The 71864-nt window shown below is 46.5% G+C and overlaps 3 protein-coding genes across 26 annotated transcripts; 1 reads left to right on the top strand and 2 right to left on the bottom strand.

The window, feature by feature from the left end:
- Positions 1–29207: 29207 nt before the first annotated feature.
- Positions 29208–33127, bottom strand: LOC120682404. 24 transcript variants are annotated; one of them, XM_039964290.1, is made up of 9 exons: positions 32630–33127; positions 32436–32546; positions 31889–32140; positions 31635–31737; positions 31183–31538; positions 30990–31103; positions 30356–30694; positions 30162–30275; positions 29208–29775 (listed from the first exon to the last, which is right to left on the bottom strand). In XM_039964290.1, exons 6-9 carry the CDS (start codon positions 31011–31013, stop codon positions 29560–29562), a joined length of 693 nt encoding a protein of 230 aa, XP_039820224.1. In that variant the 5' UTR covers positions 31014–31103; positions 31183–31538; positions 31635–31737; positions 31889–32140; positions 32436–32546; positions 32630–33127; the 3' UTR covers positions 29208–29559. The 24 variants fall into 24 exon arrangements, with proteins under 24 accessions (XP_039820224.1, XP_039820218.1, XP_039820234.1 ...); XM_039964284.1 differs by having other exon boundaries at positions 31635–31818; positions 31908–32140; XM_039964300.1 differs by having other exon boundaries at positions 31183–31532; positions 31635–31818; positions 31908–32140.
- A 7125-nt stretch (positions 33128–40252) lies between these two features.
- LOC120683313 (formin-like protein 5) lies at positions 40253–43227 on the top strand. Its single transcript, XM_039965384.1, has 2 exons — positions 40253–40820; positions 40968–43227. Exons 1-2 carry the CDS (start codon positions 40500–40502, stop codon positions 42624–42626), a joined length of 1980 nt encoding a protein of 659 aa, XP_039821318.1. The 5' UTR covers positions 40253–40499; the 3' UTR covers positions 42627–43227.
- A 9340-nt stretch (positions 43228–52567) lies between these two features.
- On the bottom strand, positions 52568–53686 carry LOC120683561. The gene has a single exon (XM_039965643.1). The coding sequence runs from the start codon at positions 53559–53561 to the stop codon at positions 52803–52805; it is 759 nt and encodes a 252-aa protein (XP_039821577.1). The 5' UTR covers positions 53562–53686; the 3' UTR covers positions 52568–52802.
- Positions 53687–71864: the final 18178 nt, after the last annotated feature.

The following is a 71864-nucleotide window of genomic DNA, read 5'->3' as shown; positions in this document are numbered from 1 at the left end:
CTCTGAAGCAATTTAGTAAATGTACAAACCAAAAAAAATTGCTCGATTTTAGGCATGTCTTAATAAACTCTGAAGCAATTTAGTAAATGTACAAACCTAATTTAGTACCATACTTTTGCCTAATGAATGATGAAAAGAGCTGCCATTATTCATGTTACAAGATCTAAAATAAAATGAATTTGGCATCATATTACAAATGCATCTATGCTTGTTAGAAATTACGGTTTTGTCTACACAATTTTACTCCTGCACCTGTAGTTACCTCATCTGGTCCTCAATCAGTGTGGTGCCTGCAACTGCATCATCTCGTCCTAATCTACAAGCACTTCAGAATACACAGCACTGCATCATCTCGTCCTAATCTACAAGCACTTCAGAACACACAGCATCAACCCCATGAAAAAAAAGAACACAGAAATGTCATGCATCATCATGCATTTTAGAACACAATTTTTAGACCTACATAGTTACTTATTTATTTGACTACTACTTTCACAACGGAACTATGTGAACCAGAAATTGTAAAATACACTCAATAAATACTCCAAAGTGCCATATGTATTTACTTCTAATTACTCAAAATGTCTTTCAGTCTGCATCCGTGTTCAAAATCTGGTAACCTGGATTGTAATTATAAAAAAAAATCAGAGAGAACATGCAACTATGTAAGTAATGGAGGTCCAAAAAACATTCACAAATTAGTAGGCTGAACATGTATTAGCATTGCTGGCAGTTGTATGTTATCTATTTTCTAAAGGCAACAAAATTGCTTAATGAAATGTATTATTATGCATAGATACAACAATAAAATTGCTTATTGGGAATCAATATTATTGCCTTCGTAGAACAGTTTTATTGAGAACCAATATTAAAATGACTATACAAGTCTGAAAAAAGACATAACCGATCTAATTAAAATGCTTACGAATCATAATGCAAAAATACTAAATTCAAAATTAATAAATTACTTGATGATTTAGCAAAAGTTTCCATGGCTGAATCATGCATTACCAAGAGAACATAAAGGAGTTAAGGACATAATAAAATTCCCAGACAATACAAAATATAAAGCTGGTGTCAACAGTTTTCAGAGGTGCAGTAGACATATCACCAAGGCCCCAGCTAAGAGATGACAACCATAGCAATTGTGTACTAGCAGCCTCTAGAAATACTTAAAGATTTGGGGGCAAACCTAAATTCTCTATAGTGGCCACACTTTCATGTGCACCACCTCCCTAAGACTATGATTTTCACTTCCCACTACATCTAAACCATCAGAAAATAATCAAGGCATGTGCTGGCAATGAATTTGTGCAAGGATTGAGCAAAATCACCACATGAAGTAAAATAAAATTGAAAAACAGCACAAGTGCAGGACCTCACCCCTCACCTAATCCTTTTAATAAACCACCCTCGTGCACCCTATTTGGAACTTCTACAGCAGCAACCTAGCAGTAAAAAATAGTAGAATCATCTGACTGAAATGGTAAAATTGATAAGTTCAGCGGCAGTGCATATGCTCGCTGCCCAAATGGCCGAAATATTCCAACCCTTTCTGGAGGGCCACCGTCACCCAATCCATAAACTGCTTAGCTGGTTTAGCATAAGCTACTATCGCAAACACAAAAGTTCTTAGCTAGTATGATTAATTGCATGTTGGTTTAGCATAAGTTGCACACATGAAAAATCCAAAAAAATATCAGTAGGAACACATGAAAAATGTTATAATCAGAAAGTAAAAATGCTCTAAACAAAAGCCAAAAAAACTATCATTAGAATCTACTTGTACTGGACATCTGAAATGCTTGGTATATTTTTCTAATGCATAAAAAATAGCAGATAAAGCTAAATACCCGCAACGTGTTGAGCGGCACACTAATTGTAGGACAAAGTGCAACATTGAAAAATGATGTTTCATTCTTTCTTCTTTTTATTGCAGCACAAATACTTTAGCTGTAAGAAGACCTCACAAACCTGTCAAATTAGGTCAAGAAGTTAGCAGACTAGCACCAGTACATTGTTTTGCCTATCAAAGATCATATTGTTGTGTAGTACAGAAACATATTGTTGCCTACTCAAATGTATTTGCATAATCTGGAATCATATTATTGCCTACTGAGAAAAAATTCTATGCATTGCTTATGTACTGACGAGAAAAAGCGTAAAATTTTTCTAAATTGAACTGAAGAATAATATTTTGTCTAAATAATAACAGTATTTTGCCAGATTAATAACACTACTTTGCCTATCTTAGAATATAGAACTTTGCCAACTGAGAATAGTACTTTGCTAAAAGAGAATAGCATTGTTTCTAAATAAGAATATTACTTCTAATTATCATATTTGCTCATGATGCATGACAATGAACAAAAAGGAAACTCTGAATTGTGTAAAAGGGTGAAAACAAAATAATCAGAGAGGATAAGTAGCTTACTGTTTATACTAATCACACTAGGAAGTAGTCATATTATTTTGACTGCACATATGACATGCCGAAAACATTGGTTGAAACCATAGAGATGATGCACATGCAAGATGCGATGCACTATAATATGAGTGAATGTCCAAAATATGAAGGAAAGTACAATGAAACCAGAACCTTTGGTCCTAATTGAGATATTATATTGATCATCCGATATGCAAAAGTTCCATACGGGCAAGTAAATGTGGTCTTATATTGATCATCCGGATGAATAGGTATTTGGAAGAATCCCGAGTATCCATCAAGGTAACAAAAGTGTGAATGCTTTGCCAACCTTTCTAGCATCTCGTCAATGAATGGTAGTGGAAAATGATCCTTCATCGTTGCCTTATTCAATTTTCTATAATCGATGCCCATCCTCCATCCCGTGATGGTTCTTTCCGGTATCAATTGCTCCTCCTCATTTTTCACAAACGTGAGTCCTCCTTTCTTCGGAACGCAATGAATGGGGCTTACCCATTCACTATGTGGCACGGGGTATATTATTCCAGCATTCAACAATTTGATAACCTCCTTCTTCACCACATCACGCATAGCATGGCTCAACCTTCTTTGATGCTCTACGACCGGCTTGTATTGCTCCTCGAGTTGTATACGATGTGTGCAAAAAGCGGGGCTAATACCTTTCAAGTCGTTAATCGAGTAGCCGATCACCTTTTTGTGCTTCGTCAATAAATTCAGCAACTTCTCCGTCTCTTCCAGGCTCAATTCATCGCTAATAATCTCCGGAAAAGTCTTGCCATCTCCGAAAAAATCATATTTCAATCCTTTGGGGAGTGGCTTCATCTCAACATCGGGCGCACCATCCTCCTCTTGATTTATCTCTCCAATGTCTTCAAACTTTTCTTCCTCCAAATTCCCGTGTTGCGGCTTCAACTCTTCCATTATTTCCACTAGTTCTCCGTCTTGATCATCTTGAATGTCTCCATTCTCCAAAGCGCGTTGGAGAGGATCCCTGAAAGAATCAATGGAACGAATGCACTCTACCTCTTCGTTATCAAGAGGTAGAGGTGAAGCAAAAGACGGTTTCGAATGAAATTCGAATGTGCGCTTTTCTCCATCTAGATCAAAAGTGACAATCCCTTTTCCAACATCTAGAACAGCATTTACTAATTTGAGAAAGGGTTTTCCAAGGATTATGCCTTCATGCTCATCATCACTAGCATTAATCACAAAAAAGTCGGTAGGATTTTTTTTTACCAGCTATAGCAACATTTAGATTTCTAAGCACTCCTAGCGGTTTGATTAATCTACCATCCCCCATGATCAATTTAATGATTGTGGCATCTAGATTTGATGTTTCGTTAAAAAGCTCAACATAAACCTTGGAACTCATCACACTAACATGGGTGCCAACGTCACATAAAACATTGCAACATTTTGTTCCGTCTATCATGCAATCAACACGAGGTGTGGGTGATGGATTACATTCGCCTTGATCGCTTCCAATCGCATATACTTGGGCTATGTGCACATAGGGTGATGATTCCGATTTCACTCCCATGATCTTTTTGACCTCCAGCACTTCGTCCAAGTCAATCTCTTCCTCTTTTTCTTCAAAAAGTTTCCGAATAATATCACCGGCTGATTCCTTGCCAAATGTATATCCCGCATGATTATCCAGCGGGAAGTCTTCCGCTATCACCTTCGCCATTCCTCGCTGATTTGGATGCGGTCTTGCTTTGTCGAACATTCTTCCGAAGTCAATTGGAATCCAATCCATTTGCTCGAATTCCCTTAGCGATTTGGCGGTGGCCATGGTTCTTCCTTTCTTTTCCGGGTCGTCTTTCGTTGCACTCTGGATCGATGCTTCTTCATCGTGGTTTGTCTCTATGACTTTCCCATGCTTCGGTTGTTCTTCCCTCACTTTCGATGTCTCTTTTCTGAAAATTCCAGCAAGCACCCGCACTTGAGATTCTTCCTCGGAGCTTGCCGAACATCGTTTTTCCCAATCTCTTCGCATGGCTGCACCCTTGCTGATTTTTTGTAGGAGTTGTGCGGCTTCCGTGAGTGTTTTCTCCATGAGATCTCCTCCTGCACACATTTGAACAAACTGCATGCACTCGGGGGTTAGGGAAAAATAAAAGGTATGCAAGAGTACTTCACCGGAACATCTGAGCTTCGGTCCTTGTTCAATCAATCCATTGAATCTATCCCATGCTTGATCTATCCCTTCTTTTTGTCCTTGCGCGAAGTTGATCACTTGCTTCCAAATATGTTGAACCTTGCTTAACGGAAAGAACCGCTCACAAAATTTATTCATCAAGTCATCCCAATTTCCTTTTACCTCGAAGGATACAAGTGCAAACAATCTTCTCGCTTCTTCCGCAAGTGAGTATGGGAAAAGATTCCATCTAAACCAAGCTAGCGGAACTCCGTCTTGTTGTACCGTGTTGCATAGCATTGTGAACCACTTGATATGTCTATATGGGTTGTCCGTCTCATCTCCTCTAAAGGGGTTTGCCGCCGCCATCTTGATGATTTGAGGCTTGATCTCGTACTCGGTGGCTCGCAACACTGAATCTGATTTTTGCATGTCGAAGTCCTCCGATCGCGGGCTTGCATAATCCCTTAGTGATTTTTCTCCTTCCTCCACATGTTGAATGAGATGGGCCATCTAGACAATCAAAACAAAAACAAAAAAACAAAAAATTTATAGGGAAAAGGTTAGGTGTTAGTAACCAAAAAAATTAATACAAAGTTAAACGTAGCAAAATCGCTTGTTCCCCGGCAACGGCACCAGAAAAGCTTGTTGACGCTCCTTAGAGTGCCAATTTACGTACCGCAAGCGCACAGTTCGTGTAGCTTTTCTCTTAGAGTATTCCCCCAAGGTTTATCAATCCACGGAACTAAGCACTAATGATGTTGGTAAAAGATCTATATTGAGTGATTGAGTGTGAAATAGATCTAATCTAACCAATCTAATCCAATCTAGACTAGTGAGCAATGATATGTGTGTGCACAAGATATGAAGAGCATTTGTCCATAGGGTCTAGGATCACTAGAGATGTAATCTCCAAGCAACGAAGAACGGATCTAATCTACCAAAGGTGTGTTCCAAGATCAAAACATTTCCCTCCCGCATACTGTCACTACACGAGGATAATCGGTAACGAATCAACAAGAACATGATAGTTGATGTAATCTAAGTAAACCATGCAAGAGCAAAGCAAACCCAAAGCCAAGTCGCGAACTATTAGGCATCAAAGCATCATCAACAAGAATCGTGATAGATCAATCTCATAAAGGATTTGGCAATTACAACTCAAGATCTCCTTACAACCCCATGAACAAACAAGGACTTTACCCCCATGAAGCTAGGCGAAGCATAGTCGATCATGGTGACGAAATCTCCGGCAAGGGATGGATCCCTTGCTGTCCTCCAACTTGCAGCAGCGCCGAGGGACGATGAGGCCTTCGGTGTCGCCTTTCTCTTGTGTCTAACTCGAATGGATCTCTGAAACTCGTCTCTGGATGCTTCCTCTCTGCGATCTCCCTCTGCCATCTCCCTCTTTGACGGCGGCTTCGGGGTATATATAGGCGGTTCTGGTCGGCGGTTTTGGTGAAACACAGATTAGGGTTGATACATACTTCGCTCTGAAGAAAACTGAGGCCGATTGGGCCCCGGAATGGGCTGGGCCGGCCGGCTCAGAGGGCCCCAGGCCGTCCGGCCTGGGCCCTTTCTGGCCCCTTTCGGTCCCATCTTTCGCGTGCGGCCTCTTCTCCTTATTCCTCATCTTAGCCCAGTTGTGACCATGCGTCAAAACATCTCCGAAAATGTCCAATTTCTTGCCAAAACACAACATGCTCCAAAATCCAGGACAAAATCGAAAACTGTCAAGTTCGGGTGCCAAGTGGCGGGTTAGTACATGAATCATCCCGAAGAATGTACCAAAACCACTCCTAATCATATAATAAAATGGGTACTTAAGGAGTGCCAACAGGACCTTTTGTATTTCAATGTTAAATTCGCAGAAATGGCTTTTGTATTTCATTATGTTATATGTCAAATGATATGAATACAAGTAAGATAATGTTATTACTTAATACAAAATTGTAAAGCGATGGACCGACAATGGATGTACGGCGACCGGTGCACTATGACGTGGATTAATGGTCTAAAGTCTTTTCTCGATTCGGCAGAGGCCCACAAGTCATCGAAAGGTTTCATGTGTTGTCCATGCCGCCTTTGCCAAAATAAAAAGGAGTACTCTAAGAGAAGCACTCTACACGCCCATATTTATAAAAAGGGTTTCATGGATAACTATACTCTTTGGACCAAGCACGGTGAACCTAGAGTTGTGATGCAAGATGGTGAAGGAGATGATGATGATAATATTGTAGACTGGGCTCACTTATATGAAGCGGGAGCCTTTGAAGATGAACCCATGGACGATGCTGAAGAAATGGACGAGGCTGGAGAAAATGCAGTAGAAGATCAACCACCTGATGAATTAGGTCAGGTTCTAGTGGATTCACAAAGAGACAGTGAAACTTTGAAGGAGTCAAAGAAGTTTGAGAAGATGTTGGAGGATCACAAAAAATTGTTGTATCCAGATTGCAAGCAAGGATTGAAAAAGTTGGGTACGACGCTTGAAATGCTGCAGTGGAAGGCAGCTAATGGTGTCACCAATAAGGGATTTGAGGAGCTACTAGGAATTGTAAAGAACATGCTTCTGCCCTCTACAACATACGAAGCAAAGAAGGTTGTTTGCCTTCATGGATTGGAGGTTCAGAAAATTCACGCGTGTCCTAACGACTGTATTCTCTATCGCGATGAATATGAGAAACTGGATGCTTGTCTTGTCTGTGACACGAAATGGTACAAGATCAGGCAAAATTATCCTGGTGATGTCGACGGGGAGCCCGTTAAGAAAAAAGTTCCTACTAAGGTGATGTGGTATTTCCCAATAATACCACGTTTGAAGCGCCTTTTCATAAACAAGGACCATGCTAAGTTGATGCGGTGGCACAAAGAAGAGCGCAAGCAAAATCAGATGTTGAGACACCCCGCTGATGGGTCCCAGTGGAGAAATGTGGATAGAGAATTCCCAGATTTTGATATGGACCCAAGGAACATAAGGTTTGGTTTAAGTACGGATGGAATGAATCCTTTCAGAGAGTGGGGCAGCAGTCATAGTACATGGCCTGTGACCCTATTTATGTTTAACTTTTCTTCTTGGCTATGCATGAAGCGGAAGTACATGATGATGCCGGTGCTTATCCAAGGCCTGAAATAACCTGGCAATGATATTGACGTGTACCTAAGACTGTTGGTTGATGAACTTTTACTGCTGTGGAAGAATGAAGGTGTACGTCTGTGGGATGAGTACAAACAGGAGAATTTTGACCTCCGAGCTTTGCTTTTCGTAACCATCAATGATTGGCCTGCACTTAGTAATCTCTCATGTCAGTAGAATAAGGGATACCAGGCGTCCACCCGTTGCCTTGATGAAACCGACAGCTTTTATTTGAAAAATTGTCGGAAGGTCGTATATATGGGTCATCGTCGATTCCTTCCTCTAAACCACCCCTTGAGAAAAAAAAGGGAAACATTTCAAAGGGGAACCAGAAACTCGTGCTAAGCCTATGTTCTGTGATGGTAAACGTGTTTTCTCGATGATAAAGGATGTCCGTGTAGTGTTTGGAAAGGGCCGTGGCAGCCAACAAGTTCCAAATGATAAAAACGGACATGCTCCAATGGGGAAGAAGAAGTCAATATTGTGGGAGCTACCTTACTGTGAAGTCCTGGAGGTACACAATGCAATTGAAGTGATGCACTTGACAAAGAATCTTTACGTGAACCTGCTAGGTTTCCTGGGTACATATGGGCAAGCAAAAGATACCTTAGAAGCAAGACATGATCTAAAAGAAATGAAACAACGAGAAGACTTGCGTCCTGAAAAGAAAGAGAAAGGACAACACTACTTGCGCCCTGCTAGCTACACTCTCAGCAAAGAGAAAAAGGAAAGTTTGTTTGATTTCTTGAATAGTATGAAGGTACCGTCTGGGTACTTCTCGAATATGCAAGGAAGAATAAATGTGAAAGAGAAAAAGTTCACAAACTTAAAGTCTCATGACTGCCACGTCCTGATGACGCAATTGCTTCCGGTTGCGCTAAGGGGTATTCTACCAGAGAATGTTAGATTGGAGATTGTTAAGCTATGTGCCTTCCTCAATGAAATTTCGCAAAAGGCTATCGATCCAAATTAGCTCACAAAGCTACAAAATGACATAGTCCAATGTCTTGTTAGCTTTGAAATGGTGTTTCCAACTTCGTTCTTTAATATTATGACACATCTCCTGGTTCATATTGTGAAAGAGATAAACATTCTAGGTCATGTATTCCTACACAATATGTTCCCTTTCGAGAGGTATATGGCAATCCTAAAGAAGTATGTTCGCAACCGATCTCGCCCAGAGGGATGTATCGCCCAATTGGGGTTCCCATGTCACGCCATGAGGGGAGACTGAAGGGAAAGGGCACACTAGGGAAGAAATCTAATATGCAAATCCCCGAAAGTGAAATCCGCAAAGCAAACTTCACCATTTTACAGAATTCAACCCTCGTGGCTCCATATATGGACGAGCACATGAATATTGTACGTTCCAAAAATCCATAGAATTCTGAGGCCTGGATTACACATCATCACATAGATAGCTTTGATGTTTGGCTCAGACGGAAACTCATGGGTGACAGAACGATTGATGAACAACTTCAATGGCTAGCTAGGGGACCATCGATCACAGTAATGCAATACCAAGGGTACGAGATAAATGGATATACATTTTACACAAGAGCCCAAGACGAAAAGAGCACAAACCAAAATAGTTGTGTGCGTATTGATGCAATAGGCAATGATGGGAATAAGGAAAGCTACTTTGGTGTCATCGAGGAGATATGGGAGCTTGACTATGGGCCTTTGAAGATTTCTTTGTTTCGGTATCAATGGGTGAACCGAGCAGGAGGCGGCGTAACAACAGACCAGTACGGGATGACGATAGTGGACTTCAAAAAAATTGGATATAAAGACAAACCATTCGTCCTCGCCAAGGATGTCGTGCAGGTGTTCTATGTGAAGGACATGTCTAGCAAATCTAAGAAAAATCAAAGCAAATCCGACGACGAGCCAAAACGCCACATAGTTCTTCCAGAAAAAAGAAAAATCATTGGAGTGGAAGACATTTCGGATAAGTCAGAAGACTTTGATCAGTTTGATGACTGTCGTCCATTCTCTGTCAATGTTGACACCAGCATCCTGTTATCCAAAGAGGACGCTCCTTACTTACGTCGTGATCACGATTAAGGCACTTTTGTAAAAAGAAAGGTTATCAATATTCCATTAAATAATGATGTGTAATCATTATATTGTACTTTCATGTTCATGTGATCAAATGATTTATGTAATATATTTGCAAGGGCAAACTCACAAATGTTAGTATTTTTAATGAATTTATTTAATTTCTTTGAAGCCGAGCAATGTAAATGTATATTCCAATTAACAAAATGATATAAACTATGAAAATTTCAATTTGCGTGTGCAAGAAAACATATCTTACTATATTGAATGAAATTATTTAATTTCTTCGAAAAAAACACATTTCAAACTCATTTTGACTCAATATTACGAGTTCAGAGCATAAACTAATATTCAATTTGATGCAGTGATGTAACTACAAAACTATTAACCTTTTTAATGGTGAAAACAATAAATAAATGCATTTTAATGCATTTATATAATAATTTACGCACAAACCACATTTGAAACACAAAAAAAGAAAAATTAGAAACAATATGATGAATTAAGTAAATTATATATACAAAAATTAACGAAGTGGCTACAAAAAATATAATTTTGCATGGGAAAAATAATGTATATATCTATTTTTAGTAATTTATTTAAGTTACTAAACATTAATAACATATAGAGCATGAAAAAGAAAATATGTAATTTGGTTGTTTAGTACCGGGCCAAATATATGTCCGGTACTAAACAGCCTCAACGAAAATTTCCCGCCAGTTGAGGCTGTTTTGTACTGGGTAGAGCCATCGCCTGGTACTAAATGTACCAGTTTAGTACCGGCTGGGGGCTGCGACCGGTACTAAATGTCACATGCGCTAGTTTAGTACCGGGCCTAGCCACCGATCGGTACTAAACATGCACATCTATATATAGCCCAACACTTAGTCCGATATCTCAATCCCCCCCTGTTCTCTCGTCGTTGTCGCCGTCTTCGCGCTCCGCCGTCTCCGCGTCGTCGTACCGCCGTCCCTGCGCCTCCGCCTCAGCCTCGGCGCCGCCCCGGCCGGTCTCCCTCAGCCTCGGTGCACGCCGCCCCCCCCCCCCCCGGCGGCATTAGCGTCCCCGCCTGCGCCCAGCCCCGCCGCCGCCGCGACTCGCCACCGCCGCCCGCCCCTCTGCGTGCTCGTCTCGCCTCCGCGTCGACCCCAGCCGCCCTCCCGGAGCAACTTCGACCACGCGCGCCGGCCTCCGCGCGCCATTGCCGCCGCCGATTCAAGCCCCGGCTGGCCCCCTCGCCCTCATCGCCGCTGCCTCCGTCCGCGCCGCCGCCCCGGGCCCGGCTCTCCTCCGCACCGCCGTGCACCCTGCGCCACCGCCCCAGGCCACCGCTGCCGCACCGGTACGCCGCGCCAGCCACGCTCGCCTCCCCCACCCCGGCCGCCGGCGGCCACCCGTTCCCGCGCAATTGAGCTGACGTCAGCCCACTAGGGGGCTTAGGGGCCGACGTCAGTTTGTTTTTGTTTTCTAATTCTTTTTTATATTATTAGATAGTTATATATAGGAGTGGTAGAAAATTGTAGAAATGGTAGAGTAAATTAGAAAAGTGGTAGAATAAAATAGAAAAATGGTAGAATAATTTAGAAAATTGGTAGGATAATTTAGAAAAATAGTAGAAAATGGTAGAAATCGTAGAATAAATTGGTGAACATTTTGTAAGAAATACTATAAATTGGTTAATACTTGTTTAAATTGGTTATCTATTTAAAATAAATTAGAAAATTGTAGAAATGATAGATAAATTAGAAAAATGGTAGATAAATTAGAAAATTAGTAGAATAAATTAGAAAATTAGTAGAACAATTATAAAAATAGTAGAAATTTTTTGAAATACTATAAATTGGTTAATACTTGTTTAAATTAGTTAACATTTTAAAAATTGGTGAACATTTTTCTATGAATATTTTTGTAGAAATTTCATGAAATGTTAGAATATTTTTCCATGAAATTGTAGAGAATTGTGAGGCATATTGTATAGAATTTCATGGCGCATTGGATATTGTAAACTTCATGTATATGTATCTTGATTTTATTATAATAAATGTTGTATTATATGAATATATATGATGTAAATTATGTGTTGTAGAACTTCATTTATTTAACTCGTAATTTGTTATATATGATGTTAACTTGTATAAAATTGCATACCAAACAACTATTATTTCACGTAGACATCAAAATGGAACCTTTTCGGCGTGAGGACGATGATGCATTCCTTCACGATATAATTTGTGAAAGCGGAGAAGATGCCGAGTATGATGGTAGCCAGTATTTGAACGATACTGGTGAAGGCGATGCTGACCAGTCAGAGCAAATGGCCGCGCAAGATGATACAGCCGAAGTTAGTATTGAAATTAGTACATACATATATATGTAAAACTTCATGATGAATTCTGTTTCTACAAATGTTCAACGTGTATGAAATGTCTATTTCTCCAGGCATCCAGATCGAGGAAGCCGAAACGGAAACGAGGCTCAAAGAAAAGGATGGAGGGGCATACCACCATCACCTCATTGTACCCAGATGGTGAACCAAAGTCTCCCAAGGGTGCTAAGACAACAGTCGTCAATCAATGCGGGTATTATATGCGTGAGAATATCCCCATCAGCTTCAAGCTATGGAAGAAAAGCAAAGCCACCGATAGTGATGATGACATCATCCCAGACACAGAAAAGGAAATGTTAAACGACACTTGTAATGAACATGGCACCATTTATGCCATTTCGAGTGATTTTGGTGATCGAATGACAACACAACACTTGGACTAATATGTTTGTTAAGATGATCATTCTCAGGCTTTTAGGTTCAAGTGATGACAAAGAGAAAGAGAAGACAGGCGTAGCAAGGCCCGAAGGGCCGCCCCTACGAGGGTTCCGCTTGTCGGAAGAACCGGAGCACCGGAAGAACCGATGCCTAAGCATCGGTGCATCCGACGCTTGTCGGAAGAACCGGCGCTATGAAGTTTGGTGCAGAAGGGAATCGAAGCCAAGTCAGCCTATAGGCACCGGTTGAACCGACGGGTCAAAAAGGGGGCATCGGTGCATTGGGTGTCCTATGTTCCAGAGACGATGTCAAGACCCCAGGAGAAGATTCTTCAGCACCGGTTGAACCGATGAAGCATTGGTGCATACCATCGGTGTAATGACGTCAGCTGTCAGGAGAAGATTCTTAAGCACCGGATGAACCGGTGATGCATCGGAACAAAGCATCGGTTTAACCGGTAGTGACTGCATCAGCTGTCAGGACTTCAACGGCTACTTCGGTTTATGAGTGACCGGAAGAACTGACGCTACCCCTGCCAGAGGCATCGGTTCTTCCGGTGATACGCAGATTTTCAGCTAACCGTTGGAGCAACGGCTACAAGACTTGGTGGCCTATATATACGCCTCACCCCGGCCATTTGAAGTGTGCTGGAGTTGTTGGACATCCCACACACACCCAAGAACATCTCCAACCACCATAGAGCTTCATTGTACATCATATAGGCTTAAGCACACTTGTGAGAGTGCTTAGTGCTTGTAATAGGGATTAGTTCTTGCGAGAGCTCCCTTGAGAGAAGTCTTGCTGTGGCAAGCAATTTGTGATCCGTCGTGTGACCCTCCGTCTTGGTGTGGAGTGGCAACGACACTGTGCGGGGGAAGAGGAGGCCCCCTCCTTGGTGGAGAAGCTCCGTAGTGGATTACGGCCGGGTGACCGAGAAAGACGGTGGCGGTGCACGAGACTCAGTGTCTTAGGGGCACTTGCCTTTGCTTGCCGGCATCGCCTTGGTCGCGTAGTGCAAGACGGTGATCGGAAGAGTCTCGGTGTCCCGTGGACGTAGGCGTTTGTGCCGAACCACGTTACATGACCATGTCTACTCGGGAGTTTGCATCCCTCTTACACTTACCTCTTTACTTACCGCAATACGTTTCCGCATTTACTCTATCTTGTGTACCTTTACTTTCCTAGTTAGTTTGATTAGGTTTGGCTAGGTTGCAAGTCTTTTAGGGGTAAGTAGAGAGTAGCATAGATAAACCTTAGTCATAACTAGCATATATAGGACGTGTTAGGTTTATCTTATACAAGTAGTTTGAGCCCTAGTTTAAAAAGCGATTAGCGACCCTATTCACCCCCTCCCCCTCTAGGGTCGGACACCCCGGTGATCCTTACAACACTTCAGTGTTCCGGAGGAGCACGAACAACTATTTATGGATTGGGTCATGAAGAAGATGGCTATTGTGTTTCAGACGTTCAAGAAAAACTTGAACAAAGACTACGTTAAAAGGGGCCTCAGCCCAGACTTTGAGAAGGACTTCAAGAATCAATGTCCATACTGGGATGCATTTGTGCAATACAAATCGTCCGAGGACATCGAACAACGACCAACATAAGCCAAAGAGAATGCGAGCAAGAAATAACACTTCCATCATCTTGGCAAGGGAGGTTACAAGGCGGCTATTCCGAAGTGGCAGAAGATGGAAGAGAACCTTATTGCAAGAGGAATCGTACCGGCAACCTTCAACTGGCCGATGCGAGCAAAGTATTTCTTTTATGCGCACGGAGGCACATTGAACATGGAAGATGGCTCGTTTGTCACTAGCGACGCCATAAGAGAAGCGGCCAACAAGCTCGATGACGCACTCAAGGCTGTGTCAGAAGGCAGCTTCAAACCTGATAGAGAGAAAGACGAGCTGACGTACGCTCTTGGGACACCCGAACTGTCGGTACCTCTGGACTAGGGTACCCCCTCTTGCTATATTAAGACTCGCGTAGTTATCCGTAACCACGCCCTAAAGAGCTGAACAGCCGGACCCCTGGGGTCCGACTCCATCTCACCGGACCAACGGTCCCGGACCCGCTTCCCGCTCGGGGACGGGTCCGGTGTCACCATGTGTCCCGGAGAGCGGAGCGCTCAGCCAAAATAGCTGGGGCCTCGGACCTCCCACCGGGTCCCGGACCCCTAAATACTATCTGGACCCCGTAGTGGGGAGGGAACAGACACCCCGCCTGGGGGGGGTTCGGAGCCGCCACGTGTCCCGGGGCGCGGGCGCGGGCGCGAGTCCTCCACTGGAAGAATCGTCCACCCACCGCATTCAATGCGGGTGGTTGAGGCGTGCTCTTCCGCAGCTGCTTGCGGGCAGCCTTTGTCAGGCCTCACTGTAGACCGCGTATTACCGAGATACGCAGTGAGGCCGCCTGCGCCGCACCCGCGCAGAGCCCGTCTGCCGCATTAATTGGATACGACGGCACGACACTTTTCCATCATGCCGCCTACGCCGCAAGCTACACGGTCTGTTCAGCTACGTGGCAGGCGACGCCGCTAGCTACGCCTGGCGCCGTTTCGACAAGACAGCGCCTGGTCACGCTGAACGGGGGATTCAAGGAGCAGGCAAGGGAATCCAGGAGAGAGATCTCCTTCGCCTGCAATGCCATAATGTATGAACAGTATGTTATTTTATACTGCACCGATTGGGCCCACCTGTCGGGGACCCAACGGCCATGTACGTGCCCCCCTTGAGATATAAAAGGTAAGCGCTCGCTGTACACGACAAGCTCACTCTGGACTCAGCACCAGACACGCAAGACTCCCTTGAGACTAAGGCAATACAGCACACAGTGGATGTAGGGTATTACGCTCCGGCGGCCCGAACCACTCTAAAATCCCCGAGTGTTCATGTGTTCTTGCTGCATGAGTAGATCTGACGAATTGCTTGTGTATCCCCGAGTAACCATCCTCTGGGATTAGGCGGGTGCATTACGCCACCCAGCTGTGGCCCTCCTCCTAGAGCCACGACACGAACACACGAGACGTGTCCGAGGCATGGGCTTAGTTCCATGGAAGCATGGCTTCAGTGCCGACATAGAGACGTATCGAAGCCGATAGAGAAGAAAGGCTGAAGTAGTAGAGAAGATGCGTGCCTTAGAAGAACGGATTGCTTTGATCTAAAGTGCACTTGCAGCTAGCTAGCAGCAACAACCAGAAGCCAAATCAACGGCTCAGTTGGAGACTAGCTCCGTCGGCTCGCAGTGTCGTAGCAGCGTCGCTTAAATGGAACACCCAGTCGCAGATCGAGAGGAAATGGTTGCGGAACATTACCCCGTGGACGACATCGCCGTGAGGATCCCCTGTGAGCTTCTATATCAGCTAAGGAAAAAAACTAAAAGTAGTCGCTCACGGGGTTGCTGAAGTCCCTGTTCAAGGCGGGACAATCCATGGCTGACCGTGTCATGGTTGACCGTGAGCTTCTAGGGTCATGGTTGACCATGTCGAGAAAGGATGGGAAGATCTCGACCTCGAGATCCCTGGAGGCGATGGAGAAGAGGAACTAGGACAGGCCCTCCACACTTGGATCTGTTGGAAAAAACAGTACATAAGAATTGCAGAAAGGGATGCTAGCCCATCTCCGAGGTCACCAGCTGCTCAAGGGTACCCCAGCGTGGATCCACCGTCACCGGCCGCTACCCGGAACCCCAACGTTAGTCCATCGCCGTCACCGGCCACTTCCTGGGACCCCAGTGTTAGTCCGCCTCCGCCACCTCCTCCCCCCGCAAAGAAGAAGCAATCTGCTTGGGTGCCGCCACCGCCACCTCCAAGGCCTAAGAAGACCCAACAACGCAAGAAGAAAGAGAAGCCCCCGCCAGAGAAGTCAGGTTACGAAATGACTGATGAGGAATTGACTGCTTGGGTGCAAAAAGACGTGCGGGAGTAGTTGAAGCCAAATAAGCCTCCGCCAAAGGAACCAGTGGATCCAGCAGGGAAGAAATTCTATCTATCCATGATGTACCAACCAAAGCAGAAAGAATTGATGTCGGACTACGACCGCTCGATCACAAAGTCATGGGAGAATAAGAGTAACCGTCGAGAGAACCAGAGAGTTCCCCAGCTCGGAGAACAACACAACCAAACTATACCCCCTCTAGTAGTGCTTTCAAAAGAGGATGAAGCTACTGCTGAGTTTGTCAAGGAAACCAACCTCACAAAAGGTCAGCTCCTAGGTGATGAAATCCCGCTTCACCCAGGGGCACGAAGAAAGCCATTATTTGTAATGGGGCAACCTCTGATGTGGCCAGAGTTGATTGACAAGCTACCAACAAGAATGCATGAGTTGCATCAGTGGTACATGAAAGCATGTGCAGAGGGGTATATCATGCTAGCCACTCGAATTAAACATACCCATTTCTATCGGGGATGGATGACATTTGGATTGATTTTGACCATTTTTTGTTTATATTCCATCAAGACACCCTAGACAAGTCCCTCGTCAGTGTATGGGCTATGTAAGTGTTTCTTGTCAATTCTATACTCTAGCTCTACTAAGTCTTTTTTTTTCATTCCATCCTTTTATTTCTAATCGTGCAGGATGAAAATGCAAGAATACCGGAAGAGCGGGATTTACAACGTTGACTTCATGGATCCGAGTGTTATACATGAGGAGAGTGTACGCAAATGGCCTAATCGGACCGAAAATAATATGTTCATGTCCTTGGATGGGCAGCATGATCGCACATTCATTCTGTTTCCGTACAACTTTGAGTGAGTCCTTTGACTTTTTTTAGTCACTTCAATTAGCCAATAAGTGTATATATCTAACATTTCTTCTATCCATGTATGTATCAACAGTTTCCACTGGATCCTACTTGTGATTGAAATTGATCGGTCCCGAGTTACTGTGTGGGACTCGTTGAAGAAGCCACCAAAAAAATATCAAAATCTCATATGCATCATGTAAAGGGCATGGTCTCTGTTCCTCAAAAAGCACTTAGGAGTCACGTCAACGCCGACTGGACTTGAATTCAACCATAACAAGACGGAACAAATATCGCACATCTACTTTCATTTATTCAAACAGCATGAATATTTCATAACATGTATATATGTATATAGTGTTTGAGACAGAATCAAGGAACCAACCTCTGTGGATACTACGTATGGGAGCACATACATTATTTTTGCAGAGAAACCAAGAGGATGACACAACAAACATTCGAAGTACGTATAACATTAGTAACAAGTTCTTGCATCTAATTCCATGCAGGTACTAAATTAAAATATTGGTGTTTATTTGTACTTGACAGATTTGGAATATGAAAGAGAACCTCATCGAACCGGAAAGAATTAGGGCAATTCAAGAAGCACTCTTTGGATTCCTGTTGGATGAGGTGATAAATTCAAAAGGTGAATTTTATTCCGATTCAAGGATAAGTGTGGCTCGAGCTTAACAAAAGAAACGCCACAAGAATGATGACGATGACGATGATTAGAATTATTGAAGAATTTGTCGGAAAAAACTTATGAGCATTCATACTTATAAATATTTTTTTAATCAGAAGCTAGTGCTCTTTTATTAGAACTAATTATAATATTTCAAGTTTATATAAATATAATGTTTATATAATTTCTTTTATTTGCTCAATATACAAATATGAATACTAGATACGAGTACGAATACACAAACCGCTGCGAGTACGACTACTAATACTAATTAATTGAAATTGAAAAGAAAAGAGAACAAATATAAAGGCTTAAAAAGAAAAAACAAAAAAACTTCTTTTAGTACCGGTTGGTATCACCAACTGGTACTAAGATGACTGGCCTAGCTGCGTGGCGTGGCCAGCAGTTTAGTAACGGTTGGTGTTACCAATCGGTACTAAACAGGCCGTTTAGTACCGGACGAAGTGATCGGTACTAAGTGCACGCGCACTTAGTACCGGAGGAGCGGTACTGGTACAAACCAGGGTTCCCGACCGCTACTAAAGCCCTCTTTTCTAGCAGTGGTTAGTTTTTGTTAGATTTGGATAAACTAACATCTAAATACCCAAACAAGTGTGTTAGTTTGTGTTAGATGCAACTAACACCCCCCCTAAAAAACTAGCAGCTCCAAGAGGTGTTTTTTGTGTTAGTTTTGGTGGGGTCCACAGAAAAAAGGAGAAGTCCCCACTCTCCCTCTCCTCCCTCGGATCCACTGCACCTCAACCCGTCCGCCCAACCCCCCTAACCCCGCGTCCTCCGCAACCCCGCGAGGCCGCGACCCCGTGCCGCCCCACCACCCCCCCATGGCGTGAATCGGCGGGCCGCCCTAATCCCGCCGCCCCAACCCCGCCGCCGGCGCCCCCAACTCCCACGGCGGCCGCATCACCACTGCAGCCGCCACTCCCGCCGCCACCGCCGCTGTCGCCCGCCCACCAACCCCGCCGCTGGCGCCGTGTCTGGGCGCACCTACCCGAGATCCACCTCGTCGCGCGCACCAGCGGCAGCGTTTGCGCCGGCCTAGTTCCCGGCCACCGTCGACGCCGCCCTCGGTTGGTTCCTAGCCCCTACCCTCGAGCACCTCGGCGTCTACCACACCACCCGCATCTCGGCTGGCTCCTCCCGGCTCCTGCTTCCCCTTCCAGCCGTCACCGTCTCCTCACCCGGCCGTCTGCAAGGGCGGCGTCCCCCGCAACCCCGCGCCGGCCCCCAACCACGCCGGCAGGCAAGAAGAAGCAGCAGGGGTAGGGTTTGGTTTCTTCTTTGTCTTCTTTAATTAGATTCTTTGTCTTCGTGTTTGTGATGAATTATTTGTGGAAATGATTTGTTTCTGAAGTTTGTGTGCGAGAGAGGCCACAAAAAATCCGACTGCAAAGGGAGTTAAATGAGTCAAATGATTGAAAAAGTATTTTTATTGGCAAACTGACACTAGCATCCAAACACCTCAAGTGTTAGTGTTAGTTCTGTGTTAGTTGAGTGTTAGGGGCTGTTTAGTTTCCAAACCAAAAATTTTTGGATATCACATCGCCGGTTTGACTAGATGTTGACTAGATGTCGGGAAGGTTTTTCGTACACTAATTTCAAAACTTATCTGGAAACCGCAAGACAAATCTTTTGAGGCCTTTGACCGCATCATTAGCACATGTGAGTTACTGTAGCACTTATGCCTAATCATGCACTAATTAGGCTCAAAAGTTTCGTCTTATCGTGTACATCCAAATTATGCAATTAATTTTATTGTTTAACTATATTTAGTGCTCCATGCATATGTCGAAAAGGGAAGGCGCAAATTTCGAGATGAAAATTTTTGGGAACTAAACGAAGCGTGAGAAACTAACACTAACATCTTGCCGCCCCTTAATTATCTTCCGTTGCGCGTTCGCTGGACGATCACCGGCCGGCAGCGGGGCTGGCGGCCACTCCGGCTGTCTCCGTCGTCGTCAGTGCTGACCTGCAGTGCGCTGACGGGCCGGTCTATGATGCTGGTGGACCTTCTTCCCTTGAATTTAATTTGCACCGATCTCGCCCGTGGCGGCAGAGCTGACCGCTCTGAACGTACGCCTCGATTCGCGCCAACCATTCGTTGACAGCCACCACTGGCCCACTCAGGCTGGACATCGATATCATCCTGGCTCTGCAGCCTCGATCTGCTGGCTTGGCAAACATGCACTGTGCATATCGGTAACTATTTGCTCTATCTATCCCAAATTTAAAATACGCTGCAGTAGTATGTGTACTCTGCTACCTAGCTGTTACTTGGCATTTGGCAAATTCTTCCCCTCTGTGTATATGTTTACAACCGACATACAGTACTCCGACCAGGCAGCCGGCACTGTTATACGGAAGCAAATCGTCGTCTAACTTTAGATCATCGCTGACACGGGTGGTAACCAATGCTGGGCACTAGCGGTGTCTTCACAATCCAATTTTGACTTTATATATTTTTAGCTCAAAATTGTTCTCAAATTAGAGTCCGGCTCTTTTAGAACGCAACTCTCTTAGATTATTTAAATCAAATTTTAAAGCTATTTATCACCTCTATGCAGCTAGGTTTGGACCCTGAATAAGCTCACGTACGGCCACTCCATCCAGTAGCGGAATGCTAGAGGCATGCATGCGGGGGCGGAGGCATGCATGGAGCCATATGGACAATAATGATGACGGAAGTCCGGCGGCCAGTAACACACAGGTCATCACATGCGCTGCATGCATGATCGATCGAGCGAGATCAATCATTGGCAAGATTGACAAGATAACTGCCAAATTGTGTGGCTGGAACGGAAGAAACCTGAACCATGCGGGGCGTCTAACGCTGCTCAAGTCTGTTCTTACATCACAAGCAGTCTATTTTTTGACAGCACTCAAGGTCCCCAAGGAAACCTTGAAAAGAGATTGATGCAAAGAGAAGGCAAATTTTGTGGGCGGGCACAGAGAAATTAACGGGAGCCAAATGCAAAGTTAATTGGATTCGATCAGCGAGGCCAACTAAAAATGGAGGTTTGGGAATTCTTCACCTAGGCAAGTTTGCTAGAGCGCTGCGTTTACGATGGCTTTGGCGTGCCTAGACTCCTCTGGACAAGCAGTGGGTGGGTGAAGATCTCCCGTGCAATGCCACAGATCACAGCTCTTTGCGGCATCAACAACCCTCACGATTGGCAATGGAGAAAACATAGCATTTTGGAGCAGCGCTTGGATACAGGGCATGTCCCCTAAGGATGTCGCCCCATCCATTTATAAGATATCAAAAAGGAAAAGAAAAAATTAGTCTCATAGCACTAAAAGATCACTACTTTCGTAAAATACCACCGAAAGCTTGAGGCCCCGTAAAATACCATCGAAAGGTTAAAACGTTACCCAGATTTAACATTCTGTTAGATTTCAGTTGTAAGTCTGTTAACTTGGACAAAAGTACCCCCAGACCGCCTCCCGCCTCCCTCCTCTCCTCATGGTGGCGGAGGATCACGTGCACGAGCCGGACCGCATCCCGCCGGTTCTGCTCCGCCTTGCGGCTCCGTGGTAGCATTCGCACGAGCCGCGGAGGTCGCAGAGGTCGGCCGCGAAGTCCAGCGCCCGCTCCATCATCTTCAAGAACGCGGCGCGGTCGGGCAGCCAGTCGCCGAAGATGGCGCGCACCGCCGAGTCGGCGGCGACCTCCCCGAGCCGCTCGCCGACGTCGACCAGCTGCTGCTGCTGGCCTTGCTTGGCGCGCGCCGGCCTGGAGGCCACCCCCGCCGGGGACGCTCGGGCGCGCCCCCTTTTGCCCGGCCAAATGCGTCCAGGGCGGGGCGGCGGACTGGGGCGCCGCCGGCGTGGGGTGCTAGTGCGGGAGGGACGGGGCGGCGGCGCCGGTGCCAGTGCAGGTGGGGGAGGGTGGAGCGGCGGGCGGCGGTGTCCCGCGGAAGGGAGGAGGGGCGACGTCTGGGTCGAGTGCGAGCAGGGAGGGATTCAAGCAAGCAGAGGATAAGGTTTGTATGGGCCAAGGGCAAATGAGTCATTTTACTTTCCCCTTTTGTGCTGAAAATAGATGACTGAAATCCTTTTGTGAAGGAAAACTAACGGAATGCTAAATTCATGTAACGTTTCAACCTTTCAGTGGTATAGTGGTATTTTACGGGGCCTCAAGCTTTCGGTGATATTTTACGGAAATCGTGATTTTTCAGTGCTATGAGACCAATTTTCCCAAAGGAAAAATAGTTCGCTCAAGGATGCGCTTCCAGGAAATGCATGGATCAGAGACTTAGATTTTCAAAGCCCATCTCTTTCAGCTAGTCACTTCATTGAGTTTGTGCAGCTCTGGAAATCTGGAAGGTTTGCCCCCCCCCTACTAAAAAATAATTTGTAGGAACGCCCCGATTCTTTTTCAGGGGCGGGTCAAAATTTGACCCATTGCAACAAATAGAGCGAGGTTACTGTAGCATCCGACCCGCCCCTAGAAAAGCAATTTTAGGGGCGGGTCACAATATGGACACTCAATTTAAATTTTGGTATTTTTTCTAGATTAGACAGGTCACAATAAGCTTCTGGTAAAAATTGCACATTTTTTTGAAATATTTTGTTATTTTTAATAAATTCAATAAGTTTTTGAAATAAATTAAAAAATTATTTGTAGGGGTGGACGGAGACATCACCCGCTCTTACAAATCTAGTTTTAGGGGCGGGCGGGCCTTACAAATAGAACTGAAACTGTCTTGGTAGGAATCCACTTGATGTGCAAAAGTGGGGTCTCGCTAATTTACGGTTGACCGTAGGGAGGGGCTCCCTACGGTCGATCTCCCGACCGTTTTTTTTTCTTTTTTTAGTAAATTTTTGTCGTTTTGTAATAAAAAAGATTTAGAAAAAAATTCAAAAAACATTTCGGAGAGATAGAAAAAATTTCAAGAGGAATTTTAGAGAGAGAAAAAATTTCAAGAAAAATTTTAGACAGATAAAAAAATTCAAGAAAAATAAATTGAAAAAAATTCAAGAAAAAAATTAACGAGAAAAATTTGTGCAAAATTCAATTGAAAAAAAATTGAGGTAGAAAAATTTTTTATTCATATTATTAAAAAAACAACCCGACGGCGGCGGCGGCGACGGCGCCTCCGCGGATCGGCTCGGGGGCGCCGCTCCATCGCAGATCCGGCGCCACGGAGCCACCGCACCGCCTCCCCCGCCGCGGATCCGGCGTCGCGGAGCCTCCAGAACGTCTGCGACGATCACGGTTGCCATGGCCCGGAGGCGGCGGTCCGGCGGAGACAACCGGACAGCGCAGGTGCAGGGACGAGGCGAGTCGGGCGTACCTGGACCTGCCGGTGGCCGCGACGGGGCAAGGTCGATGACTCACAGAGGATCGGTGGACGAGCCGGCGGTGGGGATCGCGCGCCGCCGCGGGAGCTCGGGGGCTCGGAAGGAAGAGAAGAGGCAGCGAGAGAGGCGAGGCGAGGCCGCGAGGGATGGTGCGTCGGTCTGCGTGGGACGGGGCGGTGGGAGTTTGATTTGTGACAGGGGACTAGTAGACGAGGGAGGCGGCGGGGAGGAAGGCCGGAAGGGGAAGGAAAGGGAAGGGTGGGGAAGGAAAGGGAAGGGTGACTAGTCGCGAGCGGTGCGCGAAAGGGCTTGCCACATCACGGGGGTCGGCGGAGTCCACCGTGAGTTTAGAAACTCACGGTTGACTGTAGAATCAGCTTCCGGGCAAAAGTGCGACCCTATTGCCTCAAACGAGTTCTCAGGATCGCGGGGTCCACCAGCCTCTCTCTCCGTTATCTCTTTCCTCAACCTTATCTCCTCCCGGTCTCCATCGCCAGCTTGCTCCTCCTAGTTCTCCATCGCCTACCTCAAGCTCCTCAAGACAAAGCTAATCCTCCTCCATGACATATCTGATTCTCGAGCAGCACCACCACGGCTCCTTCTCTTGCCCATGTACTGCAGCAGGAAGCGTGCTTGACCTCGTCCATCTCAAACAGGTGTGGCTGGCATCTCTGCAGAATTGGGCGGCCGCGTGCTGGACCACTAGCATCTCTTGCAGGTGCGGGGCGGGGCACGGCCGCTGCGCCTGACGACCACAGCCGGTGGGGCACGGCGCGAGCGCGGCCGGCAGGGCACGACGGCGTGGGCGTGGGCGTGGCCGGCGGAGCACGACCGGTAGGGAGCAGCCTCCGCGGCGGCGTGACCCGCGGCGAGGCACGGCATCCACCAGCTCTTCGCGGCGGCTGGCGGGGGCGCAGCCTCCGCAGCGGCGCGGGCGCTCCTTCCTGGCCGGCGGGGCATGACAGCGTGGGCGTGGCCGGCTCGCAGGCGCTCCTCCCCGGCCCAGATCCGGCTAGCGGCCGTCTTCCCCGACCCTCCCCGCAACTGGATCCGGTGGCAAAGGCGCGGACGCGGCGGCTGCGACACGGATCCGTCTCTCCAGCTCTCCCTTCCCCGCCGCGTTGTGTTGCTCGGCGCAAGGACGTCGGGGCAGCTTGTGCAGCCGCAGGGAGTCAGCGATGGCGCGGGCGTCGCGCGGCCGTGGGGAGGTGCGCGCAGCCTCCTGCGACCAGTGGGGGCGCGAGGGCGCGGAGGCCAGCGGGACGCCGGCGCGGCGGCGCATGGCCTATTTTTTTTGTTTTTTTAATCAGTTTCTAGGGGGCGCCCCTATAAATCTATTTCTAGGGACGGGTGAAGGCGCCACACACATCTGAAAATGAATTTGTAGGGACGAGTGGGGGGTCACCCGCCTCTGAAAATGGGTTTGTAGGGGCGGGTGAGAGGGTCACCCGCCCCTGGAAATGCGGTGAGAGGGTCACCTGCCCCTGGAAATGTATTTTCAGGGGAGGATATGTTACCCGCCCTTATAAACACCTATTTTTAGCAGCGAAAAATAGGGGCGGATGCGGCATCCGCCCCTAAAAATGACTTTTTACCCACCCCTACAACTGTTTATGTAGTAGTGCCCTCCTCTAAATGTAAATTCTTTAGTTGGCTAGCGGTACAAGACAGGCTTTGGACTGCAGACCGACTAAGCGCAAGGGGATGGCCAAACAATGGGATGTGCCCACTCTACCGACAGGAGCCTGAGACCGGGAGACATCTTTGTTGATTGTAGAGTTGCGAAGCGCATTTGGTCAGAGCTGGCAAATTGGCTAGGGCCGTGTTTGGTTACTGAGTAAAATTTTCACACACGTTTTTCGAGAAGAGAATCTCGTATGCATGGAGTACTAAATGAAGTCTATTTGCAAAACCTTTTCAGGGATGGGTGTAACTTTTCGAGACGAATCTAATGGCGGTAATTAATTGATGATTTGTTACCGTGATGCTACAGTAATCATCCTCTAATCGCGCGGTCAAAGGCCTCATTAGATTCGTCTCGCGATTTACACGGGGGGTTGTGGAGGTGGTTTTATAATTAGACTTCGTTTGCTGCTCTAAAATTTTGGTCAAAAATACTACAGTAAATACATGCATTTTAACCAAACACGGCCTAGCACTGCCAAGACTTCGACAAATATTCGAGGAGGAAACCTCCTCTGTTCCTGCTTGGTGGTCGGCCATGGCTACATTGGCGGGCGGGCCGCGGCGCGGAGTACGATCACTGACCATCCTAATTACTTGAGATTTGGAAAGAGCACAATGTGCGTATTTTTGACCGACGAGAGGCGCCAGTACCCGTAATCATTTGCAAGATCAAAAATGAAGCATCGATCTGGAGCTTGGCTGGTGCAAAGCATTTAGACCTTCTAATTAATAATGTTTAATTTTCTTGGGGATTTTCCCTCTTCTGTACTTTGGCCCATCGGACTCCTGCTTTTTAATATAACAGGCAGATCTCTTGCCTGTTCGTTTCAAAAAAAAAGATCGAGCGAGATCAACAGAGAGGAGAGCCAGAATCTTGTGTGGGTTCGTTCAAACGTACACGGTGAATGATTCAAGAGAGGTAGCTAGCTAGTATTTGAAATTTGAATGTTACGTGTTATTGCACTCTTAGGACGTACGGATGGATCTTGGAACGGTGACTTGACTAATTGTGCTGCTGGATGCTGGGTCCGTTGCATGCATGCCAATCAGAATTCAGAATAGATGGTATACGTACGGTACGTGTCGATCCAATGCAGCATTCATTCAACTTGCATTGGTGTACCCATGTGCATGCGTGCTAGTGTTTTGGAGTGAATGTCGTAGGATCTAGACTTCATGAAAGCGATGGAGGCCTGGCCTGCACTGCACGATTCTCCCTGCAATTCTGGAGCCAATTCCCTCAATGCCATTAAAATTTTCGTCAATCCCTTGAATGCCATTGACCCCACATGTCATAGACACAAAAAAAATCTCTTCAATGCCATTCAGTGGCATTCAAGGGATTGGCGAAAATTTCAATGGCATTCAGGGAATTGATTCGCAATTCTGCCTCTCAAAAGACGACGCGACGCGGCACGGCACGCATGCCTCGATGCTGTTGGATGGAAGCGATCGAGGCCTGGCCAGCAGCAGCAGCAAGGAACCAACATGGCAAGTCGTTTTCCGCAGCAGCTTGCAATGCTTGCAGTGCAGGGGAATGCTAGCTGCTGCTGGCTTCCCAGTCACGGTCAGGGTTTACAAAACCGGTGGATAAACCGGTGGGAATCGGTCCGGTTTGACCGGTCCGATCCGATTCCGGTATGGGCTGGTATCAAACCGGCCCAAATTCAAAATTCAAATTTGAATTCAAAAAAAATAAAAAATTTCTAAAAAAATAACTAAAAATACTTCAATGTGCGACGAATCTAATGGTGTCAAATTTTCTCAAAAATTCGTTCGTTTAACATACTTTTCGGGCATTTAAAGTTAAACCAAAAAAAGAAAAGGAAAAAATGAGATGGCCCATTAAGGCCCACTTGATAAACCGGTCAAACCGGCCGGTATACCGTTCCAAACCGGTTACACATGCGATTTTAAATTTGGATTTGAATTCAAACCGGTCAAACCGGCCGGTATACCGGTACGAACCGGTTGAACTGAGTTTTTTGAATTCAAATTTGAATTCAACAGGTACCGACCAGTTTCCGGCCAAACCGGACCGGTTTACCGGTACCGGACCCCGGCGGTTTGGCCGGTCCGGTCGGTAAATGAAACCCTGGTCACGGTGCCGTTGGCCAAGCTTTGGGCATACCTGCAGCTTCCCGTACCCATACTAATACTCTTTCCATAACCTGCTGCAAGGAACATGGCCCCATCTAGGCCATTGTTTGTGATTTTGATGATTCAATGACAACATAATCAATGGGACTAAATAAGTTTGTGAGATCACATTTATAGGAATTTTTAGGTCACGTGGATACAATTCAAAATGTCCAAACTACCGTCAAGATGCAATGTTCAATCCATCATCGAGACGCCATGTCCAATCCGACGTAGAGGTGCCAAAGTATAGTAAAGATCGTCGCGACAAATTGGACGAGAAGATGTAGATTCAGTTGCACCCGTTAAACCGATGCCTCACCATCGGTGCATGGTTGCCGGAAACACCGACGCCCTTACATCGGTGCATTTGGTCGTGCATACTGATCCTAGTGAGGAAAACTCGGTAACACCGGTTTAACCGACGGGTCAGAAACAGGCATCGGTGCATTCAACATACTATTGTCCAGAGACGATGTCAAGTGCGCAGCAGCCAAACCTTCAGCACCAGTCTAACCGATGCCCCATCAGAGTAAGCATCGGAGCAATGACGTCAGCAAGAAATGATCAAGTGCAACGACTACGAGAAGATTCTGTATCACCAGAAGAACCGACGCCCAAGCATTGGTTTAACCGATGGTCCCAGAAGTTGCTGCAGCCATGTCAGAGTAGCCAACGGCTAAAATCAGTCTGTGTGTGACCAGAAGAACCGATGCCCTAGCACCGGAAGTTCCGATGCCTACGCAGAAAGCTGGTCAACGGCTCTAAACGGCTAGTTCAAGTTTGAGGCCTATATATATGTGTTCCCCCGGCAATTTGAAGTGAGCTGGAGTTCCAAGACACCACAAATACACTCAAGAACACCTCCAAGCCATCCAAGAGCTTAGTGATCAAATCTTTAGTCCTTAGCACAAACTTTCTGAGTGTTAGTGCTAGGTTAGCTCCTAAGTGAGTGAAAGAGCAAGGTGTTGTTGCCTTGTGTTTTGGTTCTAGAGTGAACCACACTTGTATCTCGGTGCGCCGGCCCCTTGGAGCATTGGTCGCTCGCCGGCAAGTCAACGACCCTCCGGCTTGGTGTGGAGTGGCGTCGACAATATTGTGCGGGAGATGGAGACCCCTCCTTTGTGGGCAAGCTCCCTTAGTCGAAAGCGGGATCAAGGTGACCGTGATTGTGTTCACGGAAGAGACTTGATTACCAGGAAGCGATACTCTTCTGAGTGCTTCAACAACGTGGATGTAGGGGCGCCTTTGTGGCAATCCGAACCACGGGATAAATCCTCGTGTCGAGAGTTTGCTTCCTCTCATCCCTCATCTTTAAGCTTTCACATTTCATATTGCAATTTGTGTGCCTTACTTTCTTAGTGTAGTATCTTGCTAGAATTGGCTATAGGTTGCAAAACTCTTTTTGAAATGAGGGTTTCACACTAGAAGAACCATAATTGTACATCTAGATAGAATGTTTTAGTTTAAATTTTTGTGCAAACTAGTTGGAGCTATATGTTAAGGTTTTAGAGAGTCTAATTCACCCCTCCCCCTGTTAGGCTAGAGCACCCGATCACTTTCATCTGCGCGCTTTAATTTGTCCATACACATTGGGTAATGAAGAAATATATGATGGACATGGGCAAGGCCGCAATGGCATATAACCCAGGATCACTACTAGAAACGGCCCTGTAACTACTAGATTTCCTAGGAAAAGGCTAAAATACGGTAGGGACACTCTTTCCCTAGGAATATTTGTAGGGAAAGATCTGTAGGGCCGCTTTTGACGGGAAAGGAAGCGTGCCCTATGATTTGCTGACTAAAACCTAGGGAAAGATACTTTTCCTACAAAACTGGAGTTGTAGGGAAACAATCTAACATTGCATCACATGCTATGTGTAAAGTTTCTTTCCCTACGTTTCCAATCTCCTAGCGAAACTGTTAAGGCACTACCATGCTTTCGTGCTTTCGGATTTTACTCCGTATTCAAATTTGAATTCAGTTTTTAAATTGAATTCTGAATTGTGATTTGAAATTTAAATTTAAATTTAAACCTAAATCACATAGCATGAACAGTAAGGAAAATAAACATTCACCAACTAATTTATGGTGAAGTTGTATTGCCATATAACATTAATCTGCTCCATGCAGGTCAAAAAATTACAGTAAACACCAGCTCTAGGAGTTCAGTCAGCAATCATCAAGTTTTTAGATTTAGCCAAAATCAGATAAAAACAGCTAACACAGAAGGCATTACTAATAGCACTAACACTCTGTGCTAAGCCAAGCCCTACAGGTTCATATAACATCAGGGCATGCAAAAGATCTGATTCACCATTACTAATAGCACTAACACTCTGTGCTAAGCCAAGCCCTACAAGTTCATCTAACATCAGGGCATGCAAAAGATCTGATTCACCAAAATGCACATGTGGCATAATTGGATAACACGACTTCAAAATAGCGGGACACCCTCAGCTTCAAGAGAGTAGTTGGCACCACCACTTGTGGTTGCATTGACAGGACCACCATCATTGTTGTTAGTTGCATTCATAGGAGGACTATTGCTGCCACCATTTGCATTCACATGGACACCAAATCCACCATAAGCAATCCTGCTCAATGTTTCTTCTGGGGTTTCCCCTCGAATGCATGAGCCAAAAGTACCAGCCTACACAAAGAAATAAATGTCATGCTTAATCATTAAGAAAAGAAGGAAATCAAATGAATGAAATAAGTGCAGCACATATTTCTGCCATCATATTTAACCATACTACACGCATATTTCTACCAAACTATAATAGCCAATATGGTACAAATATTCTTCACTATTATAGACAAAAATTGGAACAACCAGATAGCTAAAAAAATTCAGATTAGTTGAAATCATGTCCTTCAGTAATTGGTGATATTTAGAAACATAGTATCATTAGCATGGATATAGTGAGAGTTCAGTAATTGATTTTATTTGCCTAACAAAAAATATATCAGTTTTCTTCACCCAACGGTTATTCAAAGCATACCAGGTTACAAAAAGACACATCTCATGGAACTTACATTTTCAAGAGAGGGACATGGAGATGGTGAAACACCATATGTCGCAGGCTGAAGCATGGGAGGCAGGAGTGGAGGAATAGATGTGGCTGGCATGCCACTGTGCAAAGCAACAGCCTGAAATATATTGAAATTTGATGCATGTAACTTGAAAATTGCATAATTGGTACTAGAATGAACACAGAAGGATGTCTCACTCTTACTTCCATAAACCTCCGCATGTTGTCATAGTGATCATGTACAATTCTACCCCATTCGAACATTCTCTGTGCAAAATCCTTAGCCATACAACTATCACGAGCTTCCTTTCTCATTTGGTTCTCTTCCTCTTGATGTTGCCGCTGTGCATCCATTGAGGCATGACTTCGCTTCAACTCAGCAAGGGCCACTTTATCATTCACAATGCGATTAAATATAGCCCATTTTCCATGTCGCCGAATACAAGAGCAATGGTAAAGGGCTCTAACGTCCACTGGAGAGTGCAGCCAATCAAAGTCGGCTCCATTTAATTCCATAGCCCTGGTTTTATAATTCTCCTGTGCCATTTAGAGAGCAAATGGAAAGAGTACACATCCAAATTAATAAGAACAAGAGTGACTGGAACAACTTTGAACAGTACAAAAATTAAGAATATAGAAAATCAATATCTACATGTGGAATTTTGTTTCTTCAATACTTGAAAATATGGCTGGTAAATGACAACAGTAAAGGACAACTAACTTAATTTAATTCAAAAGAAAGGGTCTTGCCCACAAGATTCAACATGATATAGATTCAACGATTTAGTTTTATCATGTTACTGCTTAACAGAAGGCATTGTATTGCACTTACCAGGCATGTTGTGGCTTCTTCCATGTTTAATGAAGTAATATCTTCAGGATTTGTACCTCTGTGAATATGAACCCATGCCCCGACATCAGTTATTTGTCTTCCTAACTTCTTAGACTACATGTTAAAAAAATATCAAATCAGTAAAAATTTCTGTAAAGAATAACCAACTTTGACTCAGTAAGCAAACATTAACCAGCCTTTGTCGTATTGTTGCGATAGAGCTAGAACCTCCTCTGTGAGTTTTGAATCTTCTGCTGTAGCGATTTGTACGATTTTTCTTAGACCTTTCCTTGAATCTAAGACTGCTCCATGCTGTGGAATAGAATCCCAACAATATTGTTTGCACCAGACGTGGCGTTGTGCAATGTACTCCTCCCTCGTCAAATAAAACTACCCAGCAATCTTGTCATGTTTCTGTTCTCCATGTTGCGGAAATGAGAAATTGTAGCATTGATTCTTGCATAATACATGATGCTCCCTAGGAGTAGTCCACAACTCACACCAACATTGTCTCTTGACTCAGCTTCCTTTGATGGATCAAATCTGAACCTAAGATGCAAGTAGAGGAAAATAAACATGTCATTTATTTTTTATTTCAGTTCAGTTGGTGATAGTATGTAAGGCAGCATATGTGGAGAGGATTACCCAAAAACCTTCTTCGACAATCTCAGCTACGGATTTTCCATCTGTGTCCTATGCTGCCTGATAATGTTTCTATGTAGATGCCACCACAACCTTTCCTCTATACCTAATCAAACATGGATGACAACTCTTCAGTAAACATGTTAACACACTTGATGGAGTCCTTCCCTTAACCTCAGACCAATGCCTTGCAATATAAACACACAACTCAATTAATGAATGTGATGACTATAGAGTGCATTTTTGCAGGAAATTACAATGTAAAGTTTTACAAACTCATGAGTTTTCATCTGGCATAATCAATGGACGATCTTGCTCACTGGAGATAATTGGAGGAAGACCTTGCTCATTGGAGATAATTGGAGGAAGATCTGCACTACCTCGCAAGTAGCCTTCTTCAATTTCGTCATCTCCTGAAGGATCATCAGCGGGTTCATATTGACTCAAAGTTGTGTTCTGTCTTGCTGAATTGCTAGAAGAACATGTAGCCCGGTGTGAGATTGTCATTCCTAAAAATGTAAGTATGTATCATCAATAAAAATCATTAGATGGAGCTTGTAAAATTTAATAGTTCATTGGATTATGAAACTCACTTAAAAAATCAGCAAAAGTGGCTTATCAATTTAATAGTGCAGGTCCATACTGATCCATGAGCTAAAGAACTGCCTTGGGATCACATAGACATCTTTAAAAAATCATCACCCAAAGCAACAACAGAACCATCTCATACTGATCCCAATGCAAACAATATTTTAACATATGTAGACCTACAAAGCAACCAGATCAAAGAAATTTTCTTCATACCTTTAACCACTGTTGAACAGTTCAATTTCTCTCCCTTGCCTTCTCCTTCCTTTGCACACCACCAAGATCTCCTATCCTTGAACAGCAGCTGCAGTGAGCAAGCTCCCTTGCCTTCTCCAAAAATGCAGGTACTTAGTCATGGTGCACACTACAATTTAATAGATGTAGGCCTGCACCAAAATCATGGAAATTACCTTATTACTTCCAAGACTCGTTGAATAGCAGGATTTATCCCCCTTCCTTTCTTCTTTCTTTGCACAGCATGCACCAAGATCTCCTCGAACAACTGCAGTGGCCGACCTCCCTTGCCTCCTCCGCAAATGCAGATCCTCCCTCTCCTGCTCGCGGACACAAACCTCCTCCTCGTCCTCCAATCTTGGCAGCGACTTGGAGTTGCACTACGGGTTGGGTTGTGGCAGTAGGGTTTGGGGCGGCCAGGCCATGGCTTGGTGGCCGGCTGGTTTTGGGGGCGGGGGAGGGGAGGATTCAGGCGGGGATGCAAAGATTTGGGTGGAGGATTTGGAGGCAGCTTCTGGGGGAAGGATTTGGAGGGTTCAGGGGAGAGGATTTGTGGCAGCAGTAGGAAGAATTGGGGGCACCCGCGAAGGAGTTTTATGGTGGTGGGCTTTAGGAGGGCGCGTAGCAGAATTTCGTGGCCGCGTGCGCGCGGGGGAGGGCGGCGGCCATTTTGGCTTCATCGGCGTGGGAGGGATTGGTGAAGTAGCGGCGATATTTTTTTGACTGGTTCCCTACGACATACCCGCCTTTCCTAGGGAGCCACCGGTGCGCCGACGTGGCACGAGGGTGGACAATCCTCCCTACGAGAGTTGTAAATCCTAGGGAAAGTTATAGTTTCCCTACGGTTTTCATATATCACTCTAGGAAACTATTAGTCCCTATGCCAGATCAATCGTTCCCAGGGAAACAAAAAATTGGTAGGGGAAGTAGCGGTTTCCAGTAGTGGATATGAATAACCATACAAAGCCTAGTCAGCTATGTACAGCAGTGAGAGATTGTTGCTTGATTCTTAAAATTAAGAAATGACACTATTTATCGTGGGACAAAGAGCTTAGGAGCTAATCGGTGTCTTTATATTATTTGACAACCGTCATCGGATGCAAGATGGACGCTTCCTACTAATTTCGATCACCCGTTGCCTTCCTTGCCGACTTCCATCGCCATTTTTGCCTAACAAAACTGAATGGCAATGTCATTGTTTAGGGCATCTCCAAAAGCTTAGCTTAAAAACCTAGCTAAATGAAGAGGTCAAAGCATATGTAAAAAAGTAAATAGCTTCTCAAGGGGTAGGAAAACCAACAGTTTATCCAAACTATTCTTCAAATCACCTCCCTCCCATCCCCTCCCTCTTGTCTCCCTCCCGCCGGGCCGAGCTCCGCCGGCGGTCCGGGTGCGAGCTCCCCCGCCGGCGAGCGCGAGCTCCGCCGCCGGTCCGGGTCCGAGCTCCCGCCGGAAGCGCGAGCTCTGCTGCCGGTCTGGGTCCGAGCTCCCGCTGCAAGCGCGAGCTCTGTCGCCAGCGGGTGCGAGCTCCCCCACCGGCAGGTCCGAGCTTCCGCCGCGGGCCCGAGCTCCGCCGCCGGCGGGTGCGAGCTCCCCTACCGGCGGGTCCGAGCGCGGGCACGAGCTCCCCCACCGCGGGTCCGAGCTCTGCCGCCGACGGGCGCGACCTCCGCCGCCGCGGGTCCGTCGCCGGCCGGGTGCGGGAGGGTGACAAGTGTGGCGGGAATAGGAGGACCACGCACGAACAGGAGGATGGCGAACAACGGGGCATAGGCAAAGATGCCTACCGGGAATGCCGGGATGCAGAAGGAGATAGCGACGCCATGACTTTGCATAAGCTGTTGGAAATGAGTTTTAGGATCTTTTCTCTTTTTGTACCTATCCACGGTGATTTACATAAGCTATTGGAGTTGCTCTTAAGCATAACCATCAATTTGCAGGGATTCACATGCGGCCTTGCAGTAGGAACAAGATGAGTGCCTCATATATAATGTCTATTCTTTCACAAGTTAAGAGAGGCAAAGATCGACTTGTGCAAGAAGCTGAAAAGGGTGAAGTGTTCAATTAATGGGTACTCGCGAGGTCTCCAGCGGCCTGCAGTTTGGCCACGGGGAGGAATAGGTATACGGAGTATCTAGTAATATCCTATCCATACCCTCCTTGAAATGGATATATCCATCCCCATCCATTCGAGATGAGTACATTCATACGATACCCATTTATCACGGGCGGTGACAAACGGGTACAGTTACCCAGGGGCAACTTGACTTCCCAGCAAGATTTATGCTACAGCCATGCGTGCAATGCATGAGCATGACCGATCAATCGAGTTCGAGACGCATCACCATTCACCAATCACCCCGCCACCCTGACTTGCATCGCTACTACTCACTCTTCTCCTTGGGAATCATGCCCAGTTTGTTGCGGCATATATAGAGCTACTCCAGGTTGCACTCTGGAACTTACGGGACCAGAGACATGCCTGCCTGCTCTTCTGTGCTCCTGCAGTGCAGCACTGGTATCGTTGCCCACGGCCGGTGCGGTGCTGTTGGTTGGATCTTCCTTTCCTCTGCCTCTGCTACCTGCTAGCGAGCTGACCGCTAGCTGGGTTCTCTCTGCTCAGCTACCCCCAGGGATGCCTTACACACAGCATTCAGTTCGGCTAGCTGCCTGCCCGGTCTCTAGCGCGCTCTATACGTTTCTACTACGACTCTGCTCGGCCAATTCGTTCGTTTCCTCTGTTTTCAGAATTTTCTTGCTCCTACAGGCCAATGTATACCATTAAGTCACTGCATGCTGACACTCTAAAACTGACCAACATACACGAGACATAAATAAATATATAAATATAGGCACAGGGACAGGCAAATTTTATGGGGTTTTGTAACATAAACATACCACTAAGATAAACATACTGCACAAATAAAAAGTTAACCAAACTAATACAAACAATTCTGAACAAAGCTTTAAGGGAAAAGTTGGAAGAAAAAACTCTGAACAAAAGGATTCTGTAAAAAAATTCGACTATAAGTTTTGCAAAGAAAAGTCATGGTGCAAAATTTTTGTACAAGCAAACATTTGGGAGCCAAAAGGTCCAAGCAAAATATTATGGGATAGAAATTTGGAGAAAATTTTTTGAATACAAAATTTCTGAAAAACAAAAAATGATGAAACAAGAAAGTTGAAGATAAAAATTAGAACATACAAAAGTTAGAAAAGAGAAGGTGAAAGTGAAGGGCTTGCGCGGCCCACTGGCCCCACGCGCACAGGGCAACGTGTCGACCGCTGCGAACGGTCGACCACAAAATCAGTATTGGGCTAGTACTTATGGTTTATCAAGCAAGTGAGATAATAAATTGTAGGAGTATGTCCAAGCAAGGGATAAATTAAGCCAGCACATGAAGACGATAAAATTGACAGTAGTCGTCAACTAACGTGCAGTTTGTATTCGTGCTCCGTTATTTTTTCCATTGCTTATTACCAACCGTTAATAAAGCAGGTAGTCATTACTCCTTGAATGCACAGGCCAGGGTAATAAATATTAGGTGCAGGTACCTTGCTTAATTTGAATTTTGTACTGGTAGTGTATATTGTAGACCAGCACCACCACCCCGCGGCCATTGAATTGATCATGTGCAGTACGTAGTACCACAGGCTGTATGGACCCTGAATATATCGATCGATTGCCTCTGCTGCCTTATGCTCTGCGTTGGATGATTAATTATATTTTCTAGTAGTTACATAACTAGAGGTGTTAATTGTGTTCATTTCAATTCCTGAATGCATGTACGACTCTGCTAAAAGAAATCGGTGCTAGTAGTCCAATAGCGGGAGGGGGTGAATTAGACTAAATTAAAATCTTATGTCCAATTGTTTATCTAGTGTAAAATTAAACCCTCGTCCCAAAATAACTTTTGCATCCTATGTCCAATTCTAGCTTGGAACTACTCTAAGAAAGTAAAGGCCCACGAGCAAGTAAGAAATGTGAAAATGTAAAGAAGGAGATGGAGGAAGCGAACTCTTGATACAAGAATTTATCTCGTGGCATCGGTAAGCACTAAAAGCCACCTCTAGTCCACATTGTTGAAGCACTTACTAAAAGTATTGCTTCGTGATCATCATATCTCTTCCGCAACACCCCTTAACTTGCCACAAAGGCTTGGCGACTAAGGCTCACGCCAAGTTCCCAGGTTGCCTTGATGTCATCTCCATCAAGAAGCTTTTCCACGAAGAAAGAGGGTCTCTACATCCCCGCACAAAGCCGTTGTCGCCGCTCCATACCAAGCTGGAGCGACGACGATGTGCCAGCGAGCTACCAGCGGGACTCCAAGGGGCCGGCACTCTAAGATTACAATAGTGGTTCACTCTAGAACCAACACACAAGGTAGCTACACCTTGCTTTCTTACTCTCTCTAGAGGTAATCTAACACTAACACTACCAAAAAATGTGCTAAGATCTATGGATGTGATCAATTTGCACTCTGGTGGCTTAGATGTGTTCTTCAATGTATAGGTTATTTTTTTCAAGTCCAGCAACCTCAAATGACGTAGGGTGAGACGCTTATATAGGCTCAGGGGCGAAGCTGCAGCTAGCCGCTGGGGTCCGCTGACCCCGACGAAATTTTGCAAAATCAGTGGTAAATCGCTCTTTCGCACTGTTCCACAATAAAGTTGACCCCGACATGCAATAAAGCTGACCCCGGTGGCATTCTCGGGTGGCTTGGCCCTTGTATAGGCTAGAAGGCGGCTTTTAGATATTGCCTGCCTTTTTGCAAAAGGGCATAAAATGTCAGTTAAACTGGTCACTACTCATCGGTTTAACTAGTCACACTCAGCCTGCCTGCTAGCCGTTGAATCCTAATGTTCCCCTTTTGCTAAAATCAACGCAACGAAGTCTTGCACCGACAGGTGTCGGTTCAATCAGCCCTGAAGGATTTGTCGCTTGAACTCTTCTACTGCTTGAGCACGCTTGCAGGACATATTTTTTTGCACCATCAGTTCAACCGGTGCTACTGCCATATAATTGGGCAAATTGGAAATTGCACTGGCGCTTACTGTTTATAGCGTCGGTTTAACAAGCTGGTGCTTCTGGGCTTCTCTTCATTTGATCGCCGTTGCAATTCTGCATTGCATTGACCCATTCAATCTTGATACGGTCAATTTAACCGGCCGGCTATTTTTCTACAGCCGGTTGTACAATTTGTCTAGATTTTCACTATGATTTATACAACTTAACAGTGATTTGAACCTCTTGGGTGTGGTTTAGACTCCATCGAAAGGACCTAGGAATTCTATAAACTTAAGCTCACAAACATTATTAGTCACATTGATTATGTTATCACACAATCACCAAAATTACTATTATGATCTAATGGGGCCATGTTTCTTACAGCCAGTTTTGAATAAATAATCCGGACCCAACGTAATTAACCCAATTCAGTATGTGATGATCGGGCAGCCAGCTGATGCAGATATGGATACCTGCTGCAAGTGAATGTGATCGATGCTGTACAGTACATACACCAGCTTTATTAATTAAGTAGTTTATTACTTAATTATATACTGCAGGTACATAGTGTTAGTTGTTGCAGCTGGTTTGAACGAACGATGCATCCATCCAAATTGGCAAATCGACGGCACTACAAAGACAGGGGTATAATAAGGCCCTGTTTAGTTCCCAAAAAAATTTCTAAAGTACCCGTCACATCGAATTTTTTGACACATGCATGAAGCATTAAATATAGTTGAAAAAAACAACTAATTACACGGTCTAACTGATTAGCACGAGACGAATCTTTTAAGTCTAATTAGTTAATAATTGGATATTAATTGTCAAATAACAACGAAAGTGCTACAGTGTCAAAACCCAAACATTTTCGCGAATTACAGTGTCAAGCTTTAATTAGCTACGGCCACCACTAGATCCGCACGCTGATGTGCAGCATGAACGAAACAATGATGTGTCCAAATGGAGTAATTACTCTACTACTGGTAGGTATTAGCAGTAGTGCAGCGTCGTAAAAAAAGCAAAACTCTACATTTCTAAATTAGCAGGGGAGCTTGCTCACTGCTACCTTGAGCTGCCCTGTTCTGTTGTAGGCCCGGCCGCTTGGGGTGGGGGGGGGGGGGGGGGGAGAGAGAGAGAGAGAGAGATTCCTTGGGATTTACCGTGGGCCAAAAAATCGTAGTACAAGTTGTTACTACGTAGTATGGTGAGTGCCGTGCGGCCAATGGGAGCGCAAAACGTCATCCCCTAGCTGCAGGATCGGAGCGAGGGTCCGTTATCCGCTAATTACCTCGATGAATTTAATTACTAGCTCTCGCTCGCTGCCATCACGCCGACCTCATCTCTCTCTCTGTCTCTCTCGTGGAGTAGTCAATCTAGGGTGATTAACGCGAGGCGACAGCCTGCCTGGGGATCGCATCGGATTAACTAATTAAATCAAATCAGAGCCCGGCCGGACATGGGTGCAGTGGGTCGTGGAGGTGAGAGCCGTTTGGTCACTGGAATCATCCCTCCCTCCCCTCCTCGTCCGTCGTCATATCGTCGTCACCTCTGCCACAGCCCCATGCCATGGTTCCTTTTATATGCAGCTTTGCATCTCTGTTGTCGTTGGACGACTGAGCTTTCCCAGGCCGGCCGGCTCCCAAACCTAGAGAAACCTACCGTACTAGAAAATCGTTGATCAGGACCGGTTGTTGTAAAGCTTTTTTTTTGTTTCACCGGTTTTGCTTCGCTAGTAAAGCTGTTTTATTTGGGTGAATTACTATGTTTCCAAGCTAACTTTGCTGGGGTTGTTCAAAAGCTATGTATATGAGCTACGACGAAGATCTTTTAATTTCCGTGTACAAATGTTACTGCAGCTAGCTAGCAGTACCTGATTTAATTTCCATTTACATTGATTGACACAACACAATGTACTACCAACGGTATTATGCTAGGGCCATCGGCGGCTAATGCATTGTTTGTTTTTAATTGTACGCCAGCAGGGGATATGCTGCGTGCCACGGTAGTAGTGTATAGTACTAGTATATACTATGCTGGTGCGTCAGCTTTCAAATTGGAATCACACACGCACATAAAGCACACCACGTGCCAAGGCGGATAATTAAGATACAATAATGCAATGGGATGACAGCATGCATGCGTGACCGCCCTTATTAGCTTGTTCAACTATATATATATATATCCTCTTTCAAATTAATTACTAGAGCATAGCTTTTCAACAAAAAAAATTACTAGAGCATACTACTGTATATAATAAATTAAACTACCCAAAGCTAGCTTGCATTGCTAACAGCAGGGACCATGCATGCATGTCCATGATCGAGATGAGAGACCAGGCATGTGCATGGGGTCCTGTACTCCTGTGTGGGTCGCGCGCGGCACCCAACCCAACGGTAGAAGGGCGCTGAAATTCAAGTTGATAGCTACTCACACACAAGAGGCAGCAGAGGCCGTGACAGACGGCATAATTAACAGCTTTACCCTACCTGTTGCCTGCTCTACTCTTCATTTTTCTACAGGAGATTCGTAGATATGACTGCAATTCCCTTCCTCGCCCCGATTCAGAGATGTTGTCTTGTTGACATAGATAGATTCCCAATGCTGAGCTCATCAGATCACCATCCCTGGTACTACTACTAGTGGACTGCAATTTCTCTCATATTTGTTATATACTTATATCCCGGCATCTCCCTTCCCAAGCTTAACTACTTCCTCACCAAACACACTACTTACTTACTCCTTCAGCCACATATCCCTCTCTCTCTCTCTCTCTCTCTCTCTCTCTCTCTCTCTCTCTCTCTCTCTCTCTGTCCAACTTCAAACTTGCTCTGATCTCGCCGCCTCTTCCCTCCCTCCAGGAGATAGCTACCATACCAAGGCAACACCTCGTTGCTCGTACCACCAGAAACCATCACCTTGACAAGCCTTAGCTATTAGCTACCATACCTCGGCAGCTAGCCCATCTTCGTCTACCCACCATCTATCAAAAAGAGCTAGTCCTTGCTGCAATTCAACCACTTGCATTGGCAACCTGCAGCATGGGGAGAACCAAGCAGCAGTCGTCGTCGTCGTCGTCCTTCTGGTACTCGCGGCGCCGCGCCTCCTCCGCGCCCGCCACGCCCCGGCCGGAGCAAGCGTCGGCGGCGGACCCGCCCATCGGCTGCATGTCCATGGTGCACTACCTCATCTTCGCGCCCGGCGCCGGCTGCGTCGGCCGCCCGCCGGCCTCCTCCAACGCCGCCGTCGTCACGCCGCACGGCTTCCTCAGCCCCCGCCGCGACGGCGGCGGCGGCAAGAGCGGATTCGAGGCACCCAGGAACAGCCTCGACCTCGACGCCGACAACCCCAACGACATCCAGGTGAATTGCATGCTTGTTTGCTTGCGTTCTTCCTACTGCATCCGATTGCTTAATTGCTTACCGAATCCGATTGCTAAAGAATAAATTCCCATTCCCTTTTAAATTGAGTTGATCTCCTCCGATCCATCTCTCTGCCTGTGCGATCAGATCGGCGTGCAGATCGAGCCGGTGTTCGACGCCCTGGCGCGGACCAACCTGCGCCGCCCAAAGCCCACCGCGCAGTCCTCCGAGGCCGAGACGCCCAGGACGCCCGGCCTCGTCGCGCGCCTCATGGGCATCGACGGCCTGCCGGACTCCCAGCAGCCCTCGCCGTCCGCGGCGCAGCAGTACAGGAAGCAGCCCGCCTCCTCCTCCAAGAAGGAGAACCGCAACTGCCGCTCGGCGCCGGCGTCGGCCGCCAAGGCGGAGAAGAAGAAGCGCGTCATCCCGGAGTCCATGAACCGGGAGCCGCTGCGGAGCCTGAGCTGCAACGTCGGCGGCGGCGAGGCGCGGTCCCTGCCGGACACGCCGCCGCGCGCGTCCACGTCGGCGCGGGCGTCGTGGGACGGGCCCAGGCTGTCGCTGCAGGCGCTCAAGGAGAGCGTCCTCGACCGGGCGGCGCAGTACATGTCTATGCCCAGCTCGCCCACGTCCTCCTCCGCCGGCAAGATGAAGAATGCGTGCAGCCGGCGGCGGCGGCAGGACGAGAGGGCGGCCAAGGAGCACGCGCGCGAGATCCTCAGGCAGGCCAAGGAGAACGTCGCCAGCCGCAAGTCCTCGTCCAAGAGTAGTAAGAGCAGATCCTCGTCGCCGGCGCCGGAGAAGAGGCGCAGCAGCGTCTTCAACGACAACAAGGAGAACGTGCTGACGAGCCCCGCCGCCCCAGCTCCGGCGGCTGTGGAGGACAAGCACAAGCTTGTCGTCGTCCAAGCAGCAGGTGGCAAGCCGATGTCGGCGGCGAAAGTGCAGCAAGGCACCACTGAGCATCCTCCGTCACAGAGCCCCTGCAGGGTGCCACTGGCTCCGAGGCAGCCTCCGCCGCCGCAGCGGGCCAAGCCGTCGCGGCCGCCGCCCCCGCCGCCGCCGCTCGATCCGCCCACGAGAGCGAGGAAACCGGACGGGTGCGAGCGCTTCGCTACGCGGATCAAGAAGCAGCCAGCTGCCGCCGGAGGACAGGCTCCCGCGTCGGCGTCGGCGTCACCGGTGGTGGCCCTGCCATCCGCGCCGGCGAGCAGCTCAGGGTCTGCCGCGGTGCCGCTGGAGGAGGACCCCGAGTACGGGTACCTCCGTTCGGTGCTGGAGCGCGGCGGGTTCATGCGGTCGGCGCCGCCGCCCCGGCGGCCGTTCAAGGGCCACAACTCGGTGGCGTCGCCGGTGGACCCGATCGTGTTCCACCTCCTGGAGCTGGAGCTCCCCGCGGACGAGGCGCGGCTGGGCCCCCTCCGGCACCGGTGGAACCGGAAGCTGCTGTTCCACCTGGCGCAGGAGCTGCTGGCGGACCTGCTGCTGGGGCTGGACTCGCCGGCGCCGGCGCCGGAGCCGAGCGGCCCGCCGCTGCTGGGGATGGTGTGGCGGAAGGTGCGGAGCTTCCCGGCGGCGGACTGCCAGGTGGTGGGCGACATCGACGCGCTGGTGGCGGCGGACCTGGAGGCGGCGCGCGTGCGGCGGCTGGAAAGGCACCCGGCGGTGGCGCAAGAGGCCGCGGACGTGGCGGAGGAGGTGGCGGAGCGGGTCCTGGAGGCGCTCCTCGGGGAGTGCGTGAGCGTGGCCGTGTGCGTGGCGGAGGAATCCGGATCTGCCCCCGCCTGCGCCGGCCGCCGCACCTGACAGGCGAGGTAGCCGTTGTGGTGGACGGGCGCGGAGCGTGACGTCAGGCGGGCAGCGGATCTCAACGGAAACAGCGGGGGCGCTCACTTCACCACCATGCCCTGCTCTGCTGCTGCTATGCAGAGGTTGGCTGCAGGCCACGCAGCTTCTGCCTGCGCAACGGTCCGCGCATCGAGATGCGTGCCCCTGGCCTGCCGGTGCCGGTGCTGGTGCACAGTGAAGTGACGGCCGGCGTGGCCTACTTCGGCGGTGGATCGCCATCGCCTGTACGCGATTTTCTTTTGTCGGCGTTGGCCATGTGGGTGTATCTACATATACGGTCGGAGTACCCTCCTCTTGGTGCGAGAGCGATCCACTTGTTTGATTTTTGAAATGTATACTCCCGTGTCAACAAGAATATAATTGATGGGCATGGTGATAATAATGTGTGTCTGGTACGGTACGGCCGATATATGCGCGGTGCAGAGGAGCGCAGCTGTGGTCAGGTCCCTCCGGTTTAAAATCCCAACCACACTGTTCACTGATGATCATGGCGCCTGTTTGATTTTCTTTTTTCGAAATGTATAGATCGAATGTGTCGTGCACTCGTGCCCGTTTAGAATTCATGATGATGCCACATTTAGGTATATAAATCGTGGCGTGCCCCGTTCGATCTAAATGTGCCACGATTTTATAGAAATCCTTCGGGGTCGTGGGACCGCGACGCAACCATGCAGCTCCGCCCCTTGCTGCGGTGTAACACTCTAATTTAAATTTTAACAATTAATAATAAATTTAATTTAAATTTTAGCAATTAATAATAAATTTAATGGGCTTTATCTAATTTTCTAAGGTTTATATGCTTAGTCTTGCTTTTAAATTAATTTTCTTTCCTAAGTAATTAAAATTTATCATAGGGTTACAATGTTTGTGCATATATGCTGGTGCATACTTTTTATTTGGTTGAGTGCATAGGAGTTTGAATTCAAATTTCATTTGAATTCAAATAGTTTGTGTGGAGTTTGAAAAAGAAGAAGAAATAGAAAAGAGGAAAGAAATAGGAAAAGAAGAAGGGAACCCAACCCAGCCCAACAGCCCAAACCCGGCCGGCCCATTCCTCCTCTTCCTCTCTCCCGCACCGGCCCACCTCCTCACCCCGGCGGCCCAGCCCGCTCCCACTCCTTCCCAGTCCCGCTCGCCCAGCTTGCCCTCTCTCACCGCGCGGCCCAGCTACCCGCACGGCGCGCTCAGCCCAGCTCCCGCTCTCTCCACGCCTGCGCGTGCGCGCCCTGACGCTGACACCTAGGGCCCGCGTGTCAGCCGCTGCAGATCGACGCAACGCATCCCGCTTTCGCCCCGCCTCTGACCAGCCTGGCCCGCCTATCGGCGCCAAGTCCTTCCCCCACGCGGACGCCTACGCCGACCCCTGTGTCGCTGACCAACATGGCCCACAGGTCAGCGCCATCCCCTCCACCTTTCCTTCCCCCCTCCCCCCTGCACTAGCTCACGCCCGAGATCGCCGGCGAGATCGCCGGGATCCCTTTCCCTCGCCCGCGCGCCCCAATCAAGCGGCCGCCCTACAAATACCGCCGCAGCCGCACCCCGGGCTCTCCACTCCACCTACGCCACCGCAGCCTCCTACCCTAGCTCACCACCGCACCACTTTGCTCGGATCAGAGTGCTGCGCCACCGTGAACACGCCGCCCCGCCGCACCCTGGACCACCTCAACCCCCGCAGGGGCTTCACCGTAGCCCCAGTTCGCCTCCTGAGCCCTCTGCACCAACCCCGGGCGCTCACCTCGCCGGAATCGCGCCGGACCGCCCGCAGGAACCCTGCGAGGCCGCCTGTGGGATCTGGAAGCTCGGAGGACGGCGCTAGCCCCCGGACCACGCGAGCAGCTCTGAGCGCCGCCGCCGGACCCCGCCGTCGATGCCTCTGCGCTGCAACCTCGACCGCCCCGCGCCCTTGGTAAGTTTCGGCCCGCCTCCCTTTTGCTTTTGCGCAACTTTGCACCCACGGAGCCGCACGTACCCGGCCCGAACGGCTTGCGCCGGCGAATCTCGCCGTGCAGGGCCGCCACCGCCATCCCGCTCGGCGACCAGAGTCTTCCCGAGCCGCACTTAGATCACCAGTGGGTCACGCATGCAACGCTCTTTCTCCCAAGCAAAAACTCGGGTCGATTTTACCCATCGAGCACCGGAATTGGTGAACTCCGGTGAGCTCCAGCCGCGCGCCGCCGCGGGAACTCATCCCCGGCGACCCAGCGCCGCCGCCTGCGCCCCAATCCATCCAGAGCCGCCCGATCTGAAACAAGCGTCCCAGATTAGATCTTGAACAAATCGAGGACGAGCCGCCAGATCTAGATCCGACGGCCGATATCAGCGCGTACCGGTTCGCTGTGGACTTTTTGTTGAAGAGTCCCTGAACTCTTTTGAAATAAACCCGCCGTCCAGGTCAGTGTAAAAGTAATTCAATACATGCCCTGTTTTTAACACTTAGACCCCTGAGCTTTATATAAATAGAACCTGCCGTCCAGCCTTGGTGTTTTTGCACGTTAGACCCTAGATCTATCCTTGATTTACGTATAGGTCCCTGGTTTTTGTAGAAAACCCCCAGAAACTCTATTTTTCTTACAGAAAAGCCCCTAGATCTTGGTTTAAGCGTAGTTTTTATGTTCTAGCTCCGTTTTAGGCATTCTTTATGTCCATGCGATCGTTGTAACGCGTAGAATAGTTCTAGACTAGTTTTGTTTGCTGTTTTCATGTATTGTTGTACTGTTTTTTAGTGTTTGCCTTTGTTTGCATGTATGTGTATGTGCTGGACTTGTTTTGGCGTTACGATCGTGAGTAGACGTTGATCCTTCAGAGGAGTACCAGTACCCGGAGCAGCATCCATCTTCAGATCAGTTTGAGCAGCAGCAGGAGCAGTTTGAGGAAAGCAAGTATAACATGAACAACACCCATCACTTTAAATACATTTTCATACTACATTTTAATACTGTATACCTATAAGGACTCTCCTAGCCACCTTGTATCCTTTATATATCCCTTGGGTTGCATTTTGGTTAGTTGCGCTAGGTTGCTGCGCTCTCACACATAATTTTCTTTTTTAATTAATTTGATTAATGGTATATGCAACTTAATTCTGGGAGTGGCCCGTTTGAATGGCTCACGTCTCGTTAAAATTGGTTTTTCTAGAAACTTGGTTTAGAGGGCTCGCACTGTGTTATGTGCTAGCTACTCTCCATAAGGACCGTACGTCATTAGAGCGACAACCTGGGACAACCGCGCAACCACAAGACTGCAATGGGACGGTCTTGGCTTACTAATTAGGTCATTTTGGTTCGGGAGTAACTTACCGACGGGGCAAGAGGGGGGTGAGCTTCAATGGTCCCTGCGCTACGAGGCTTGGTCTGTGTTATCTTGTACCCCCTCGAGGTGGGCCCCATCGTTGCGGAGCCTGAATCCTTAGCGGTTACCCCTTACCAACGTGATCCTTTGTAACGGCCTCGTAGTGAGTTTGCTAGTCATCTCACCTAAGGAAGTGTGATGAACAACTAGCGTAGCTCACGACTTGTGGGTAAAGATGTGCAACCTCTGCAGAGTGTAAAACTGGTATACTAGCCGTGCTCACGGTCATGAGCAGCCCAGATCCTCCTTTTGATTAGTGGGGTTACCTTGGTGGTTTCGGTTTGGTTCTCAGTGGTTCATGGTTAATTTTGATTAATTACTATGTAACTGGGTTTATGGTAATTCATCAACTTGTAGTAAATAGCTTTAATAAAATTTTGCTAAGATTAAAAGCTAATGCAGTTGAGTCAGCCACCCTTAGAGCCTCATAGTTTGTGTTATACTTGTTGAGTACAAGTTGTGTATTCACTCTTGCCTATTCTACTCTTTTTCCTCTTGGGGATACTCTACTGCTGCTCAGTTCCTGCCGACGCGAGGGAGTTCACCCGGAGCTACTAGGAGTACGAGGACTTCTAGGTGTTCGTCTCCCAGTCGACGTCCCTGTGGCGCCTAGCTTTCGAGTTTCTCGTATATGTTTTTACGCTTCCGCTGTACCAGACATTTTGTTATTAATGTAATAAATAACATTCGTACTCGCTTTATTATATCTTTTTACGTGATATGTGCTGTGATATACTGTTCATTCTGTTGTATATACGTGTGACTTGATCCTGGCACGTATATGATTGGTCGGTTTATGTCCTTTTATAAACCGGGTGTTACACGCGGCCAGCTAGCTAAGACGCGTGGCCATGCGCTCGCTCCGCGCGCTATTGCAGGCTGCAAGCCAGCGGGTACGATGGTGTTAGCCCACGAGCAGAGAATAAAGTGCTCATCTTAGCCGGCGATTTGTGAAGCGCCCACTTCTTTCTCTCTATATATCCTCCATGTAGGATTCACAGCCTGCTTGTAACCTATCATAATACTTGTTCTAATGCAGAGTCAGGTACGGTATCGACTTTACACAATGTTGTATCAAATCACGCTGTGAATCATTTAGGATAGTTCCAATGGGACATTAATGGTGATTTATCTCTATTAAATAAGATACCAGCTAATTAAAATGCTAACATGGCAGCTCGATTAATGAGAAAAGAGGAGAAAACTAGAGGAATAGAAAAACCACAATTAATTGAGTGTTTCGAGCCGTCTGCTCCACTCTTTCTCATGCTTTCTCTCGCTACAACGTATGATTTCGTCAGGTCCCCACCCCCTCATAATACTGGTGTAAAGTAGGTAACTGTGCCAGATGAGTTTTTTTGTGATGAAGCTCCCCTTACATTCCATGAAACTTCATTCTTCTCTCCTTGTTAAGTCAGCAAAATTGATAATATTTAATGTCATGAAACTCTCCTTAAAATTCCCATTGAAACTAGCTTAAGACCATCTCCAACCCTCCTAGTAGGATATTGTCCATAACATTAATAAAGCTGTCACATGATTAATTTGGTGACATGGCAAGAGAGTTAAATGAGGCAAAAGTTAGACATGGTTTCTCATACAAGACACCATGTCTATACAAGAACCAAAAAAGGGAGAAGAGTGATAGGATGAGGTAAGGAGAGAGAAGAGAGTGAATTGGATGAGATTTGTTTGCTTCACTTGTCATAGAAACTATACATCGGGGAGGTACTGTCCATGAGTAATTTCTTGCTCTCTTTTTTCATTAGACACCACCTATAGATACTATGGATTGGGATGGCCTAACCCAACCAAACATATTTCATGAGTGTATCCGTACGAGACAAATGGCCCAACCAAACAGCACCTAGCAAATTAAAGGAGATCCAGTAGAAGAACAGCAACAGGGATCAGTTCACCTTTTCCAAGGAAGGTTTAATTAGGATGTAGACGTGAAATGCAAGCGTGTTTTTTTTTTGGTAATTCCCGGCCTGATAGATGCGGCATGGATCATTATTTGTACTTTTGAGGAGGGAATTGATGTCGTCGTGTTCCCTGCCCTAGCTGTGATGGTGAAAGGGAGGATGCACTGGCAGTGCCTGTCCAGCGTAAAATTCGAATTGTTGTCGATCGAGTACGGGAGGTACCACTTGTTTTGGTTCTCGCATTGTGTTTTCGGGCTCCGCCGCTCCGCGTGGGGTGATTCTGTTTGCGCACCCATCCCTGTAAAATTCTGTCTCAACATATAGGACAAGACAGGTGGGCCACATAAAGAGTACTCTATGCGTTCGTGCCATTGCTATTCTGAGTTTTCAAAAAAAAAAAATAGTTGTAGTATTCTGCTGAAAATAATGCTGACGTCGCTGCATTTTTTTTCGAACTTAATGTCGCTGCGATATGATCCCAGCCTCCAGGGATCAACAAAGGGTATATATATATATATGCACAAGGGCAAAACTGTTTGCCGTGTCAGATGGTTATAATGTACTGTGCCTTTGCTAATAAGATGGCACAACCATATTTTTTCCCTCCATCCATGGCCATGGCCATTCATCTATCCGCTGCTGAAAATTTCATATTCCACAGTATGTAAAAGCAAAGCAGCAACGGACAACGAACTCAACTTAGCTTGTTTGTCCTAGCACAATACATATATTAGGCTGATAATATGACAGTGTGTGTGTGACACTAATACTACCTCCGTACCTTAATATTTGACGTTTCAGACAAAACTTTACACTACAAATAAACTAAAGTTTGATGTCCTAACGTCATTTAAAAAAAATCGGAGGGAGTAGTTTTTTTTCCCTCTCGGTGGCAAAAGAGGCCAATGCTTAGGTTTTGTCACACTTGCATAGGCCGACCCATATTTTATTTGTAGTATACTATATAAATCAGGGGTACATATATGATATGATGTGCCTACTAGATTAGATTATAAAAAGATTTTGTACTTGTACAATCTTCAAACTCGACGTCCGCCGGCATTCGCGAATGCGTGTCAAAGTTTGGTTGGCGGCGGTGAGATGAGTAAGTCCTGTCCATTTGATTCCAAATCTTCAACCACAGATTTCTTTCATTTCGGTTCGTGTAATGGTTTTCAAATCCATTTGAATCATGGTGGTGATTAGAATGATTGGAGAAAGTGCACATATATTTTCTAGGCGGCACTATTCCAAAACACATTTCTGGACTTAAACCAAATAAAATGGCCGGAGGGCCCGTTTGTGCAAAGGAATTTGACAAATAGGCTGCGACATGTGGGCTGTACTTATTGGGCTGGAAAATGGATGGAACTAAATCTAACTCTTGTGTATTGGCCCATTAAACATAAAGCGAGAGGCCCACAGGGACAGCCCAAGAACGGTTAACTAGCCCAAATGCATCAGTACCCCCACTTATTTTTTGTCTCGAACGTGAGCGAGAACTGCGCATCAATATATATTAAAAAGAAAAAAAAGAGGTAAAGAGCTCCTATAATATAAAAAATTACAGAATTGAAGGGTCTGTGACACTAACACACCCTGAAAACACTCCAAGCTGTCTCTGTTAGAAGATTGAAACACCATTGGCAGCACTGTGCCTGCAGAGCTCGTCAATGGACACAATGGCCTCCCCTCGCGTTGAGGTTTTGACCTCGGAGTGCAGGTCTGAGTATCTAGCAAAATTTTCGCCCTCTCTTGGTTCATTCTCTGACCTCAAAACACTGCACTTTCATATAAGAAACTGGAGTATTCTCTTCGCACAGATTCCATAAATCAACACGACCAAATATATAGTCATATAGACAACACGAAACAAATTGCCCATAATTTCAGACTGCAGTATTCACTTTCCACAAATTTGCAACAGATCATATGCATCACAAATTAACATGACAATCGTCTATGCTCTTATGAAAAAAGGATGAACAAATAGAAGGATCAGCCCTTCAGAAATAGCAGAAACATACATTATGTGGTATCAGATAGGTGCGCGCATAATCATGACATTAAAAGTACAAGACATGAGGAAGGGATGGACTTGTAAAATCGATCACTGCTGTCCCTGTAGTCTGTACATGACACTGTATAATTCTGCACTCTATTTTAACACACCCCATGATCTCTGCAGAAATCTTCAATTCTTCGGAATATATTCAAGTATGCACATTTTTTATTGATCATTTCATGAACTGGAATGGTAAAAAAGGTATTATAAACTACTTTCATGTGCTAGAGATTCTTTTATATTCTGATACACAAGGAGCCAAAAATTGGTTTATGATCCGTTTTTCTGGTCTAGATAGTTGAGCTTCCTAACTGAAACAGCACGATATGTATAATTAGAAAATTTTTGATTTGCCTATAACTGAAACAGTGAATAACTAGCCCCAGTTAGGATTATTACTTTTCCTGATTGAAAATAGTAGTTTTGCCTAATGTGAACATTAGGTTATGGTTAATCAGATTACTCCCAATTGCAAAAATCTGACACATACATATTTCATTTATCAGTGATGACTACAACAGAACCAATGCATTATGTATGTGGCCCATTATTGATCAAGTAACACATACATAAATTTGCTATGTTGGCTAGCTAAGCAACTCTAGGTACAAAGCAAAATCTTCTCCCAATTTTTTGAACTAACAATAGTAGCTGCAGTTCAAACATATCAGCGCTGAGCATCAAGACAAAACACTTTCTTCACCTTGTGTGCAATTGGGTATGAAACCAAGCAGTATGAAAAAAAGGTGGTTTAACCTATTACAGAAAGGTGGCCAGGTGAACAGATGCAGGGCAATATTTTGATCATAGGGTGCATCTATTTTTCCTTTAGGAGTTTCAAAAAGGCAAAAACATGATACATTGCGAAAAAAAGATATATGCCCAAATATTCTTAATATTTAGAAGAGAACAATAGTGAATCCACATGTATATGTTGATATATCTTCTCTATTGTGCCTACTTGCTTTCCTCTTCTTTGGGATAAAAATAGGGTGATATCAAAGTTGCAATTTCGTAGTTAGCATGGATGGATGGATGGATAGATTTCCAGCTGAGTACCAAGATCTTTGTAATGCGATATACAAGCTGATTTAAGAAAATACCAAAGGAAAATGAGCATAACTATGCTGAAACTAACTACTAAAGAAATTTATAAGATTCCCTATTCAAAATTAACCAGAAATATAAGCTAGATTATTGTATCATAAGCACATCACACCCCAACCACATAATCTCTCACCGATGGAATAGCCCCAAACAAGTGAACAACCACTCTTGGTCTTTGATGAATCTATTAAAATCACCATTTTTTCTGTGATTAAAAAAAATTGCACCGCAAAACTTACCAAACTTCCTCCATTGAGCCGAGAAGGGAGTCAACTCCATTTTTCTCTCTCCCCAAAATCAATGATCAGACGAACACATCAACAAGCTTTGGAACATCAGGTGTCTTTCAAAAAGAAAAAAAAGCTTTGGAACACGGGGTGAGTAATATTGAAGGAGAAAGAGGGAAGAGACGAACTAGGAGAGAGGGAGAGCTCGAAATGATGATGGTGAAGGCTTTCCCACTCCTAAAATTGATTTGTTGGCAACTGATCTGAACATCCATGGAGCACGCACGGTGCTGCATGTTGCGTATACCAGCACATGCTTTCGATCTCCCAAGGTTTCTCCTTGGGTTAGGAGTGTCACTTCCACCGGATTTTGGTGCTGCTCCATCATCTCTGTAGGGATCTGGTGGGGCATTGATTTGGCGGCACCATTCCCAGCTCATCATCAATGAACCCCAAATCCTTGATGGCTGGAGTGAGTTGAAAGCACGTGGTAGGAGTAAAAAAGATGAGGAAAATGGGAGAGAAAGAGAGACAGGTTGGTATGTGGTCCCTTCAGATGATGACAAAACAACTCAGACTTGAGGATACTGTCTAATCCTCACATGTGCCAATGATCAGGATTAGACGTGGTCCCAGACAGCATGCAGGTGAAACCAAAAACACACTGGAAATTTAGTCATTGCCAAATACAATAAGCAAGAATTCACGAACACTGTTGGATGAATTTCAAAAGTTCATAATCAGTTGGATCTGGTAGTGACACGGACAGCCATGACTATGGCAGGTTCTTGTTTCTGTCTGAGCTTTTGGCTGTTGGTAGTGGTACTAACCTTACCAACTGTTAGTGGCAGAACTCAACACTATCTTTACCAATTGTCAGCGACAGAACTTAACAGGTCCACACACTGGTGTGTTGCCTATGTATTAAGGGGGAATAGGAGTGAAGTTGACCCCCACATGTGTCGGAACCTTAGTTTATCTTTCTGTATGAAGAAAAAAAAAAGGTTTCTGGCTATGATTAGGGAAATGATAAATTTACTGGAGAAATCACTATCCAACTACTCTAGTAAGAAGCTTTGGCCAAAATATTTAAAGCAATGTGTTCTCAGGACATAAGCCATGCTGGTGTTTTCCCATGGACATTGATCCATGCATCAAGAAAACACTGGTAGCAAAACAAGATCACCATAGTCCTACAAGAGTCAACCATGGTTCCTAGGGAGTTCATTTCAACAAAAGATACCCACCCATAATGGTATATTAAAGCCTTGTCGATCCGTGTATCTGATAAGCATGATACCTACTAGAGTAAAGACCAACAGGTTGATGGTATCAAAACAAGATCATTGGCATCTTACTAGAGTCTAGTAATCAACTTGGCAAAGATAATTCCAATCCTAGAGATTTCATTTCCCACAAAAGATACCTAACCCATCATATACTTTACACCACTGAAGCCTTGTCAGTCCATGGATCTGATAAGCGTTTTAAATACCTCAACCCTCAGGGCGTCTCTGTTCATCTTCGCCTGCACCTCCCTAATCTTGTGTTTCTTCACTTTGGCATCCAATTCACCTGCTTTTTGGTCATCGATAAGTTCAAAAGCCCTCTTCAGCACTGGTTGCAGAGTCTCGTCGTTGGTGATTTTATCAACTTTACTGGCAAGATTGGGGAAAAGGCCCTGCAGCTCCTCGAACCCCCTGCGCACGCGTGCGCCGGCGCCGCCTGCTTTGGGAGGCATTGCACCGGCGCTGGTGCTGCGCCCTTTCTTGGCGACATTGGCCGGCTGGTCGCCCCAAATCGCCGCCGAGAGCTCGTACTTGCGCACCTCAGCGCCGTCATCAGCGCCGCCTTCCGGCACGGGCGGACCCCTGGCGTCGCGCAGGTTGCAGTACTTGGTCCGGAGCCGCCGCACCTTCTCGTAGATCTCCGTGACGGTGAACTCCGCCTTGTCCAGGCGGCAGCCCTCGAGCGCGGCGTGGAGCTGGGACCGGACTGGCGGAGCGCCGTGGTCCGCGGCGTACGCGGCGAGGCCCTCGAGGATGCGGACCTCATCCGCCTCCGACCACACCCGCACGGGCCCGACCGCCGGCTTCTTGCCGCGGCCGGCCCGTGGCTGGGACGCCGCCCTGGGCGCCTTCTCCCAAGCAGCATCCGGGGCCGGAAATAGGAGAATGGCTTCGCGCGGAGAGTCCGGGGCGCCGCTCATCGTCGGAGGCATCGATGGAGGCGAGGATCTTGGGGGTGAATGGGATTTCTGGGGTTCGCCAGTAATGGGAGCAGCAAGACCAAACGTTGCGGCGGCAGTCGTGCCGGATGTTGTGGAAGCTGCTCCATCGTCTACTTTTACAATTAATATAATATAAATACAATTAATAAATGATTTACGTAATGTAGAATCCTTGCTAGGCCCAATCCAACTGGGGGTTCCCATCTAACTTCGGGAAGTTACGGTAGACCGCAACAGCGAGTCTCTCGACTCTTCTCTTCCCTGCTACAGTTTGTTTGCTACAGTTGTGACAGAGGGGAAAGAGGGCGAGTGCTTTCGGGCGCAGATTTGGCCGGCCCAAATCCTCTGACGCCCTCGCCGGCGTTGTAGGAGGAGGGCGGGCTGACCTTTGGCGGCTTGTTTGTGTATAGAGTAGCTAGGTTCGTCTAGGTTTAGCTCGTCGACGGCTACGGCGGCAGAGCTGTGTTTGCCGGCCGCGGATATGTTGTTGCGCTGGCCAATAATTCCTCCTCCTGTTCTTTTTCGATGGCGTCGGTGCTGTGTTTGCCGGCCGCGGATAAGTTCCTGTCACGGCAGTCGGAGACGACGAGGGTGGAACCATGGCCAAGGGTGCTTGGGGCGTGCCCCCGGCCGATGTGCGTTCGCCGACGGCTTCTGCTCGTCCGTTGTGGCAAGCTTCCCCTGCGGCTCTTTCCAAAGCCTTTGCACGATGGAGCTCCCTTTGGCCTAGGGTGCGGTGGTGACCGGATTCGCTGTTTCCTGCCGGTGGCGGGCGGGGTTTCCTGAAGGATCCGGCGTACAAGGGGTCCAGGGATTTATTGGTAATTTTCTTTTTTTTAGAGGCCCTTTGTGTAAAAAGGATGGGACAATTGTATTCTCTGTATCTTCTTACCGTGCTTTCGTACCTGTACACGTCTTTGTACTTCTCCTTAACACTTTAATACAGGTATGGTTGGTAAAAAAAAAACTTCAGGAAGTTGGTTAACGAATTATTTTTAAAGCCCAACAGGCCCAACTAGGCACTAGCATTTTTCTGTTATCCCGTTTCGTTTACCTGCTCGTTGATTACTTTGGCATGAATTTTTTTTCCAGCAAGCAAGTGTTGAAAAAAGAGTAAATACCGCAACAAAAAGAAAGAAGAAAGAGTACTATTAGATTGTAAACTATATCAATATGCAGGATCCCATTTCAGCTTCTTAATCTTCGTGTAGCTGGCTGCTGTGTAGTCTATCTTGTCCTCTAATCTTTGCTTTGCTTTGCTTTGCGAACCGGTAATTCGCTTACTTTAAAAGCTAGGCGAATCTTTTGTAGAAAAAAAAGAAAAGAAAGAGTATAAACACATTTTGTTGCTTAGGATGTAAATTAATGCTTTAAGTCCTCTATGTAGTCAAATTAATGCTTTATTTTGGTTTATGGGTTTGTACTAGGATGAGCTGCGCGCTTCACTGCGCCCTTGAAATATGTATCAACTGGGATTTGATTTAAGCTGGTCTATTTAGCAAGTAGTAGGGTGACCACTACGGAAGACAGCCCTTCTGTCGTGTGCCAGGGGCACACGGCAAAGCCCCAAAAACCCACGGCAAAAGGTTTGCCATGTGCCGCACACGACAAAGAGCACGCGGCAAACAGCCGTCGGCAAAGAGCCCCTTTGCCGTGTGCAATATATCGGGCACACGGCGAAGACTTTGCCGTGTGCCCTGGCTGACCCACGGCAAATTTTTTTGGCCGGCTGCCAAGCTGACGTGGCGGGTGACGTTTGTCGTGTGCCACCTGTGCCTGGCACACGGCAAAGACTCAATCTTTGCCGTGTGCTTTGGTCATTGCACACGGCAAAGATTGGTTTCTTTGCCGTGTGCCATAGTATTTGCACACGGCAAAAGTTCCTGATTTTTTTTTGTTTATTATGTATATGGTACCCCAAATAATACAAACAATTCACACATATCACAATAATCATCGCATGCATTTCAAATAAGCATCAGAGGCATTCAATATTATCTAGAAATGCACACATACAAATAAACTCTAGTACCGTTCATCAACAACCACAAGTTCAAGTCTAGTCCATACAAGTTCATATGGCAAAGTCCATACAAGCTTGTTCCTAGAAATGAATTCCATACGACTCACGGGGCCGACGGCGGCGACGGCGGTGGCGGGTGCTGCGGCCACATCGGCGGAGGCGGTCATGTAGGCGTCTGCGACCAACCTTGCTGCGGTGGTGACGGGTGCTGCTGCTATTGCTGCTGAAGCCAAGCCACCCATTGAGGCGGTGGCCACACAAACTGCTGAGGCGGCTACACCGGAGGTGAGAAGTCAGAATTCACTGGTCCATCATTGGATGCCGCCGACTGATTCTGCACATAAGCGAATATATATATTGCATGTGTTACATAAGAATTAAGTTACGGGCATTCAAACTTAGGCATAACAATTGAGTTACATAAGAATGAAACTACAAGCATTAGTCTAAGTTATAAGTCATTGTTGATGTATCATAAGGCATTATTTATAAGTCATTCTAGATTAATGCTAAGTCACTAAGACAAATGAAACTCGATAGGAGCCAAAGCCACTTACGGTAGGAGGAGTTTCTGCCCGACGAACTAGTGGGGGCCGGAAGGAATTGTGGAGGCGAAACACCCATCGCCGAGCCCGGGCTTTGCATAAACATTAGAGTTTGATCCAATTTTTGCTGCATGTCATCCCGCTCGGCCCTCCACCTCTCCTCTGCCACCTCCTGCCGTGCTTGGAAGGCTGCTTCCATCTGGGCCTAAAGGATTTGATCGCAGGGTTAGAATTCAAAGCAAACGTATGTAAAAATGGAGGAACGACGGATGAAATAGAAATAACCTTGACAGCCACAATCTGAGGCTGTGTAGTGTCTGGCCGTGGGCGTATGGCAGGGCTTGAGCTGGTACTCCTGTCTCGAATCTGAGAGAGAGTGGGAGTAGTCGCCGTGTCGACTAAGCTGTCGCCAAACCAGTACCATCCATACTTCTTGCCTCCTCCCGTCCTCATGACAACTTCTCCATCAATGGGCTCATTGATCGCATCAAACTCTGGCCCATGAACTTCTTGTGCCATCGAGGTGTACCCACTGAGGCGGCTATGGACGCTTGCGTTGCTGTACGCTTCGGGCGGATCCTGCGGGTTGAAGGTGACATCGGACGTCGCCTTCCCTTTGTGGGCCAAACAGTATGCCTGGACTTGGGTGCAAGGCACACCACCATGTGACGCCGACTGCAAAAAAAAGGAAAATGATTAAAAATTATGCAGAATTGAGCGTTAGAATAAAGAAATTAATTCACATACATATCTAGCCGCGTACGCCTTGAGGTTACGGTTGCCCTGATGGTGCGATGCACCTGGCATCATCAAATGCCGCTGCCGGGCAGCCTCGTGCATCTCCAGGCACTCTTGCGAGTACCACCAGTCCACTATCATTTCCTATCATGGATAATCATAGGCAATCCACCATGGAGGCACCTGCACATCATCAAATTATGACATGTAAGAAGAACAAATGGAGTATAGTAGATTTGAGTAAGATTGAGTATTTACCCGCAAGTACTATTCCCGGGTGAGTCTGAGGTCTCTCGCAGGTCCTTTGTAGATCCTCACTCTTTTGATCTTAACCTTGTAGTCGATGACGGCCTGGATGCATGCCTCGTAAAGCATATCCGCCACCAGCTTGTAACATGCTTTGCTAGCCACATGTATCGCCCTGGGCATCATTCCCTCCTCGCATCTGTAGAAATCCAGCACAAAAATGTGAACAAAGTCATTATTTCAAAAATGTCCAATGAATATGATTTATTCGTAAATGTAGTGCCATGAAGACTTACCCATAGTTCGCTCAACACCCGGTGCGCCTTGTTGTCGAATACCCTGCCTTCCTCATCTGGTGCATCCGGTTTGGCGATGTAGTGCTCCCACGAAGACACCGACTGACGTACCCTAGCAATATCCATGGCGCCTGGGTAGTGTCGCTTGCAGAGCATTCCTAGGATGCCATTGGCCATGCGGTTGTGAGCAACACCTGGAACAACTATCACAAAGTTCCTGCGCAAGTTATTGAGAGATAATATTAGTGTCAATTGTGATTTTGAATGTATCAAAAGGAAACGTATTGAAATCTTCTAAACTTACTTACCGGCTCCCGTCAGGTTGGAGGACCGGTCGATGCTCTAGAGGTATCGGACGATCCGGGAGTCTCGAGGGGCCTCACTGCCAGACGGCAGGTACGCCCAAGTCCTCCTCCTCCTCGCCCCCCCCTCATCCTCCTCCTCCTCCTTAGCACCGGCCTCCTCCTCCTCCTCCTCCTCCTCCGCCTCCTCCTCCACAAGAGGAGCACCTCTCCTGCTCCTCCCACCAGCCCTCCTCCCTACAGCCGTGCCAGAGCCCTCAGCGGCGTCGCGCATCGACGAACATGCTCCACTCCTCCGACTTCTCATGCCTGTCCGTCGAGTCCTCTGGGAGGACTCACCTGCGTCGGTAGATCTGCCGCCCAACAAGTCTGTGAGTGACCTAGTCAGACCTCTCCCGTGCCCCGCCATCGCCGAACAATCTCCTGAAATTAAAATGAGTAAATCATATCAACAAAACATTATTTCATTTGATTTTGAACTTGCAGTATAAGAAATCATCTCAACAAAACATTATTTCATGATAGACATGGAACCATGTGACACAACCAGTCCAACCATCATATCAACACAAACGAGAGTTGCTTTGGGCATGGATGTGTCACATGGTTTGATGACAATCATGAGAAGCATAACTACACTACACAAGGAATATAGCCACAAGCTCAAGATTATCATAGTTACCTAGAATAATTCTAGGTAAAAAAATATATCATCATTGGCAATGAGGTAATATATTCTACTACAAACAATAGAAGGAGCGAGGGCGTTTTGCACGTGCTCACCTAGGGCTCGACGGTGGGCGAGGCAGGGATGCGCATGTCGGTGCAGATGGATTGTGTCGACGACATCGTGCAGTTAAATGACTCAAGGATGGTGCAATAGCCTCTCCTGCAAAAAAACAACATGTTTCAATAACCTAGGGCTTGACGGCGGCCGTGGCGAGCCCGGGCGGCAGCGGAGAGCGTGCCGACATGGAGCTGTGGCGAGCGCATGCGGGCAGGGGCAATCGTGGGCGTCAGTGGCGAGGGTGGCGAGGGAGCAAGTTACGCTTACCAAGTTCTTGGGGCGGGCGTGGCGGGGGAGCGTCGGTGTGGGTGTGGCACACCGGTGTGGACGTCGACGGCATGGGCGTGGCGTGCTGGGGCATGCCGAGGGCGCTGCGAAAGCGGGGTGGCGAGCCCGGGGGCGTGGGCTTTGCGCGCCGGGACGCCGGGGCCGGCCACGAGCGCCGCGGAGGCGGGATGGAGAGGCGGGCGTGGCTGGCACCGTCGGCCTACCGAGGCCGCCAGCGTGGCGGACGCGTCGACCGGGGCCGGGCCGGTCAGGCACGCCCGCACGAGCAGAGGAGCCCTGCGCCCCGCCGCGGTGGGGGGAGCGGCGCAGCTCGGGGGGCCAGGCCGACGCCGGGACCGGCTCGGGCAGGCTGTGGGGGCCTTGGGCAGGTGGTGAGAGCGGGTCGAGGGGCCAGCAAAGCTCACCAAGGGGCCATGGCAGGCGCCGTTGGCCTGCTTCCGCGCTGGCGTGGAGTGGAGGTGTGGGTGGGGGCATGAGCGTGGGTGGCGTGCGTGGGGGCGTGGGAGTGGACGTGGCGATAGAGGGAGCGGCACGGAGGCGTGGGCGTGCGGCGTGGGCGTGCGGAGGCGTGGGCATGCGGCGGCGTGCGTCGTGGGCGTCGGCGTGCGGCGATAGCTAGCAGCGCAGTGAGCTGGCCCTATGTTATTGTGTGGTCGGGAGGGCGCTCGGCCTTAAACGGCTAATGGGGGATTTCTCCTTTTTGCCGTGTGCCGCCGATCTGGCCCACGGCAAAGGGCACGCTTTGCCGTGTGCCGCCAATCTGGCTCACGGCAAAGGGCTCACTTTGCCGTGTGCCGCCGATCTGGCACACGGCAAAAGTCCTGCCGCCGGGCGAGCTGGAGGCGCGGCGGCGCGTGCGAGGGTGCGCCGCGGCGGTCCGGGTGTGGGGGTGGCGCGCCGGCGCGCGCGGGCGAGGGTGCGGCGCGGCGGTCCGGTCGTGGTGGTGGCGCGGCGGCGCCCTGCCCGGGGAGAGGGTGGCGGCTGGTTGTCGTGTGCCATTGTTCAAGCACACGGCAAAGTTAGTGTTTGCCGTGTGCTATTCTCCATGCACATGGCAAACACAAACCAATTCAAATTTTGAATTTTTCAGTTGTTCTATTTTCAATTTCTCTTGGAATTCAGTTTGCTATTATATTTCATGTTACAAATGTTATCACATTTTGTTATTACATTGCTAAAGTTATTGAAAAATACATGTTTTATTTTGATGTTACTATTATTTTATGTGTTTCAAACTCAAATACAAGTGAAAAAAAACTATAATGAGGAGCAAAGATCCGAAAATTAACCAAACTTTTGCATTAAAGAAAAGAACTAGTTTTTTGCAAACACAAAAAGTTTTAAAGTCAAACGCTAATTCATTCGTAACGTTCTGTTCAAATGTAAACGATTCCTTCTCAACTCCACGGATCTTCTTTGGAGATGTTTCCATTTCTAACAAGCGTACGTGAAAACTTTTGCAAAGCATTCTCAAAATTATACCACAATCTCCATGCATGAAATCATGATACCATGACAAATTTCATGATTTTCTGAATTTGTTTGCTTTTAATAGAATTTTACAACGATTCGTTCAAACAGTTCTGAGTATGGTTCGCGAGCAAGATCTTCGAAATCTACTTCTGTTTCAGGCGTATGTCATCACCGTGAACTCCTTACCATGAAAATCATTTTTCTATCCATTATACTCCACTATTCAAAACACTTCCAGTTTAACCCCAAAAATTTGATTAATGAAACTAAATGACTAAATATAGTAAAAATAAAGAGAAATATACCAAATTTTAACAAGGAGTACAACACACCATATATGTATAGCAGAAAAAATTGGAAGTGCAGAATCTATTTTTCTCATAATTTTGCCATGTGTAAAATATTTGCCGTGTGTAAAAAATGAGGCACACGGTAAATAGTGTTGTTTTGCCGTGTGCTTTCTTTCTCAGCACACGGCAAACCTCGACGTTTGCCGTGGATTTTGCTTTTGCCATGAGTTTTTTGCCACGACACACGGCAAACATCACTTTTGCTGTGTGCCTAACGATTGCCGTGTGCTGTATCTGCTGGCAAACTGCAAAGGACATGTTTGCCGTGTGCCCATGTTTTGGCACACGGCAAATCTTTAGGCACACGGCAATTAGGGGATTTCCGGTAGTGGACGAACGGCACGGGTGGCCTAAACTGAGATGTGTGTGGACTGTAGCATAAAGTATACCCATGAATCCAGTTAAGGCTATCAAGTATATACATGATTTTTTTCATGCAAAAAGTATTTCGTGTTATTTTCCTATGTCCGATGACACCTTTATAGGGTACTTTCTTGGACCTTAGTCTCATATCTGTAGTTTCATACATAACTGAAGGCATCAATATTTTAAAGTCAATCTTCATGCTGTACAACTCCATGCATCGAGCATCGTGCAACACCATGGTAGGAATAAAATAAGTAGCATCGACTTCTCGGGTGAGAAATAATTGCAAGACATTATAGGGACAATAGAAAACTGATTACATGATGTCTAGAGAAAAAATTAACCGTAATTAGCGGTGTAGAAGTAGGTCTTCTATCAAGCTTGTCTAAGCCTACCGCAGGCCCTGTGCTGCACAAGCCAACGATAGCGCTACAGTGGTAAGACATTGGCAGTACATGCGCATGATGATCCGTAATAACAGCAAAACGTGAGCAGGCATGCCAGCCAGAGGACGCTAAAAAGGATGAGCTACTCCCTCCAGGCCGCTTTCTTAGGCGTATCACCGTTTCTTAGAAAGTCCGATATATTAGGCGGTTGGATATATCAAGGAGTATTAAAGTTACTTGCCACTGGATTCAAAGCAGCTATTAACTCACTGGCTTGTCACATGTTATCTTTAATGAGTATGTTATGTTATCTGACTCCTATTGAGAAATCAAGTGTATAAGCGGAACATTTTTTTGATATTAGTAATACACCAGAAAATGATAATTTGTTGTTCAAGATGCACCTATTATTGATTATTTGCAAATTGTTATTGATTCATATGTTGCTGAGCATTCTTCTCCAGTTGTGAAGCCTCCATAATATTCTATTACAGCTAATAGGATTAGAAGGGCTCCTAAGCCAATTAAAAAATTGATCGAAGAATACAATGTTGCTTATGCTTTGAGTATTGCAAAAGTGATTGATGGTGTGAAAGTGATCGGGTGCTCGTAGCCTAAGAGAGGGAGAAGATGAATTAGGTAACTTAAAAATTTAACATATGGCTCCAACTAGTTTGCACATAAATAAACTTAAAGTATAACATACTATCTAGATGTGCAACTAGTTTTTCTTCTAATAATGACCATAATAAAAATGTTTTTAGTCCTCTATGGAGTCAAATTAATGCTTTTTTGGGTTTATGGCCTTATGGGTTTGTACTAGGATGAGGTGCCGCCTCACCGCGCCCGTGAAATATGTATCAGGTGAGATTCGATTTAATAAGCTGGTTTGTTTAGAAAGTAGGGTGACCAACGGCCTGGTGGGGGGGGGGGGGGGGCTAAACTGATATGTGTGTGGGACTGTAGCATAAAGTATACCCATGGATTCAGTTAAGGCTATCGAGTATACACATAATGTTTTTCATGCAAAAAGTATTTTGTGTTCTTTTCCTATGTCCAATGATCCCTTTGTAGGGTACTTTCTTGGACCTTACGGCCTGTTTGAATATATGAGATAATTCTTATTCTCACCTTTTAGCTCTAAATTATCCCTCATGCATCCAAGCAGGAGGGATATTTTTGAGCTAAAATGAATTAGTCTCCTATTAATAAAATCCTTAGCTCCTCCAAGAGGTGCTAATGGGGCTAATTTACGTGGACTCCATGAAAAAGGTGAGTCCTCCTTAGCCGTATTGGTACTACTTAGCCTAAATGAATTACTCTGCAAACGCACAGAGATCGATTGTAGATTTCACCATGGAGTATACTTGGGTATTGAACCCAAGGAATGATGAGGCGCAACTAGATCTAAAACTACTCAACCGGACCCACCAGAAAAGAAGAGGTAAGAGGAAAGAGGGTCTAACTTTAGATAGCCTACTAAATTACCCAGATAACTTGCTAACTACTAAGTTGACCTACTTCGGCGACTGGAAGAGGAATGACTTCAGAAAGGGTGAGAGGGGAGTCCAACAGCAACCTGCAACTACTGCTATGAAAACACCCGAATGTGGTGGACTACAAAGGACGGATAGGACTGTCACCACCTGCCATCTACCACAGCGGTACCGTAGGGTCGAACACAACCTGAGATAGCTAAGCAAGCCTAGGCACCACGCCTACAGCTATCGAGCTACTTACTTCTACTATGTACTTAGGCAGAAAGCAACCTCAAATAAGTAGAACTTGCTACTTACGCAGACTCAGGATCCTGCAGATCAAAGGAAGTAACTAAACAAGTAACTAAAGTAAAAAAGTAAAACTAGCGAGAAACTGAAGTTGAGACGAGAAACTTACTCAAAAAAGATATATTCCTTTGAGGTGGATACAAAATATGGAGTAAGACAGAGAGACTCGGATCCGCTCCTTTAGCTTGGTTTTCACCAAAGCTTTCACCTCACACTCTCTGTAATCTACACTAAGGAAGTGAACTATGGAACTCTTCTTCTCCAATTGAAGGTCTCTTGAGAGTGAGGGCTGGAGCTCCTTTTATAGTACTTCAGAGTTGGTATGAAACTGGCATCAATTGTAAGCAGGTAAGGCGGTTACACTTAGCTTTCACGCCAAGATGGAGCATCAGAGGTTGACATGTGGGGCCGGCCGACCTCCCCCCTAGGCCAGCTGGCATGGGTTTGCCGTGGATTTCTTACTGCCTTCTCCTGGATGCTCCAGATTGCCTCATGAGGTCGGTAAACAATTGCTTCGGTCCAACGCAGGCAGGTGTGGGGCTGGCCGAACTCTCCTAGGCCGGTCGGCCTGGCTCTAGCGCCTCTCAGCACTCCGTTGCACCAACACATTGATGGATGGTTGTACATTGCTTCTCAAGTCAGTGTTGGTCTTGATTCTTTGATTTGTCACTACAGGAGGATCCAACTTGTCTTGGTTCAAGTCTTTCGGTCTTAACTTCTGTTTCTTGTGTGAAACACCCTTCGCTTGACTTTGAACTTGTGCTCGGGACCATTCTTGTAAAGTTTCATGATGAAATTCCACAAGTGATAGGCCGACCGGCCTGGAATTGCTTCCATTTTGGCTCAATTTTGGGTATATTGTTCCTGCATTCAAACACTCACCAAAACTTATGGAACTTGTCAGCGTACATGAATTTTGTAAGATTATGGCCCTAAAAATATGAAATCCGAAGGAATGTTGGCGGTAGAAATCATCAAAATCGACCGCCAACACACCCCCATACCTAGACTTTGGTCGTCCTGAGCAAAAAGAGTCGACAAAGATCGTGAGGATCAAGCAAAGTCCAGGGTTCATGAGTTCAGGTATGCATAAGAGTTATTTCAAAGCTTTTACTTCATACCTTGGATTATGGATGGCTAACACCGTCACGTTCACCTATTGATCCTCAGAATAAGTCTTGTTTCGCAGTACTTGGAAGGCTTTCATGATTTTCAGAAATCAAGGCATACTCTTCATTTCTCAAGCCACTCAATCGCTCATCTTGTTTGAAACTCATTAGGCTTTTTCGTGAAGCCTTTCCTACATCTAAAAGGTGATATGTAGAGCTCAAGGTAGGGATAGTTGCGTATCTTCAACATTTATTTGCAAGTTCAAACATTATGTCTCTAAGTTGTTATGCCATTCTTGAACTCAGGTCAAGTGCAAGAGTGTGTGGAGATACATGTCCCTTGGTGGTATTGAACTCAAGCATCTTTCATCTTTCCTCTTGCTTTTTTTTACTGAACTAGCATGAATGTCGTTCATTCTTTGTCTTTCTTCTTTTCAGGGGGCTAAGAAGCTGATCTAAGACCACAGTTGATAGACCTGAGATGATAATCATGTATGTGAATGACCCAAGTAAATGAATGACCAAAACATACTCAAGAGGCACTAATGTTTGAACACACTAAAAATGGAGAGGATAGCTATAGGTTCAAAGTGTATGTATATGTATATGGCTCTGGATAGGACTTTGGTAAAGTTGAGCATGAGGATTGCCTTGTTTTGTTTTCAGAATAAAATTCTTCCAAGACCTTGAATTAGGAACAAGCATGGCTCTCATGTCAATATATCATAAAGATCAATAGGCAGAAGATATGGTGATTCTAATCATGAGTTCCAAAGGTACTTAGGTAATTGCATAAGAAATAAAACTTAGCAAGGACTAGATACTCATGAAAAGATCTCATCTCTTCCTAGGTTTTCCTTTCACAATTTTAGATGAAATTATTTAGAACAAGTTTGAATGAAAACCAGGAAGGAAGGGGGAAAAGAAGTTGCAAACCGTCATCACACAAAGCAGCTCGATATTCGGCCGACAAGTGGGGACGACAGTTCTAGGAGAGGCCGATCGGCCTGCACTTGTGGCCACTTCCCAGTCATGCAGGCTGGGCTTCAGGTTCTCCAAAGAATTTGTCTCGGTCATTTTGATGAAATTTGTAGATCTGCCGGCTTGGTGTAGGCGCCTGGCCTGAGTTTGGTTCCAAATGAGCTCAAACTTTTCTGGAAGTTTGGTAACGTTCTCCTCATTCAAAATTTCTGCGCACTCAACAAATTGTGAGAATAGGGGTGTGGGTGGCACACCAATGTGCATCAACCACAAGTGACACAAGGGGGAAACAAACTCTTTTTATTTTATTAAATTCAAAAGGAGGTGTGGCTTATTACAAATGAATGAAACAAATTAAACAAGCAAATTTGAAAAGGGAAAAACAACGCCAAACCTATACCTAAGACTCGATCTAAACCTAACACCCTATTTCGAGTCTAGGAATCTATAGAGATCCTCATTTCCTGTCGCCTTCGCAAGCCATTTGATCTTGAAACAAATGGCCTTGTGAAGGTTATCCACCCTATCCCCCAACTCCATCCGATCAGTCTCGGGCTCGGCCACGCACTCATCCATGTTGTTGAGGCGCAGCCGGAGTGCAGCGAGCTGCTGATGGAGGGCTGCGACATCGGTGCCCTCTGGCTTCTCATCGTCAACATCATCGTCACTGTCAGTGTAGGCGTGGATCTCTGGCGGACCACGGATCGGTGGTGGCTTGATGAAGCATAGCACCGAGTCTGAAGCGGAGTCCACTGATTCCACCTCACCGTGATCCAAGGGCGGGCGCAGCACCTTTCGCGCACCGACCATGGCGCCGACCACACGGTAGCATGGCCGACTAGGGCTAGTGGGGGAGTACTCCGGGGAGTACGTGGGCGAGTCGGGCTGCACCATCTAGTGCAGCGACCTTCACGAAGCGCCCTCCAGTGGAGGACGAACCCACGTGCTTTTCCACGACATTCCTAGGGGAAAGAACATCCATGGTAGGTCGAGTCGGCATGCGTGCACTTGTGCGCGCATTGGCCCCTAATCCAGGGCCCTGGACTAAGCGCTCACCAGAGTCAGGAGGCGAATGGCCTCAGGGTAAGGCTAGTTGGCCTCCCTCAGGCCGGCTGGCCTGGGTTGACGCCCTTGGCCAGCCGGCGGTGATGACGAGAATGCAGTGATCTCCATCGGCTCAAGGATCCTGACGCTACTAAACGAAGCATGGCTTTGGTTGGATTTTGAGGGGGAATTTGGCGTGGTGGTCACCATGGCCCCTGACTTGTGTGTTTTTGGGGAGTATTGTGATGCCATGGATGTGGACTCGGGGGAGGAGAGGATGAAGAAGAATTGGTGAAAGGCTTTGAATGATTAAGGTGGAGAAGCCTTTCGGGTTAAATGGATGCTCCTCGGCCTGAACACTCGGAGATCAGAATGTTTGAAGAGTGGTGAACGTTGCACGTTTGGATGAGCATGAGCGGCCCCACCTTGTTAGGTGTGGTCTCTAGTCTTCTGGAATCTTCGTTTAAGTCCTCTCCTCTTTCAAAAAAAGGGTGCTTGAGGCTAGAAAAGGAAAGAAAAGAAATGAGAAGAAAAGGGACTAGTCTAGCATACGACACATTTATGGTCTGGCAACGACTGCAGATGGGTGCTCTAGCTAGGTTAACTCGTAGACATCTACTTCTTCGAGTTTCGGTATTTCGGGCATGAGGAATATTTTCAATTTTTGGCCATTGGCCTTGAAAACATTCCTGTCATCGTCCTGGAGGGTTACAGTGTCATGATCAGCAGCGTTGAGCACTAAGAATGGCCCTTCCCACTTGCTTCTAATCTTACCATGACCGAACAAACGTATGCGAGTGTTAAAGAGGAGTACCTTATCTCCCGCTCTGAATTATTGCTTGATCTTGATTTGATTGTCATGCCATCTTTTTGTACGCTCCTTGTTGAGCTTGGAGCTGTGGTAGGCCTTGTCTCTCCATTCATCCAACACAGCTAGTTGAATTTGTCTTTTGACTCCGGCTGATTGGAGGTCCATGTTCCAACTCTTGATTGCCTAATGGGATTTGAACTCAAGTTCAACCGGAAGGTGACAAGTCTTGCCATAAACTAGCTGGTACAGTGTCATTCCTATCAGCATCTTGTATGCTGTCCGATAAGCCCAGAGTGCCTCGAGTAACTTGCTCTTCCAGCCCTTCCCCATGGCGTTCACTGTCTTTTGCAGAATGTTCTTGATTTGCTTATTTGATGTTTCTGCTTGGCCACTTACTGGGGATGGTATGGTGTTGCAACCCAGTGATGTACTCCCAACTCGATGAGACACTTCTTGAATGTCTTGTCGATAAAGTGTGAACCTCCATCGCTAATCACGACCCTCGGAACTTGGAAGCGAGGAAATATGATTTCCTAGAACATTTTCTTCGGGCTCCTTGAATTGACCGCAACACAAGGAAGTGCTTCAACCCATTTGGACACGTAGTCCACAGCCACCAAGATGTATTCGCATTGCTATGACATAGGGAAGGGATCCATGAAGTCGACTCCCCATACGTCAAAGATTTCCTTTTGAAGGTTGCTCTTCAGTGGCATAACATCGTGGGAATTTATGTTCCCTTGCTTCTGACATCTTGGGCATCAGCGCACAAATTCCTTAGCTTCTCATATATGTTTGGACAGAAAAATCCACTTTGCCAAACTTTAGCATAGGTATCGCATAGCGGGATGCCACGGCGAAGTAAACTATCAGCATAGACTTTGAATAGATAGGGTCATCCCAAAGGTGAAATCTGCTGAGGTGTATCAACTTCTTCTTGTCTTCTCCTAGAGGTATGTATCCAGTCACCATTAAATTCACCAAGTTCGCATACCATGGATTGGATGAGGTGACCTTCAGGAGAGTTGTATCATCTCTCAAATAATCATTGATCGGTAGGTCTGAGGACCAATGGTGGTCACCCTTAGATGATGAGTGATGACAACATCGTATGGATTTGATGTATCTCTTGGCTCCTGATGTACAGATGTTGGATGTGGCATGGCGGTCGATGTCACGAGGTGAAGGTCAGGCAAAAGATTCATGCTGAAGGACCGTGGTGAAGGATGAATGCGAGTAGGCTTGGTGAAGCAAATGTTCATGCTGAGGGACCCAAACGGTGAAGGGTGAATGCAAGAAAGCTTGGACCGAGGGACCTGAGGAGGCCGGGTGGAGACATGGGCGGTCTACATGGTGCACAGAAGAGCAAGAGTACATGGTGATTTGTGGCGCCTACCAACGTCACCACCGGAAAAACAACGATGATGCCCGCAAACGCCAATTGGGGTGGCAGGTATTTCATGAACCACGAATAAATCCGCAAGCGCACGGAATACCGCTGTAGCATTTTATCCGGGAGTATATCGGGGTGTCATTTATATTTCCACAGGGAAGGTAGTGAATGAAGAGATATAGACTAGTTGATGAACTTTATCTAGATTGGATATTCTCTTGCATAAATAGGGGTAAGATAGATAACATGGTAGGAGGTAGTGTGACACACACACAACTACCCTCAAGATAAATAAAAAAAAAGGAAAAGATGCTTTAGGCCGGGAACAAGGCAGAAGTTAGAGCTTGAGTCAACTATGCTAGGCTAGCTATATCTATGCCATCTTATGGTTAGATCGTCAGAGATTAAACTACACAACAGGGAGACCGCTATCGAAGTAACGGGAGCAGCCCGTACACCCCGGCGGCTTTATGCACCTCCTACCCCCCATACCGAACGTGAAGGATTACTAGGGCTCGAACAGGGCTGTCACCACCTACTGGCTACCTTTATAAACCGTGGGTATAGTTGACATCCAGCAACTCTTAGCTAATCTAGACATCATGTCTACACTAGTAAGCGATACTCTAGTGTCCCGCGCGGAGCCCCCACCCTCCGGATGGACAGACATCACACTAGAGCAAACATACAAATACTGGAGCAGTTGATAGAGTTCTAAGGCCGATATGTTAACCATCGCAAGCACAAGGCGATCATGCAATGCAAGCATTGAACAATAACACAACCAGATCAAGAAGCATATATCCGATAACTCAGAACATACTTCGAGCAGATATCGGTAACCATAGTCTAATTCTATTACAAATAACCGAATATTACAATAGAGAGCTAGAGATGAACCCATACCAGAACTCTTAAGCAACTCCAGTGACTCGATGACTCCTAGACTTCTCCTAAACTCCACTAAGCCTAAAGACTATGCAAGATGAGCAAGAGAGGTGAGTGTGGTGAGGTGTGTGTGTGTGTGTGTGTTCTAATCTCTACCCCCCTTGTATTTATAGCAGGGAGCCATAGGGTGAGACCCTTGCAACCGACCTAAGGGACCAACAGGGAGCCGACATGTGGCTTGGTTAAGGCGGTGGGGCCCACGGGCCTGGCCGGCCGACCAGGGTGGTCGGCCGACGGCCCAGGGGCTCCAACTGCCCCCAACTTCCTCTGGTGGGCTGTCTTGGGCTGCCTTGTCCGAACACCATTGGTCTTGGCTCGTCCTTGGTGGTCTGAACTGAGTTCTTGGGCTACACTTGGTCCATTTGAGCCTGAATTGACGCTCTGATATTTTCTGTGATTTTATGTCGGGCCAAAGTGTGCTTACAACCTACATATTAGCTCAAAAATACAATTTGTATTTTCTAGAAGGTGAAGTGTGGTTTAGGGACTTTATTGGATAAAGATGCGTGTAAGAAATGCAAACTCTCATGATTTTTTGATCAAGTTGACGCCTGGAAATGGTCGTTAGTGAGCGTCAACAGTGATGAAGACGGCGTCGGACAAATCGGCGAGGACGATGGCGAGTCAAGTAGGCGGCCCATGCGGCGGGCGCGTGCGAACAACTCGAAGGCATTAAGACTCGGCGGGAGGTCGGATACGCGTCGACATCGACGGTTTGACCGGTTTTGCCTCAAAATCGGCAAGTCAGTCACGTCGTGCGGTGGCATGCGAAAGGGTTTGACCGGTTTGGCCTCAAAATTGGGGAAGACAGGTTTGACCAGTTTTGGCTTCAAAACTGGGGGTGGACTTGACACGGTCAATGTCCAGGCGGAGAGCGCGTGGCGCCATCGCGAAGCTTGCGTCGAGGCGAAGCGAAGTTGTAAAGGCGGTGTATCCATCTGTGGCTTCTACAAAAAGATGGAAAAATTTGTCTAGTCTTTCTAGTGGAGGAATTAGAGGATAAGAAGAAGGGGTGGATGGATGATCACGTGGGGCTTTTGGGCTTGGACGTGTGCCTCCTCCTCTCTCTCTCCCGGTCCTCTCTTTTCTCCCCTCCCCTTCTACACCTAGGGTTAGGGATTTAAGATAGTTTTTTGAGAGATTTGTGCTAGGAATTCATGAGAAAGGAGGCCCTTCCCTACTCGTGCCCTCTGAACTTTTGATTTGAGCTGAATCGTGTGTTCATCCTATCAATCTCGAGCATTTTTTCGCTATTTTCGGGTGTATTTTCGTGTGATTTTTGATTCGCGAGATTTACTCCATCTTATCGCAATCATTTCGTTGGATCTGCTGGGTCTAGAAAACAAGAATTAGTAGCTCAAGTTTTATTTCGATTCATGGAGGTTTGATGGAGTAATTTGTTTTGAAACATTCGTTCCTTTTTCTGTTTGTTCGTTTGTTCTTGCAGGTCAGATTGCTCTCGCGTGCCAGCACCAGCAGCTGCCCCGCGAGGCGCACAGGCACTCAGACAAGGCAGGGCACGATTATCCATCGCTTGAAGCGATGATTTCCACAATCCACACCCATCTCCTGAAGATACCCGTGATTAATCTGCCAACTCACTGAATTAACTGGCCATTGGCATGACCCATCATAGCAATAGCGTATGTATATTGAATCAGAAAAATCTGCATGGATACCCACTATAACATCACCCACATGCATGCAAATTAAAAAAAAAAGTTATAACTATTAAATCGTGCGTCCAAAAAAAAATTAGGTTATACTATTATTTTTTCTTTTGACAAGATCTTCAAAATAAGACCACACTTGCCTAATTTTACACGATATTTTTTAAAAATATTTTTTCTAATACTAAATAATTAATTTTAGATTCTATGAACAAATAATTATATATACAAACAAAAAATACATATAATGAACAAATAATAATGTACAACGAATAAAAAAATAAACATGAAAAACATTTGATTACAGAATAATAATGAAAAATAAATATTACAAATAAAAGAGTCAACATCGCCAAAAAATTCAGCCTACAAGGCGAACAAATAATTTAGTATTATGAACAAATTATATAAACTCACAGAACAAATATATGTATACCTGGAATAAGGTATACTAACTCATGGAAAAAAATATTTTATGCATAGACCAAATTATATGAACTCATCTAACAAAAAAGTAATATCCCTAGAACAAATTATATGAATTAAAAGAATAAATATAAATACATTGAAACAAACACATGACAAATAAATTATTATTAAAGAACAGTTATTAGAAATATGGATAAATTATACAAATTGTGTAGAAGATAAATTACAAACAGATAAAATAATACATCCAAGAATAATTGAAAAGTAAAAGAAAAAGAGAAAATGAAAATGTAAAGAAATATATTATACAACAGACATACAG

The sequence above is a fragment of the Panicum virgatum genome, chromosome 7N (genome assembly GCF_016808335.1).
Source record: "Panicum virgatum strain AP13 chromosome 7N, P.virgatum_v5, whole genome shotgun sequence".
Lineage (NCBI taxonomy): Eukaryota > Viridiplantae > Streptophyta > Magnoliopsida > Poales > Poaceae > Panicum > Panicum virgatum.
This window is presented reverse-complemented; position numbering and strand designations above follow the sequence as displayed.

Excerpts from the sequence above, each read along its gene's own strand:
- LOC120683561 (XM_039965643.1), bottom strand. The coding sequence starts at position 53,561 with ATGCCTCCGACGATGAGCGGCGCCCCGGACTCTCCGCGCGAAGCCATT.
- LOC120683313 (XM_039965384.1), top strand. The coding sequence starts at position 40,500 with ATGGGGAGAACCAAGCAGCAGTCGTCGTCGTCGTCGTCCTTCTGGTAC. Across the intron at positions 40,821-40,967 it reads ACAACCCCAACGACATCCAG|ATCGGCGTGCAGATCGAGCC; the intron begins GTGAATTGCATG and ends CTGTGCGATCAG.
- LOC120682404 (XM_039964290.1), bottom strand. The coding sequence starts at position 31,013 with ATGGAAGAAGCCACAACATGCCTG. Across the intron at positions 30,695-30,989 it reads AAGAAGCCACAACATGCCTG|GAGAATTATAAAACCAGGGC; the intron begins GTAAGTGCAATA and ends TAAATGGCACAG. Across the intron at positions 30,276-30,355 it reads GGAGGTTTATGGAAGTAAGA|GCTGTTGCTTTGCACAGTGG; the intron begins GTGAGACATCCT and ends AATATATTTCAG.